Here is a 72,089-nt window from a genome sequence, read left to right as displayed (position 1 = left end):
GATACGTCAGTCCTTATCCGCCCTGCTGATAAGGGTGGGTCGGTTGTACAACCCGATACGTCAGTCCTTATCCGCCCTGCTGATAAGGGTGGGTCTGTTGTACAACCCGATACGTCAGTCCTTACCCGCCCTGCTGATAAGGGTGGGTCGGTTGTACAATCCGATACGTCAGTCCTTACCCGCCCTGCTGATAAGGGTGGGTCGGTTGTACAATCCGATACGTCAGTCCTTATCCTCCCTGCTGATAAGGGTGGGCCGGTTGTACAGTCCGATACGTCAGTCCTTATCCTCCCTGCTGATAAGGGTGGGCCGGTTGTACAATCCGATACGTCAGTCCTAACCCGCCCTGCTGATAAGGGTGGGCCGGTTGTACAATCCGATACGTCAGTCCTTACCCGCCCTGCTGATAAGGGTGGGTCGGCTGTACAACCCGATACGTCAGTCCTTATCCTCCCTGCTGATAAGGGTGGGTCGGCTGTACAACCCGATACGTCAGTCCTTATCCTCCCTGCTGATAAGGGTGGGTCGGTTGTACAATCCGATACGTCAGTCCTTATCCTCCCTGCTGATAAGGATGGGTCGGCTGTACAACCCGATACGTCAGTCCTTATCCTCCCTGCTGATAAGGGTGGGTCGGTTGTACAATCCGATACGTCAGTCCTTACCCGCCCTACTGATAAGGGTGGGTCGGTTGTACAATCCGATACGTCAGTCCTTACCCGCCCTGCTGATAAGGGTGGGTCGGTTGTACAACCCGATACGTCAGTCCTTACCCGCCCTGCTGATAAGGGTGGGTCGGTTGTACAACCCGATACGTCAGTCCTTACCCGCCCTGCTGATAAGGGTGGGTCGGTTGTACAATCCGATACGTCAGTCCTAACCCGCCCTGCTGATAAGGGTGGGTCGGTTGTACAATCCGATACGTCAGTCCTTACCCGCCCTGCTGATAAGGGTGGGTCGGTTGTACTCATGGATAGGACAGTTTATGTAAATGAGTGTCATAGACAACTGTTTGACAACACCTTTTACAAGAAACTCAGAAGTGACTCCACTTCCCAATTTCAGAACACAATCTTTACTGTCCTAGATGGGTATTTAAGTTCTGGTCAGATAACCAAAAAAGAACATTACTTTTTGTAAAGGACACCAGCAGTATGATCTCAGAACAGCTCCCCTCCTAAAGGACACCAGCAGTATGATCTCAGAACAGCTCCTCTCCTAAAGGACACCAGCAGTATGATCTCAGAACAGCTCCCCTCCTAAAGGACACCAGCAGTATGATCTCAGAACAGCTCCCCTCCTAAAGGACACCAGCAGTATGATCTCAGAACAGCTCCCCTCCTAAAGGACACCAGCAGTATGATCTCAGAACAGCTCCCCTCCTAAAGGACACCAGCAGTATGATCTCAGAACAGCTCCCCTCCTAAAGGACACCAGCAGTATGATCTCAGAACAGCTCCCCTCCTAAAGGACACCAGCAGTATGGTCTCAGAACAGCTCCCCTCCTAAAGGACACCAGCAGTATGATCTCAGAACAGCTCCCCTCCTAAAGGACACCAGCAGTATGATCTCAGAACAGCTCCCCTCCTAAAGGACACCAGCAGTATGATCTCAGAACAGCTCCCCTCCTAAAGGACACCAGCAGTATGATCTCAGAACAGCTCCCCTCCTAAAGGACACCAGCAGTATGGTCTCAGAACAGCTCCCCTCCTAAAGGACACCAGCAGTATGATCTCAGAACAGCTCCCCTCCTTTGTAAAGGACACCAGCAGTATGGTCTCAGAACAGCTCCCCTCCTAAAGGACACCAGCAGTATGATCTCAGAACAGCTCCCCTCCTTTGTAAAGGACACCAGCAGTATGATCTCAGAACAGCTCCCCTCCTAAAGGACACCAGCAGTATGATCTCAGAACAGCTCCCCTCCTAAAGGACACCAGCAGTATGATCTCAGAACAGCTCCCCTCCTAAAGGACACCAGCAGTATGATCTCAGAACAGCTCCCCTCCTAAAGGACACCAGCAGTATGATCTCAGAACAGCTCCCCTCCTAAAGGACACCAGCAGTATGATCTCAGAACAGCTCCCCTCCTAAAGGACACCAGCAGTATGATCTCAGAACAGCTCCCCTCCTAAAGGACACCAGCAGTATGGTCTCAGAACAGCTCCCCTCCTAAAGGACACCAGCAGTATGATCTCAGAACAGCTCCCCTCCTAAAGGACACCAGCAGTATGATCTCAGAACAGCTCCCCTCCTAAAGGACACCAGCAGTATGATCTCTATCATTGAATCTCTTGATCCTCTCCCTGAGAACACTTTGTTAGTTACCAAAAAGAAAGCAGGACCAAGGCACTCTTCATATAATTAATTAAAATGCCTTTATTAGTATGGCATGTTCAATAGAAACAAAGTTGTTTAAAAACCGACGCGTTTCGGCTGCATGGCCTTCGTCAGGGAGTATAGAAAAAGAAGTACACAAAAAGGAGTACACAATGTCCTCTTTTGAAAGGCTTTTCCAATTAGCCCTAATTAGAAGAGGGAGTGGTTACCAAATTGGACACACCTAGTAAGCAATAACATACACATGAAAAGGTGAAATACTGTAGCTATGTTATCATGAGCATACAACTCCAAGCTAGAAGCATCAGAACACCCAGAGAGGCAGTTCTAACCTTAAATATGACTGGGAGAAGTGTCCAGAACAAGAAAGCAATATATTCCACAGTATACTAGAACACAGCAAAACATGAACTACAGTCCAAACATGGCTGAGGGCAATAGAGCAAAATGTCCACTAGATGACAGCAAAATGGACCCATCACAACCCTACAGGAAGGGTGAGAAATCCATATCTCCATTTAAACCAGGGTACTTAGTGGCCTGTAGTTTGTAAATCCATATCTCCATTTAAACCAGAGTACTTAGTGGCCTGTAGTTTGTAAATCCATATCTCCATTTAAACCAGGGTTCTTAGTGGCCTGTAGTTTGTAAATCCATATCTCCATTTAAACCAGGGTACTTAGTGGCCTGTAGTTTGTAAATCCATATCTCCATTTAAACCAGAGTACTTAGTGGCCTGTAGTTTGTAAATCCATATCTCCATTTAAACCAGGGTACTTAGTGGCCTGTAGTTTGTAAATCCCATGTCTTCATTTAAACCAGGGTACTTAGTGGCCTGTAGTTTGTAAATCCATATCTCCATTTAAACCAGGGTATTTAGTGGCCTGTAGTTTGTAAATCCCAAAACTTTACCTTTGGTTTAACTGTTTGAGATGGTCCCCTTTTCTAATAGAGGCCGGAACATGATCAATACTCATAGCTTGTAGGGAGGCAGGATTGCCATGGTGTAAGGACTTGTAGTGCCTTGCCATGGGGTAGTCTTCATTGCCTACCCGTATGGCGTACTTGTGTTCCGCCAAGCGATCTTGAAGGCGTCTCTTTGTCCGTCCAACGTAGAACACCTTGCACTGTGGACATTCTAATCTATAGATGACATGAGTGGTTTTGCAGTTAATAAAATGCTTGAGGTAATATTCCATTTTAGAAGCTGTGTCAACAAAATACTTTTTCTGTACAATATTACTGCAATGGTTGCACTGGTTACATTTAAAAGAGCCCTTGGGTTTGTGGTCAAGCCAAGTTTTTTGAGAGTCTCCCGGAAGATAACTGTGGACTAATTTGTCATTTAGGGTAGGACATCTCTTAAAGCTTATGACTGGTGGTTCAGGAAAGATTTGGCGTAGTAGCGTATCACTTTGGATGATTCCCCAATTGTTTTTAATGATTCTTTTAATGTTCTCTGCTTCAGTGCTGTATTTTGTAACAAAATACACTCTCTTTGATGTATCACGAGGCACTCCTCTTCGTAACAAGTTCCCTCTGTCAAGTAATCCAGCCCTTATACCTGCATCTTTCAGAACCTGAACGCTGTAGCCCCGATCCAAAAAGCGATTCTCCAATTCAGCAGATTTGACACTGTAGTCTGTTTCCTGATAGGAAATTCTGCGGACTCTTTGGAATTGGCCATATGGAATATTCTCTTTTAGCCTTTTGGGGTGAAAGCTGTCTGCTCTCAGAATGGTATTTCCATCTGTAGGCTTCCTAAAGATTGATGTGTGCAAACAACCTTTGTCATTTTTACTAATGTCGAGGTCCAAAAAATGAATGTTATCCTTGCTGTATTCCATAGTTAGTTTGATGTTAGGGTTAATGCTGTTAAGGTATTGGTGGAAGGAAATAAGTTCATCTTCTGAGCCGGACCAGAACAGGCAAACATCATCAATATAGCGTCCCCACCATATAATCTGGTCAAAGAAATGGTTATTAGAAGGATCCAAAATGAAATCATTTTCCCATTTACCCAAGTACAAACCAGTGTAGGAAGGGCTGTAGCAAGCTCCCATGGCACATCCTTTGACCTGTTTAAAAATACGGTCCTGGAAGATAAAGATGTTATGATTAAGAGTCCATTCAGTCAGTGATACAATGAATTCTGTAGGAGGCATCTCAGTTTCAGGTCGGGTACTCAAGAAATGGTGCATCGCTGCCAAACCTTGTTGATGCTCAATGGTGGTGTATAGAGACTCCACATCCATGGTGACTAAAAAGGAAGCTGTACCTATATTCTTCAATTCCTTAATTTTGTTCAACACATCTGTGGTATCTTGAAGATAGGCTGGAAGTGACAACAGAAAAGGCTTAATAAAGTAATCAATGTACTTGGAGATGGGCTCTGTCAGACTTTCATTACCACTAATGACTGGTCTGCCTGGAGGGTGTTCAAGATTTTTGTGGATTTTTGGAAGAAAGTAAAAAGAAGCCATACGCGGACTGCCATTGAAAAGAAATTTGAACTCATTGTCTGAAATGTAACCATTTTCCTTAGCTTCTGTGAGGATCCCTTTCAATTCAGTTTTTAGGTCCTCTGTAGGGTTGAAGGTAAGAGATTGGTAGAATTCGTCATTGTCTAGTTGACGGTAGGCTTCTGTCACATATTTGTCTTTACACCACACTACTGTGGCACCACCTTTGTCTGCTTTTTTAATTACAATCCGTTCATTTTTGGACAATGATTCAACTGCATCCCTCTCTGTCTTAGAAAGATTACGTCGTGCAGAGAACATTAAAAGAATAATTAAAAACAATTGGGGAATCATCCAAAGTGATACGCTACTACGCCAAATCTTTCCTGAACCACCAGTCATAAGCTTTAAGAGATGTCCTACCCTAAATGACAAATTAGTCCACAGTTATCTTCCGGGAGACTCTCAAAAAAACTTGGCTTGACCACAAACCCAAGGGCTCTTTTAAATGTAACCAGTGCAACCATTGCAGTAATATTGTACAGAAAAAGTATTTTGTTGACACAGCTTCTAAAATGGAATATTACCTCAAGCATTTTATTAACTGCAAAACCACTCATGTCATCTATAGATTAGAATGTCCACAGTGCAAGGTGTTCTACGTTGGACGGACAAAGAGACGCCTTCAAGATCGCTTGGCGGAACACAAGTACGCCATACGGGTAGGCAATGAAGACTACCCCATGGCAAGGAACTACAAGTCCTTACACCATGGCAACCCTGCCTCCCTACAAGCTATGGGTATTGATCATGTTCCGGCCTCTATTAGAAAAGGGGGCCGTCTCAAACAGTTAAACCAAAGGGAAAGTTTTTGGATTTACCAACTACAGGCCACTAAGTACCCTGGTTTAAATGGAGATATGGATTTACAAACTACAGGCCACTAAGAACCCTGGTTTAAATGGAGATATGGATTTACAAACTACAGGCCACTAAGTACTCTGGTTTAAATGGAGATATGGATTTACAAACTACAGGCCACTAAGTACCCTGGTTTAAATGGAGATATGGATTTCTCACCCTTCCTGTAGGGTTGTGATGGGTCCATTTTGCTGTCATCTAGTGGACATTTTGCTCTATTGCCCTCAGCCATGTTTGGACTGTTGTTCATGTTTTGCTGTGTTCTAGTATACTGTGGAATATATTGCTTTCTTGTTCTGGACACTTCTCCCAGTCATATTTAAGGTTAGAACTGCCTCTCTGGGTGTTCTGATGCTTCTAGCTTGGAGTTGTATGCTCATGATAACATAGCTACAGTATTTCACCTTTTCATGTGTATGTTATTGCTTACTAGGTGTGTCCAATTTGGTAACCACTCCCTCTTCTAATTAGGGCTAATTGGAAAAGCCTTTCAAAAGAGGACATTGTGTACTCCTTTTTGTGTACTTCTTTTTCTATACTCCCTGACGAAGGCCATGCAGCCGAAACGCGTCGGTTTTTAAACAACTTTGTTTCTATTGAACATGCCACACTAATAAAGGCATTTTAATTAATTATATGAAGAGTGCCTTGGTCCTCCTTTCTTTTTGATGACCTATTTACACCTTTTACCAAAGAGCACCTTCTATTTACCAATATACTATAGTGTACCTTAGTAGCGCTTCCCTTCCTCCTCTTTCTACTTTGTTAGTTACGTTTGATGTTGAGTCGTTATACACTAATATTCCACAAGAGGGCGGTATTGAAGCTATGTAACACTTTCTTCTGCAACGGGACCCTAATGAACTTCCTTCCAGTGCCTGCATTATAACATTGGCTGAAATAGTACTCACACACAACTACTTCATGTTTCTAAATGATTTCTTTATTCAGACGAAGGGTACTGATATGGGATCCCCCATGACTCCTAACTATGCTAATTTGTATGTTGGTTACATGGAGAAACAGTCCATTTTCAATCCTCTCAACAACAAAAAATATTGCATAACATCATGATTTGTAAACGGTATAGTGATGATATTTTTGGTCCATGAAGGGGTGATGCAGAACAGCTCCAGGCGTTCCATGCGTTTCATAACTCCTGTTCTGATCACCTGAGATTTACTATGCAATCTGATACACGTCAAATCAGTTTCCTTGATCTTCTGATCTTGTGTGAGGATAATGTTCTATCCACTGATCTTTACAGGAAACCTACTGATCGTAACAGTTTGTCGAGGGCTGACAGTTGTCACCCGCTTCCCTTGAAAAACAGTTTGCCCTACAGCCAATTCTGTCAAATCAAAAGAATTTGCAAAAAAACAAATCAGATTTCGACAGAAATATGGCTGAGAAGCAAAGAAAGTTCAAGGAGAAGGGGTACAAAAATGGTCAGATTAATACCGCCGTTGAGAAAATTCAAAACGAGACATGATCTTTTTCAAGGACAGTCTCGTAAAAAGACGCGTTCTTGCGTTCCCGCTTTCCAAAGCGCTCTGAACAAATTAAGGGAATCAGTTCACAAACATTGGCACATTCTCAAATCTGGTGACAGTATCAGTAATGTGTTTTCAGACCTTCCCTTGGTCGTATTCTCACGGGGCAGAAACCTCAGAGACCAACTGGTAAACTCTGATTTACCACCAAAATATATCCTCGCACAACGTCTATTTGCGCCCCTACTGGATGGAAACTACAAATGTAATGGCTGTGCTCAACGCAATGGCACTTATAAATGTAGATCCTTCAAACACCCCCAAACAGGGAAACAGATCCCAGTCAAAGGTGTTATCACGTGCTCCACTAAGGCAGTTATTTATCTTATAACTTGTCCTAGTATTAAAAATGATGTGGGTAAAATAAAGCGCGAATTAAAAGTACGTATCTCAGAGCATCGTAGCACCATTAGGTGCATAAACTTGACTTACCCAGCTGCGGCCCACTTTTTGGGAAGAAAACCACTCGATTTTGTCCCTACGTTATATCGGCATCAAACGTGTCACCCTCCCTAGGAGAGGGGGCGACCTCGACAATTTATTGTTAAAACGAGCGGCTGCCTGGATCTTTAATTTAAAGACCCTTACTCCCTTCGGTCTCAACGTAGACTTTGATCTGAAGCCATTACTGTGATTCTTGTGATTTTGCTGTTGTAAATGTTTGTAGGACAATGTAGCCAAATTGTATCTATGATCGTATGCTATTCATTCATGTTCTTGGTATGTTCTTTTTTTTTTTATCTATATATATCTGCGAATTAATCAATGATATCAGGCCACACCCGGCCATGATTACAGACACCTGTGTGTGTCTTTTGCCACTATATTAACTAGTCACCTACAGTGTATGTCATTATACCCTGATAAAGACAGCTTGTCTGTCGAAACGTTGGATATTAGGTTATTAAATTATTTCATCTGAGCTCCTAGAGTGTGCGCATCTCCTATCATTTTTCAAGTGTTCTTGCCATAATATGGACTTGGTCTTTTACCAAGTAGGGCTATCTTCTGTACACCACCCCTACCTTGTCACAACACAACTGATTGGCTCAAACGCATTCCACAAATGAACTTTTGACAAGGCACACCTGTTAATTGAAATGCATTCCAGGTGACTACCTCATGAAGCTGGTTGAGAGAACGCCAAGACTGTGCAAAGCTGTCATCAAGGCAAAGGGTGGCTACTTTGAAGAATCTCAAATATAACACTTTTTGTGTTACTACATGATTCCATGTGTTATGTCATAGTTTTGATGTCTTCACGACAATGTAGAAAATAGTAAAAAGAAAAGAAAAACCCTTGAATGAGTAGGTGTGTCCAAACTTTTGACTGTCACTGTAGGTTTAGGTCGGACCTGTTCAAATGTCAACATAGTATATGTTTGTGTGTCAGATATCACCCATCACTTACTGCAATTGGTAATAGAACAGTGACTGTGTTCACAGAAACATGGAGCCACCACATGAAGACTTGCAGGCTTGATACTGATGTCTCTGAATGGACAGAGACCTGGCACTCTGACAGACAGGCTAGATACTGATGTCTCTGAATGGACAGAGACCTGGCACTCTGACAGACAGGCTAGATACTGATGTCTCTGAATGGACAGAGACCTGGCACTCTGACAGACAGGCTAGATACTGATGTCTCTGAATGGAGAGAGACCTGGCACTCTGACAGACAGGCTAGATACTGATGTCTCTGAATGGACAGAGACCTGGCACTCAGACAGACAGGCTCGATACTGATGTCTCTGAATGGACAGAGACCTGGCACTCTGACAGACAGGCTAGATACTGATGTCTCTGAATGGACAGAGACCTGGCACTCTGACAGACAGGCTAGATACTGATGTCTCTGAATGGACAGAGACCTGGCACTCTGACAGACAGGCTTGATACTGATGTCTCTGAATGGAGAGAGACCTGGCACTCTGACAGACAGGCTAGATACTGATGTATCTGAATGGACAGAGACCTGGCACTCTGACAGACAGGCTAGATACTGATGTATCTGAATGGACAGAGACATGGCACTCTGACAGACAGGCTAGATACTGATGTATCTGAATGGACAGAGACCTGGCACTCTGACAGACAGGCTAGATACTGATGTCTCTGAATGGACAGAGACCTGGCACTCAGACAGACAGGCTCGATACTGATGTCTCTGAATGGACAGAGACCTGGCACTCTGACAGACAGGCTAGATACTGATGTCTCTGAATGGACAGAGACCTGGCACTCTGACAGACAGGCTTGATACTGATGTCTCTGAATGGAGAGAGACCTGGCACTCTGACAGACAGGCTAGATACTGATGTCTCTGAATGGAGAGAGACCTGGCTCTCTGACAGACTGGCTAGATACTGATGTCTCTGAATGGACAGAGACCTGGCACTCTGACAGACAGGCTAGATACTGATGTCTCTGAATGGACAGAGACCTGGCACTCTGACAGACAGGCTAGATACTGATGTCTCTGAATGGAGAGAGACCTGGCACTCTGACAGACAGGCTTGATACTGATGTCTCTGAATGGAGAGAGACCTGGCACTCTGACAGACAGGCTAGATACTGATGTCTCTGAATGGAGAGAGACCTGGCTCTCTGAAAGACTGGCTAGATACTGATGTCTCTGAATGGACAGAGACCTGGCACTCTGACAGACAGGCTAGATACTGATGTCTCTGAATGGACAGAGACCTGGCACTCTGACAGACAGGCTAGATACTGATGTCTCTGAATGGACAGAGACCTGGCACTCTGACAGACAGGCTAGATACTGATGTCTCTGAATGGACAGAGACCTGGCACTCTGACAGACAGGCTTGATACTGATGTCTCTGAATGGAGAGAGACCTGGCACTCTGACAGACAGGCTAGATACTGATGTCTCTGAATGGAGAGAGACCTGGCTCTCTGACAGACTGGCTAGATACTGATGTCTCTGAATGGACAGAGACCTGGCACTCTGACAGACAGGCTAGATACTGATGTCTCTGAATGGACAGAGACCTGGCACTCTGACAGACAGGCTAGATACTGATGTCTCTGAATGGAGAGAGACCTGGCACTCTGACAGACAGGCTTGATACTGATGTCTCTGAATGGAGAGAGACCTGGCACTCTGACAGACAGGCTAGATACTGATGTCTCTGAATGGAGAGAGACCTGGCACTCTGACAGACAGGCTAGATACTGATGTCTCTGAATGGAGAGAGACCTGGCTCTCTGAAAGACTGGCTAGATACTGATGTCTCTGAATGGACAGAGACCTGGCACTCTGACAGACAGGCTAGATACTGATGTCTCTGAATGGACAGAGACCTGGCACTCTGACAGACAGGCTAGATACTGATGTATCTGAATGGACAGAGACCTGGCACTCTGACAGACAGGCTAGATACTGATGTCTCTGAATGGACAGAGACCTGGCACTCTGACAGACAGGCTAGATACTGATGTCTCTGAATGGACAGAGACCTGGCACTCTGACAGACAGGCTTGATACTGATGTCTCTGAATGGAGAGAGACCTGGCACTCTGACAGACAGGCTAGATACTGATGTCTCTGAATGGACAGAGACCTGGCACTCTGACAGACAGGCTAGATACTGATGTATCTGAATGGACAGAGACCTGGCACTCTGACAGACAGGCTAGATACTGATGTATCTGAATGGACAGAGACCTGGCACTCTGACAGACAGGCTAGATACTGATGTCTCTGAATGGACAGAGACCTGGCACTCTGACAGACAGGCTTGATACTGATGTCTCTGAATGGAGAGAGACCTGGCTCTCTGAAAGACTGGCTAGATACTGATGTCTCTGAATGGACAGAGACCTGGCACTCTGACAGACAGGCTAGATACTGATGTATCTGAATGGACAGAGACCTGGCACTCTGACAGACAGGCTAGATACTGATGTCTCTGAATGGACAGAGACCTGGCACTCTGACAGACAGGCTAGATACTGATGTATCTGAATGGACAGAGACCTGCCACTCTGACAGACAGGCTAGATACTGATGTCTCTGAATGGACAGAGACCTGGCACTCTGACAGACAGGCTCGATACTGATGTCTCTGAATGGACAGAGACCTGGCACTCTGACAGACAGGCTAGATACTGATGTCTCTGAATGGACAGAGACCTGGCACTCTGACAGACAGGCTTGATACTGATGTCTCTGAATGGAGAGAGACCTGGCACTCTGACAGACAGGCTAGATACTGATGTCTCTGAATGGAGAGAGACCTGGCTCTCTGACAGACTGGCTAGATACTGATGTCTCTGAATGGACAGAGACCTGGCACTCTGACAGACAGGCTAGATACTGATGTCTCTGAATGGACAGAGACCTGGCACTCTGACAGACAGGCTAGATACTGATGTATCTGAATGGACAGAGACCTGGCACTCTGACAGACAGGCTAGATACTGATGTCTCTGAATGGACAGAGACCTGGCACTCTGACAGACAGGCTAGATACTGATGTATCTGAATGGACAGAGACCTGCCACTCTGACAGACAGGCTAGATACTGATGTCTCTGAATGGAGAGAGATTCTGAACCAGGATCAGGTATCAGTCAATATGGGGAGGGAGAAACCCTGTGTATTCTGGACCAGGATCAGGTATCAGTCAATATGAGGAGGGAGAAACCCTGTGTATTCTGGACCAGGATCAGGTATCAGTCAATATGAGGAGGGAGAAACCCTGTGTATTCTGGACCAGGATCAGGTATCAGTCAATATGAGGAGGGAGAAACCCTGTGTATTCTGAACCAGGATCAGGTATCAGTCAATATGGGGAGGGAGAAACCCTGTGTATTCTGGACCAGGATCAGTTAATATGAGGAGGGAGAAACCCTGTGTATTCTGGACCAGGATCAGTCAATATGGGGAGGGAGAAACCCTGTGTATTCTGAACCAGGATCAGTCAATATGGGGAGGGAGAAACCCTGTGTATTCTGGACCAGGATCAGTCAATATGAGGACGGAGAAACCCTGTGTATTCTGGACCAGGATCAGTCAATATGAGGAGGGAGAAACCCTGTGTATTCTGAACCAGGATCAGTTAATATGAGGAGGGAGAAACCCTGTGTATTCTGGACCAGGATCAGTCAATATGGGGAGGGAGAAACCCTGTGTATTCTGAACCAGGATCAGGTATCAGTCAATATGGGGAGGGAGAAACCCTGTGTATTCTGGACCAGGATCAGGTATCAGTCAATATGGGGAGGGAGAAACCCTGTGTATTCTGGACCAGGATCAGGTATCAGTCAATATGAGGAGGGAGAAACCCTGTGTATTCTGGACCAGGATCAGGTATCAGTCAATATGAGGAGGGAGAAACCCTGTGTATTCTGGACCAGGATCAGGTATCAGTCAATATGAGGAGGGAGAAACCCTGTGTATTCTGAACCAGGATCAGGTATCAGTCAATATGGGGAGGGAGAAACCCTGTGTATTCTGGACCAGGATCAGTTAATATGAGGAGGGAGAAACCCTGTGTATTCTGGACCAGGATCAGTCAATATGGGGAGGGAGAAACCCTGTGTATTCTGAACCAGGATCAGTCAATATGGGGAGGGAGAAACCCTGTGTATTCTGGACCAGGATCAGTCAATATGAGGACGGAGAAACCCTGTGTATTCTGGACCAGGATCAGTCAATATGAGGAGGGAGAAACCCTGTGTATTCTGAACCAGGATCAGTTAATATGAGGAGGGAGAAACCCTGTGTATTCTGGACCAGGATCAGTCAATATGGGGAGGGAGAAACCCTGTGTATTCTGGACCAGGATCAGGTATCAGTCAATATGGGGAGGGAGAAACCCTGTGTATTCTGGACCAGGATCAGGTATCAGTCAATATGGGGAGGGAGAAACCCTGTGTATTCTGGACCAGGATCAGTCAATATGAGGAGGGAGAAACCCTGTGTATTCTGGACCAGGATCAGGTATCAGTCAATATGAGGAGGGAGAAACCCTGTGTATTCTGGACCAGGATCAGGTATCAGTCAATATGAGGAGGGAGAAACCCTGTGTATTCTGGACCAGGATCAGTCAATATGAGGAGGGAGAAACCCTGTGTATTCTGGACCAGGATCAGGTATCAGTCAATATGGGGAGGGAGAAACCCTGTGTATTCTGGACCAGGATCAGGTATCAGTCAATATGGGGAGGGAGAAACCCTGTGTATTCTGGACCAGGATCAGTCAATATGGGGAGGGAGAAACCCTGTGTATTCTGGACCAGGATCAGTCAATATGAGGAGGGAGAAACCCTGTGTATTCTGGACCAGGATCAGTCAATATGAGGAGGGAGAAACCCTGTGTATTCTGGACCAGGATCAGTCAATATGGGGAGGGAGAAACCCTGTGTATTCTGGACCAGGATCAGTCAATATGAGGAGGGAGAAACCCTGTGTATTCTGGACCAGGATCAGTCAATATGGGGAGGGAGAAACCCTGTGTATTCTGGACCAGGATCAGGTATCAGTCAATATGGGGAGGGAGAAACCCTGTGTATTCTGGACCAGGATCAGGTATCAGTCAATATGGGGAGGGAGAAACCCTGTGTATTCTGGACCAGGATCAGTCAATATGGGGAGGGAGAAACCCTGTGTATTCTGGACCAGGATCAGTCAATATGGGGAGGGAGAAACCCTGTGTATTCTGGACCAGGATCAGTCAATATGGGGAGGGAGAAACCCTGTGTATTCTGGACCAGGATCAGTCAATATGGGGAGGGAGAAACCCTGTGTATTCTGGACCAGGATCAGGTATCAGTCAATATGAGGAGGGAGAAACCCTGTGTATTCTGGACCAGGATCAGTCAATATGGGGAGGGAGAAACCCTGTGTATTCTGGACCAGGATCAGTCAATATGAGGAGGGAGAAACCCTGTGTATTCTGGACCAGGATCAGTCAATATGGGGAGGGAGAAACCCTGTGTATTCTGGACCAGGATCAGTCAATATGGGGAGGGAGAAACCCTGTGTATTCTGGACCAGGATCAGTCAATATGGGGAGGGAGAAACCCTGTGTATTCTGGACCAGGATCAGGTATCAGTCAATATGGGGAGGGAGAAACCCTGTGTATTCTGGACCAGGATCAGTTAATATGAGGAGGGAGAAACCCTGTGTATTCTGGACCAGGATCAGTCAATATGAGGAGGGAGAAACCCTGTGTATTCTGGACCAGGATCAGGTATCAGTCAATATGAGGAGGGAGAAACCCTGTGTATTCTGGACCAGGATCAGGTATCAGTCAATATGAGGAGGGAGAAACCCTGTGTATTCTGGACCAGGATCAGTCAATATGGGGAGGGAGAAACCCTGTGTATTCTGGACCAGGATCAGTCAATATGAGGAGGGAGAAACCCTGTGTATTCTGGACCAGGATCAGTCAATATGGGGAGGGAGAAACCCTGTGTATTCTGGACCAGGATCAGTCAATATGGGGAGGGAGAAACCCTGTGTATTCTGGACCAGGATCAGGTATCAGTCAATATGAGGAGGGAGAAACCCTGTGTATTCTGGACCAGGATCAGTCAATATGAGGAGGGAGAAACCCTGTGTATTCTGGACCAGGATCAGTCAATATGGGGAGGGAGAAACCCTGTGTATTCTGGACCAGGATCAGTCAATATGAGGAGGGAGAAACCCTGTGTATTCTGGACCAGGATCAGTCAATATGAGGAGGGAGAAACCCTGTGTATTCTGGACCAGGATCAGTCAATATGGGGAGGGAGAAACCCTGTGTATTCTGGACCAGGATCAGTCAATATGAGGAGGGAGAAACCCTGTGTATTCTGGACCAGGATCAGTCAATATGAGGAGGGAGAAACCCTGTGTATTCTGGACCAGGATCAGTCAATATGAGGAGGGAGAAACCCTGTGTATTCTGGACCAGGATCAGGTATCAGTCAATATGAGGAGGGAGAAACCCTGTGTATTCTGGACCAGGATCAGGTATCAGTCAATATGAGGAGGGAGAAACCCTGTGTATTCTGGACCAGGATCAGGTATCAGTCAATATGAGGAGGGAGAAACCCTGTGTATTCTGGACCAGGATCAGTCAATATGAGGAGGGAGAAACCCTGTGTATTCTGGACCAGGATCAGTCAATATGAGGAGGGAGAAACCCTGTGTATTCTGGACCAGGATCAGGTATCAGTCAATATGGGGAGGGAGAAACCCTGTGTATTCTGGACCAGGATCAGTCAATATGGGGAGGGAGAAACCCTGTGTATTCTGGACCAGGATCAGTCAATATGAGGAGGGAGAAACCCTGTGTATTCTGAACCAGGATCAGGTATCAGTCAATATGAGGGGGGAGAAACCCTGTGTATTCTGGACCAGGATCAGTCAATATGGGGAGGGAGAAACCCTGTGTATTCTGGACCAGGATCAGTCAATATGGGGAGGGAGAAACCCTGTGTATTCTGGACCAGGATCAGGTATCAGTCAATATGAGGAGGGAGAAACCCTGTGTATTCTGGACCAGGATCAGGTATCAGTCAATATGGGGAGGGAGAAACCCTGTGTATTCTGGACCAGGATCAGTCAATATGAGGAGGGAGAAACCCTGTGTATTCTGGACCAGGATCAGGTATCAGTCAATATGGGGAGGGAGAAACCCTGTGTATTCTGGACCAGGATCAGTCAATATGAGGAGGGAGAAACCCTGTGTATTCTGGACCAGGATCAGTCAATATGGGGAGGGAGAAACCCTGTGTATTCTGGACCAGGATCAGGTATCAGTCAATATGGGGAGGGAGAAACCCTGTGTATTCTGGACCAGGATCAGGTATCAGTCAATATGAGGAGGGAGAAACCCTGTGTATTCTGGACCAGGATCAGTCAATATGGGGAGGGAGAAACCCTGTGTATTCTGGACCAGGATCAGTCAATATGAGGAGGGAGAAACCCTGTGTATTCTGGACCAGGATCAGGTATCAGTCAATATGAGGAGGGAGAAACCCTGTGTATTCTGGACCAGGATCAGTCAATATGAGGAGGGAGAAACCCTGTGTATTCTGGACCAGGATCAGGTATCAGTCAATATGAGGAGGGAGAAACCCTGTGTATTCTGGACCAGGATCAGTCAATATGGGGAGGGAGAAACCCTGTGTATTCTGGACCAGGATCAGTCAATATGGGGAGGGAGAAACCCTGTGTATTCTGGACCAGGATCAGTCAATATGGGGAGGGAGAAACCCTGTGTATTCTGGACCAGGATCAGTCAATATGGGGAGGGAGAAACCCTGTGTATTCTGGACCAGGATCAGTCAATATGGGGAGGGAGAAACCCTGTGTATTCTGGACCAGGATCAGTCAATATGAGGAGGGAGAAACCCTGTGTATTCTGGACCAGGATCAGTCAATATGGGGAGGGAGAAACCCTGTGTATTCTGGACCAGGATCAGTCAATATGAGGAGGGAGAAACCCTGTGTATTCTGGACCAGGATCAGTCAATATGAGGAGGGAGAAACCCTGTGTATTCTGGACCAGGATCAGGTATCAGTCAATATGGGGAGGGAGAAACCCTGTGTATTCTGGACCAGGATCAGTCAATATGAGGAGGGAGAAACCCTGTGTATTCTGAACCAGGATCAGTCAATATGGGGACTGAGAAACCCTGTGTATTCTGGACCAGGATCAGTCAATATGGGGAGGGAGAAACCCTGTGTATTCTGGACCAGGATCAGGTATCAGTCAATATGAGGAGGGAGAAACCCTGTGTATTCTGGACCAGGATCAGTCAATATGGGGAGGGAGAAACCCTGTGTATTCTGGACCAGGATCAGTCAATATGGGGAGGGAGAAACCCTGTGTATTCTGGACCAGGATCAGTCAATATGAGGAGGGAGAAACCCTGTGTATTCTGGACCAGGATCAGGTATCAGTCAATATGGGGAGGGAGAAACCCTGTGTATTCTGGACCAGGATCAGGTATCAGTCAATATGAGGAGGGAGAAACCCTGTGTATTCTGGACCAGGATCAGTCAATATGGGGAGGGAGAAACCCTGTGTATTCTGGACCAGGATCAGTCAATATGGGGAGGGAGAAACCCTGTGTATTCTGGACCAGGATCAGTCAATATGGGGAGGGAGAAACCCTGTGTATTCTGGACCAGGATCAGGTATCAGTCAATATGGGGAGGGAGAAACCCTGTGTATTCTGGACCAGGATCAGTCAATATGGGGAGGGAGAAACCCTGTGTATTCTGGACCAGGATCAGGTATCAGTCAATATGAGGAGGGAGAAACCCTGTGTATTCTGGACCAGGATCAGGATCAGCATATGGGGAGGGAGAAACCCTGTGTATTCTGGACCAGGATCAGTCAATATGAGGAGGGAGAAACCCTGTGTATTCTGGACCAGGATCAGTCAATATGGGGAGGGAGAAACCCTGTGTATTCTGGACCAGGATCAGGTATCAGTCAATATGAGGAGGGAGAAACCCTGTGTATTCTGGACCAGGATCAGGTATCAGTCAATATGAGGAGGGAGAAACCCTGTGTATTCTGGACCAGGATCAGTCAATATGGGGAGGGAGAAACCCTGTGTATTCTGGACCAGGATCAGGTATCAGTCAATATGAGGAGGGAGAAACCCTGTGTATTCTGGACCAGGATCAGTCAATATGAGGAGGGAGAAACCCTGTGTATTCTGGACCAGGATCAGGTATCAGTCAATATGGGGAGGGAGAAACCCTGTGTATTCTGGACCAGGATCAGTCAATATGGGGAGGGAGAAACCCTGTGTATTCTGGACCAGGATCAGTCAATATGGGGAGGGAGAAACCCTGTGTATTCTGGACCAGGATCAGTCAATATGAGGAGGGAGAAACCCTGTGTATTCTGGACCAGGATCAGTCAATATGGGGAGGGAGAAACCCTGTGTATTCTGGACCAGGATCAGTCAATATGGGGAGGGAGAAACCCTGTGTATTCTGGACCAGGATCAGTCAATATGAGGAGGGAGAAACCCTGTGTATTCTGGACCAGGATCAGGTATCAGTCAATATGGGGAGGGAGAAACCCTGTGTATTCTGGACCAGGATCAGGTATCAGTCAATATGGGGAGGGAGAAACCCTGTGTATTCTGGACCAGGATCAGTCAATATGGGGAGGGAGAAACCCTGTGTATTCTGGACCAGGATCAGTCAATATGAGGAGGGAGAAACCCTGTGTATTCTGGACCAGGATCAGTCAATATGGGGAGGGAGAAACCCTGTGTATTCTGGACCAGGATCGGATCAGTCAATATGAGGAGGGAGAAACCCTGTGTATTCTGGACCAGGACAGGTATCAGTCAATATGAGGAGGGAGAAACCCTGTGTATTCTGGACCAGGATCAGTCAATATGGGGAGGGAGAAACCCTGTGTATTCTGGACCAGGATCAGTCAATATGGGGAGGGAGAAACCCTGTGTATTCTGGACCAGGATCAGGTATCAGTCAATATGAGGAGGGAGAAACCCTGTGTATTCTGGACCAGGATCAGGTATCAGTCAATATGGGGAGGGAGAAACCCTGTGTATTCTGGACCAGGATCAGTCAATATGGGGAGGGAGAAACCCTGTGTATTCTGGACCAGGATCAGTCAATATGAGGAGGGAGAAACCCTGTGTATTCTGGACCAGGATCAGGTATCAGTCAATATGAGGAGGGAGAAACCCTGTGTATTCTGGACCAGGATCAGTCAATATGAGGAGGGAGAAACCCTGTGTATTCTGGACCAGGATCAGTCAATATGGGGAGGGAGAAACCCTGTGTATTCTGGACCAGGATCAGGTATCAGTCAATATGGGGAGGGAGAAACCCTGTGTATTCTGGACCAGGATCAGGATCAGTAATATGAGGAGGGAGAAACCCTGTGTATTCTGGACCAGGATCAGTCAATATGAGGAGGGAGAAACCCTGTGTATTCTGGACCAGGATCAGTCAATATGGGGAGGGAGAAACCCTGTGTATTCTGGACCAGGATCAGGTATCAGTCAATATGAGGAGGGAGAAACCCTGTGTATTCTGGACCAGGATCAGTCAATATGAGGAGGGAGAAACCCTGTGTATTCTGGACCAGGATCAGTCAATATGAGGAGGGAGAAACCCTGTGTATTCTGGACCAGGATCAGGTATCAGTCAATATGGGGAGGGAGAAACCCTGTGTATTCTGGACCAGGATCAGGTATCAGTCAATATGGGGAGGGAGAAACCCTGTGTATTCTGGACCAGGATCAGTCAATATGGGGAGGGAGAAACCCTGTGTATTCTGGACCAGGATCAGTCAATATGGGGAGGGAGAAACCCTGTGTATTCTGGACCAGGATCAGTCAATATGGGGAGGGAGAAACCCTGTGTATTCTGGACCAGGATCAGGTATCAGTCAATATGAGGAGGGAGAAACCCTGTGTATTCTGGACCAGGATCAGTCAATATGGGGAGGGAGAAACCCTGTGTATTCTGGACCAGGATCAGGTATCAGTCAATATGGGGAGGGAGAAACCCTGTGTATTCTGGACCAGGATCAGTCAATATGGGGAGGGAGAAACCCTGTGTATTCTGGACCAGGATCAGTCAATATGGGGAGGGAGAAACCCTGTGTATTCTGGACCAGGATCAGGTATCAGTCAATATGAGGAGGGAGAAACCCTGTGTATTCTGGACCAGGATCAGGTATCAGTCAATATGGGGAGGGAGAAACCCTGTGTATTCTGGACCAGGATCAGTAGTCAATATGAGGAGGGAGAAACCCTGTGTATTCTGGACCAGGATCAGTCAATATGGGGAGGGAGAAACCCTGTGTATTCTGGACCAGGATCAGTCAATATGAGGAGGGAGAAACCCTGTGTATTCTGGACCAGGATCAGTCAATATGGGGAGGGAGAAACCCTGTGTATTCTGGACCAGGATCAGGTATCAGTCAATATGAGGAGGGAGAAACCCTGTGTATTCTGGACCAGGATCAGTCAATATGAGGAGGGAGAAACCCTGTGTATTCTGGACCAGGATCAGGTATCAGTCAATATGAGGAGGGAGAAACCCTGTGTATTCTGGACCAGGATCAGGTATCAGTCAATATGGGGAGGGAGAAACCCTGTGTATTCTGGACCAGGATCAGGTATCAGTCAATATGGGGAGGGAGAAACCCTGTGTATTCTGGACCAGGATCAGTCAATATGGGGAGGGAGAAACCCTGTGTATTCTGGACCAGGATCAGTCAATATGGGGAGGGAGAAACCCTGTGTATTCTGGACCAGGATCAGGTATCAGTCAATATGAGGAGGGAGAAACCCTGTGTATTCTGGACCAGGATCAGTCAATATGGGGAGGGAGAAACCCTGTGTATTCTGGACCAGGATCAGGTATCAGTCAATATGGGGAGGGAGAAACCCTGTGTATTCTGGATCAGGTATCAGTCAATATGGGGAGGGAGAAACCCTGTGTATTCTGGACCAGGATCAGGTATCAGTCAATATGGGGAGGGAGAAACCCTGTGTATTCTGGACCAGGATCAGTCAATATGGGGAGGGAGAAACCCTGTGTATTCTGGACCAGGATCAGGTACAGTCAATATGGGGAGGGAGAAACCCTGTGTATTCTGGACCAGGATCAGTCAATATGAGGAGGGAGAAACCCTGTGTATTCTGGACCAGGATCAGTCAATATGAGGAGGGAGAAACCCTGTGTATTCTGGACCAGGATCAGGTATCAGTCAATATGAGGAGGGAGAAACCCTGTGTATTCTGGACCAGGATCAGGTATCAGTCAATATGGGGAGGGAGAAACCCTGTGTATTCTGGACCAGGATCAGTCAATATGGGGAGGGAGAAACCCTGTGTATTCTGGACCAGGATCAGTCAATATGGGGAGGGAGAAACCCTGTGTATTCTGGACCAGGATCAGGTATCAGTCAATATGGGGAGGGAGAAACCCTGTGTATTCTGGACCAGGATCAGGTATCAGTTAATATGGGGAGGGAGAAACCCTGTGTATTCTGGACCAGGATCAGGTATCAGTCAATATGAGGAGGGAGAAACCCTGTGTATTCTGGACCAGGATCAGTCAATATGGGGAGGGAGAAACCCTGTGTATTCTGGACCAGGATCAGGTATCAGTCAATATGAGGAGGGAGAAACCCTGTGTATTCTGGACCAGGATCAGTCAATATGGGGAGGGAGAAACCCTGTGTATTCTGGACCAGGATCAGTCAATATGGGGAGGGAGAAACCCTGTGTATTCTGGACCAGGATCAGTCAATATGAGGAGGGAGAAACCCTGTGTATTCTGGACCAGGATCAGTCAATATGGGGAGGGAGAAACCCTGTGTATTCTGGACCAGGATCAGGTATCAGTCAATATGAGGAGGGAGAAACCCTGTGTATTCTGGACCAGGATCAGTCAATATGAGGAGGGAGAAACCCTGTGTATTCTGGACCAGGATCAGTCAATATGAGGAGGGAGAAACCCTGTGTATTCTGGACCAGGATCAGTCAATATGGGGAGGGAGAAACCCTGTGTATTCTGGACCAGGATCAGGTATCAGTCAATATGGGGAGGGAGAAACCCTGTGTATTCTGGACCAGGATCAGTCAATATGAGGAGGGAGAAACCCTGTGTATTCTGGACCAGGATCAGGTATCAGTCAATACGGGGAGAAACCCTGTGTATTCTGGACCAGGATCAGTCAATATGGGGAGGGAGAAACCCTGTGTATTCTGGACCAGGATCAGGTATCAGTCAATATGGGGAGGGAGAAACCCTGTGTATTCTGGACCAGGATCAGTCAATATGGGGAGGGAGAAACCCTGTGTATTCTGGACCAGGATCAGTCAATATGGGGAGGGAGAAACCCTGTGTATTCTGGACCAGGATCAGTCAATATGGGGAGGGAGAAACCCTGTGTATTCTGGACCAGGATCAGTCAATATGGGGAGGGAGAAACCCTGTGTATTCTGGACCAGGATCAGTCAATATGAGGAGGGAGAAACCCTGTGTATTCTGGACCAGGATCAGTCAATATGAGGAGGGAGAAACCCTGTGTATTCTGGACCAGGATCAGTCAATATGAGGAGGGAGAAACCCTGTGTATTCTGGACCAGGATCAGGTATCAGTCAATATGAGGAGGGAGAAACCCTGTGTATTCTGGACCAGGATCAGGTATCAGTCAATATGAGGAGGGAGAAACCCTGTGTATTCTGGACCAGGATCAGTCAATATGGGGAGGGAGAAACCCTGTGTATTCTGGACCAGGATCAGTCAATATGGGGAGGGAGAAACCCTGTGTATTCTGGACCAGGATCAGTCAATATGAGGAGGGAGAAACCCTGTGTATTCTGGACCAGGATCAGGTATCAGTCAATATGAGGAGGGAGAAACCCTGTGTATTCTGGACCAGGATCAGTCAATATGAGGAGGGAGAAACCCTGTGTATTCTGGACCAGGATCAGTCAATATGGGGAGGGAGAAACCCTGTGTATTCTGGACCAGGATCAGGTATCAGTCAATATGGGGAGGGAGAAACCCTGTGTATTCTGGACCAGGATCAGTCAATATGAGGAGGGAGAAACCCTGTGTATTCTGGACCAGGATCAGTCAATATGGGGAGGGAGAAACCCTGTGTATTCTGGACCAGGATCAGTCAATATGGGGAGGGAGAAACCCTGTGTATTCTGGACCAGGATCAGTCAATATGAGGAGGGAGAAACCCTGTGTATTCTGGACCAGGATCAGTCAATATGGGGAGGGAGAAACCCTGTGTATTCTGGACCAGGATCAGTCAATATGGGGAGGGAGAAACCCTGTGTATTCTGGACCAGGATCAGGTATCAGTCAATATGGGGAGGGAGAAACCCTGTGTATTCTGGACCAGGATCAGTCAATATGAGGAGGGAGAAACCCTGTGTATTCTGGACCAGGATCAGTCAATATGGGGAGGGAGAAACCCTGTGTATTCTGGACCAGGATCAGTCAATATGAGGAGGGAGAAACCCTGTGTATTCTGGACCAGGATCAGTCAATATGAGGAGGGAGAAACCCTGTGTATTCTGGACCAGGATCAGTCAATATGGGGAGGGAGAAACCCTGTGTATTCTGGACCAGGATCAGTCAATATGGGGAGGGAGAAACCCTGTGTATTCTGGACCAGGATCAGTCAATATGGGGAGGGAGAAACCCTGTGTATTCTGGACCAGGATCAGTCAATATGGGGAGGGAGAAACCCTGTGTATTCTGGACCAGGATCAGGTATCAGTCAATATGAGGAGGGAGAAACCCTGTGTATTCTGGACCAGGATCAGGTATCAGTCAATATGAGGAGGGAGAAACCCTGTGTATTCTGGACCAGGATCAGTCAATATGGGGAGGGAGAAACCCTGTGTATTCTGGACCAGGATCAGTCAATATGGGGAGGGAGAAACCCTGTGTATTCTGGACCAGGATCAGGTATCAGTCAATATGGGGAGGGAGAAACCCTGTGTATTCTGGACCAGGATCAGGTATCAGTCAATATGGGGAGGGAGAAACCCTGTGTATTCTGGACCAGGATCAGTCAATATGGGGAGGGAGAAACCCTGTGTATTCTGGACCAGGATCAGTCAATATGGGGAGGGAGAAACCCTGTGTATTCTGGACCAGGATCAGTCAATATGAGGAGGGAGAAACCCTGTGTATTCTGGACCAGGATCAGGTATCAGTCAATATGGGGAGGGAGAAACCCTGTGTATTCTGGACCAGGATCAGTCAATATGAGGAGGGAGAAACCCTGTGTATTCTGGACCAGGATCAGGTATCAGTCAATATGGGGAGGGAGAAACCCTGTGTATTCTGGACCAGGATCAGGTATCAGTCAATATGAGGAGGGAGAAACCCTGTGTATTCTGGACCAGGATCAGGTATCAGTCAATATGGGGAGGGAGAAACCCTGTGTATTCTGGACCAGGATCAGGTATCAGTCAATATGGGGAGGGAGAAACCCTGTGTATTCTGGATCAGGTATCAGTCAATATGAGGAGGGAGAAACCCTGTGTATTCTGGACCAGGATCAGGTATCAGTCAATATGGGGAGGGAGAAACCCTGTGTATTCTGGACCAGGATCAGGTATCAGTCAATATGAGGAGGGAGAAACCCTGTGTATTCTGGACCAGGATCAGTCAATATGGGGAGGGAGAAACCCTGTGTATTCTGGACCAGGATCAGTCAATATGGGGAGGGAGAAACCCTGTGTATTCTGGACCAGGATCAGGTATCAGTCAATATGGGGAGGGAGAAACCCTGTGTATTCTGGACCAGGATCAGGTATCAGTCAATATGGGGAGGGAGAAACCCTGTGTATTCTGGACCAGGATCAGTCAATATGGGGAGGGAGAAACCCTGTGTATTCTGGACCAGGATCAGGTATCAGTCAATATGGGGAGGGAGAAACCCTGTGTATTCTGGATCAGGATCAGGTATCAGTCAATATGAGGGGGGAGAAACCCTGTGTATTCTGGACCAGGATCAGGTATCAGTCAATATGAGGAGGGAGAAACCCTGTGTATTCTGGACCAGGATCAGTCAATATGGGGAGGGAGAAACCCTGTGTATTCTGGACCAGGATCAGTCAATATGGGGAGGGAGAAACCCTGTGTATTCTGGACCAGGATCAGGTATCAGTCAATATGAGGAGGGAGAAACCCTGTGTATTCTGGACCAGGATCAGTCAATATGGGGAGGGAGAAACCCTGTGTATTCTGGACCAGGATCAGGTATCAGTCAATATGGGGTTGGGAGAAGCCCTGTGTATTCTGGACCAGGATCAGGTATCAGTCAATATGGGGAGGGAGAAACCCTGTGTATTCTGAACCAGGATCAGTCAATATGAGGAGGGAGAAACCCTGTGTATTCTGGACCAGGATCAGGTATCAGTCAATATGGGGAGGGAGAAACCCTGTGTATTCTGAACCAGGATCAGTCAATATGGGGAGGGAGAAACCCTGTGTATTCTGGACCAGGATCAGTCAATATGAGGAGGGAGAAACCCTGTGTATTCTGGACCAGGATCAGGTATCAGTCAATATGGGGAGGGAGAAACCCTGTGTATTCTGGACCAGGATCAGTCAATATGGGGAGGGAGAAACCCTGTGTATTCTGGACCAGGATCAGGTATCAGTCAATATGAGGAGAGAGAAACCCTGTGTATTCTGGACCAGGACCAGTCAATATGGGGAGGGAGAAACCCTGTGTATTCTGGACCAGGATCAGTCAATATGAGGAGGGAGAAACCCTGTGTATTCTGGACCAGGATCAGTCAATATGGGGAGGGAGAAACCCTGTGTATTCTGGACCAGGATCAGTCAATATGGGGAGGGAGAAACCCTGTGTATTCTGGACCAGGATCAGGTATCAGTCAATATGAGGAGGGAGAAACCCTGTGTATTCTGGACCAGGATCAGTCAATATGGGGAGGGAGAAACCCTGTGTATTCTGGACCAGGATCAGGTATCAGTTAATATGGGGAGGGAGAAACCCTGTGTATTCTGGACCAGGATCAGTCAATATGGGGAGGGAGAAACCCTGTGTATTCTGGACCAGGATCAGTCAATATGGGGAGGGAGAAACCCTGTGTATTCTGGACCAGGATCAGTAATATGGGGAGGGAGAAACCCTGTGTATTCTGGACCAGGATCAGTCAATATGGGGAGGGAGAAACCCTGTGTATTCTGAACCAGGATCAGTCAATATGGGGAGGGAGAAACCCTGTGTATTCTGGACCAGGATCAGTCAATATGAGGAGGGAGAAGCCCTGTGTATTCTGGATCAGGATCAGTCAATATGGGGAGGGAGAAACACGGTGTATTCTGGACCAGGATCAGTCAATATGGGGAGGGAGAAACCCTGTGTATTCTGGACCAGGATCAGGTATCAGTCAATATGGGGAGGGAGAAACCCTGTGTATTCTGGACCAGGATCAGGTATCAGTCAATATGGGGAGGGAGAAACCCTGTGTATTCTGGAACAGGATCAGGTATCAGTCAATATGGGGAGGGAGAAACCCTGTGTATTCTGGACCAGGATCAGTCAATATGGGGAGGGAGTAACCCAGTGTATTCTGGACCAGGATCAGGTATCAGTCAATATGGGGAGGGAGAAACCCTGTGTATTCTGGACCAGGATCAGGTATCAGTCAATATGGGGAGGGAGAAACCCTGTGTATTCTGGACCAGGATCAGGTATCAGTCAATATGGGGAGGGAGAAACCCTGTGTATTCTGGACCAGGATCAGTCAATATGGGGAGGGAGAAACCCTGTGTATTCTGAACCAGGATCAGTCAATATGAGGAGGGAGAAACCCTGTGTATTCTGGACCAGGATCAGTCAATATGAGGAGGGAGAAACCCTGTGTATTCTGGACCAGGATCAGGTATCAGTCAATATGGGGAGGGAGAAACCCTGTGTATTCTGAACCAGGATCAGTCAATATGAGGAGGGAGAAACCCTGTGTATTCTGGACCAGGATCAGGTATCAGTCAATATGGGGAGGGAGAAACCCTGTGTATTCTGAACCAGGATCAGTCAGTATGAGGAGGGAGAAACCCTGTGTATTCTGGACCAGGATCAGTCAATATGAGGAGGGAGAAACCCTGTGTATTCTGGACCAGGATCAGTCAATATGGGGAGGGAGAAACCCTGTGTATTCTGGACCAGGATCAGGTATCAGTTAATATGAGGAGAGAGAAACCCTGTGTATTCTGGACCAGGATCAGTCAATATGGGGAGGGAGAAACCCTGTGTATTCTGGACCAGGATCAGTCAATATGGGGAGGGAGAAACCCTGTGTATTCTGGACCAGGATCAGGTATCAGTCAATATGAGGAGGGAGAAACCCTGTGTATTCTGGACCAGGATCAGGTATCAGTCAATATGGGGAGGAGAAACCCTGTGTATTCTGGACCAGGATCAGGTATCAGTCAATATGGGGAGGGAGAAACCCTGTGTATTCTGGACCAGGATCAGTCAATATGGGGAGGGAGAAACCCTGTGTATTCTGGACCAGGATCAGTCAATATGGGGAGGGAGAAACCCTGTGTATTCTGGACCAGGATCAGGTATCAGTCAATATGAGGAGGGAGAAACCCTGTGTATTCTGGACCAGGTATCAGTCAATATGGGGAGGGAGAAACCCTGTGTATTCTGGACCAGGATCAGTCAATATGAGGAGGGAGAAACCCTGTGTATTCTGGACCAGGATCAGTCAATATGAGGAGGGAGAAACCCTGTGTATTCTGGACCAGGATCAGTCAATATGGGGAGGGAGAAACCCTGTGTATTCTGGACCAGGATCAGGTATCAGTCAATATGGGGAGGGAGAAACCCTGTGTATTCTGGACCAGGATCAGGTATCAGTCAATATGAGGAGGGAGAAACCCTGTGTATTCTGGACCAGGATCAGTCAATATGAGGAGGGAGAAACCCTGTGTATTCTGGACCAGGATCAGGTATCAGTCAATATGAGGAGGGAGAAACCCTGTGTATTCTGGACCAGGATCAGGTATCAGTCAATATGGGGAGGGAGAAACCCTGTGTATTCTGGACCAGGATCAGTCAATATGGGGAGGGAGAAACCCTGTGTATTCTGGACCAGGATCAGGTATCAGTCAATATGGGGAGGGAGAAACCCTGTGTATTCTGGATCAGGTATCAGTCAATATGGGGAGGGAGAAACCCTGTGTATTCTGAACCAGGATCAGTAATATGGGGAGGGAGAAACCCTGTGTATTCTGGACCAGGATCAGTCAATATGGGGAGGGAGAAACCCTGTGTATTCTGGACCAGGATCAGTCAATATGAGGAGGTAGAAACCCTGTGTATTCTGGACCAGGATCAGTCAATATGAGGAGGGAGAAACCCTGTGTATTCTGGACCAGGATCAGTCAATATGGGGAGGGAGAAACCCTGTGTATTCTGGACCAGGATCAGGTATCAGTCAATATGGGGAGGGAGAAACCCTGTGTATTCTGGACCAGGATCAGGTATCAGTCAATATGAGGAGGGAGAAACCCTGTGTATTCTGGACCAGGATCAGTCAATATGGGGAGGGAGAAACCCTGTGTATTCTGGACCAGGATCAGGGAACTCCTGTTCTATACGGGACACCACAACGGAAAGTTTCGACCACTCTGACACGTTACCAAGGTAACCCCATTACCACCAGACAGAATGCATATAGGGACAGTATCTGTGACATTGTTATATTAGCAGAACACTACTTCTATGGTATTATGTATATTGGTTATTCTACATGGACCTGTTACCAAAACACCTAGTTTAGAATATCTACATACATTCAGCAATTACAAGGTGTTGAAAGCGTTCCACAGGGAAGCTGGCCCCATGTTGACTCCACAGGGATGCTGGCCCATGTTGACTCCACAGGGATGCTGGCCCATGTTGACTCCACAGGGATGCTGGCCCATGTTGACTCCACAGGGATGCTGGCCCATGTTGACTCCACAGGGATGCTGGCCCATGTTGACTCCACAGGGATGCTGGCCCATGTTGACTCCACAGGGATGCTGGCCCATGTTGACTCCACAGGGAAGCTGGCCCATGTTGACTCCACAGGGATCCTGGCCCCATGTTGACCCCACAGGGATGCTGGCCCATGTTGACTCCACAGGGAAGCTGGCCCATGTTGACTCCACAGGGAAGCTGGCCCCATGTTGACTCCACAGGGAAGCTGGCCCCATGTTGACTCCACAGGGATCCTGGCCCCATGTTGACTCCACAGGGATGCTGGCCCATGTTGACTCCACAGGGAAGCTGGCCCATGTTGACTCCACAGGGAAGCTGGCCCATGTTGACTCCACAGGGATCCTGGCCCCATGTTGACTCCACAGGGAAGCTGGCCCATGTTGACTCCACAGGGATGCTGGCCCATGTTGACTCCACAGGGATCCTGGCCCATGTTGACTCCACAGGGATGCTGGCCCATGTTGACTCCACAGGGATGCTGGCCCATGTTGACTCCACAGGGATGCTGGCCCATGTTGACTCCACAGGGATGCTGGCCCATGTTGACTCCACAGGGATGCTGGCCCATGTTGACTCCACAGGGATGCTGGCCCATGTTGACTCCACAGGGATGCTGGCCCATGTTGACTCCACAGGGATGCTGGTCCATGTTGACTCCACAGGGATGCTGGCCCATGTTGACTCCACAGGGATCCTGGCCGATGTTGACTCCACAGGGATCCTGGCCCATGTTGACTCCACAGGGATCCTGACCCATGTTGACTCCACAGGGATGCTGGTCCATGTTGACTCCACAGGGATCCTGGCCCATGTTGACTCCACAGGGATGCTGGCCCATGTTGACTCCACAGGGATGCTGGCCCATGTTGACTCCACAGGGAAGCTGGCCCATGTTGACTCCACAGGGAAGCTGGCCCATGTTGACTCCACAGGGAAGCTGGCCCATGTTGACTCCACAGGGATCCTGACCCATGTTGACTCCACAGGGATGCTGGTCCATGTTGACTCCACAGGGATCCTGGCCCATGTTGACTCCACAGGGATGCTGGCCCATGTTGACTCCACAGGGATGCTGGCCCATGTTGACTCCACAGGGATCCTGGCCCAATGCTTCCCACAGTTGTGTCAAGTTGGCTGGATGTCCTTTGGGTGGTGGACCATTCTTGATACACACAGGAAACTATTGAGAGTGAAAAACCCAGCAGCATTGCAGTTCTTGACACCATACCCCATTCAAAGGCACTTCAATATTTTGTCTGAAAACAGACTACTTTTACACAATGAGCGGTTACTCACGAGCAGTATCATCCCAGCTGTCTCTCTAGCAGCACCCCAACAGTTAAACCTCTGGACGGGAAGAGATGCGCCTGGTCTTTCAATGACAGTTTGGGGACGGACTCAAATCTCTCACTGTCCTCGCGACTATCGTTGTATTAACTATTTTTGTATAGCTATTTAGTTAATGAAAAGTGAGTTATCAACTTAAATACTCAAAACAACAAATTAGCAACATGGCTAGCTCGGAGTGCGATAGAGTGTTTCTAGACTCCCTTTTGCGTCGGACTGTCGTCTCGTGTTGAACACAAAGCAGTCAGGGCTAGAACACAAAGCAGTCAGGGCTAGAACACAAAGCAGTCAGGGCTAGAACACAAAGCAGTCAGGGCTAGAACACAAAGCAGTCAGGGCTAGAACACAAAGCAGTCAGGGCTAGAACACAAAGCAGTCAGGGCTAGAACACAAAGCAGTCAGGGCTACAACACAAAGCAGTCAGGGCTACAACACAAAGCAGTCAGGGCTAGAACACAAAGCAGTCAGGGCGAGAACACAAAGCAGTCAGGGCGAGAACACAAAGCAGTCAGGGCGAGAACACAAAGCAGTCAGGGTTAGAACACAAAGCAGTCAGGGCCAGAACACAAAGCAGTCAGGGCTAGAACACAAAGCAGTCAGGGTTAGAACACAAAGCAGTCAGGGCTAGAACACAAAGCAGTCAGGGCTAGAACACAAAGCAGTCATGGGGTTACATATATCTTTTATTTAAAATGCATTCAAAATAATTGACATTCATTTCCAAATCATGATATACTCTGCATCCAATTCAATATTTAAAATCTACAGACAGCAACATAAATAAAATGTAAAAAAATAAATAGACAATGAACATCATCATCAATAAATTATAGAAACATTGATTGTAATAAAAACACAGAATGGAGAAGCTTTTGGTGCATTATATAGACGCAGTACACACAAGATAGAGTTCCCTAACGCAAGGTTACCTGTGTAACCCCTGTGTAACCCCGGTACCCCTGTGAACCCCTGCGTAACCCCGGTTCTCTGATATTACGAGTGAGACGTCTCACCGCGGGATTCACCAGAATCTCCTAAATAGCTCGGGGGAACCAGTCCTACACATGTCAGAGACAGTCTTCAATATAATCCCTCAGATGCTCCCTGAAGCTAGGCAGTCTTCAATATAATCCCTCAAATGCCAGACAGTCTCCAATATAATCCCTCAGATGCTCCCTGAAGCCAGACAGTCTCCAATATAATCCCTCAGATGCTCCCTGAAGCTAGGCAGTCTCCAATATAATCCCTCAGATGCTCCCTGAAGCTAGGCAGTCTCCAATATAATCCCTCAGATGCTCCCTGAAGCTAGGCAGTCTTCAATATAATCCCTCAGATGCCAGACAGTCTCCAATATAATCCCTCAGATGCTCCCTGAAGCCAGACAGTCTCCAATATAATCCCTCAGATGCTCCCTGAAGCTAGGCAGTCTCCAATATAATCCCTCAGATGCTCCCTGAAGCTAGGCAGTCTCCAATATAATCCCTCAGATGCTCCCTGAAGCTAGGCAGTCTTCAATATAATCCCTCAGATGCCAGACAGTCTCCAATATAATCCCTCAGATGCTCCCTGAAGCCAGACAGTCTCCAATATAATCCCTCAGATGCTCCCTGAAGCTAGGCAGTCTCCAATATAATCCCTCAGATGCTCCCTGAAGCTAGGCAGTCTCCAATATAATCCCTCAGATGCTCCCTGAAGCTAGGCAGTCTCCAATATAATCCCTCAGATGCTTTCTAAAGCCAGGCAGTCTCCAATATAATCCCTCAGATGCTCCCTGAAGCCAGGCAGTCTCCAATATAATCCCTCAGATGCTCCCTGAAGCCAGACAGTCTCCAATATAACCCCTCAGATGCTTTCTGAAGCCAGGCAGTCTCCAATATAATCCCTCAGATGCTCCCTGAAGCCAGGCAGTCTCCAATATAATCCCTCAGATGCTCCCTGAAGCCAGGCAGTCTCCAATATAATCCCTCAGATGCTCCCTGAAGCTAGGCAGCCTCCAATATAACCCCTCAGATGCCCCACCACAGAGGACAGTACGTGCCAATGAAAGCACAGTGACATCTGGTTGGTAGAACCTCATTAATATATGAGGGGATGCCCAACAAGCCACATGGCAGATCTCCTGTAAGGAGACGCCCTTCAACAGTGCCCAAGAGGTAGTGAGCTCTCTGGCCCTCCGGAGGCTGTAACCCCTTGCTATTGAAGGCCAATAATATAAAGAGCTTCCCCATCCAATGAGACAACCGTTGAGCCCTTGCAGGGAGGCACCCAGGACAAAGAGTTGGTTGCGCTTGCGCAAAGCTGTCGTCCAATCCATTTATATGCGCAACGCGAGTACTGGACAGAAATGGGGTAGCCCATCCTCTTCCATAGAAGGGAAAATCGGCAGGTGGAAAGCCTCCAAGGACAGACAATTGTAATTGTAATTGCAGTCAACCTTGGGCATAAAGGTGGGGTTGGGCAACAAGGTGACCTTGGAAAAGCCCAAGGCACTCTACAGACAGGAACGGTGAACTAACAGGGGATGTATCTCCCTGACTCTACAGACTTAAGGGGACTAGTAAAGAGGTCTGAAAGGAGAGATATTAGATGTCCATGCTTTGCAACGGCTCAAAAGGCTGCTGTGAAATAACCTCGAGCACAATAGACAAATCCCACGACGAGACTAAAGGCTTGGGAACTGGACGTAAGTGACACGCCCCCTTCATGAAACGACATAAAATAGGTGTTTTCCCACCGTGTTATCGTCAAAGGTTATATGACAGACAGAGACAGCAACTAAATAGACCTTAACAGTAGAGAAAGCCTTCCGTCTATCCAAAAGGTCCTGCAGGAAGCGTAAAACCTCAGATACAGAACATTGGTAAGGAATGATCTGTTTTTTCGGTCACCATTTTTAGAAAACACCACTTGTTTCCGTACAGTGAGCGTGTAGAAGGAACCCTAGCACTCTGGATAGACTCAATAGTCCATATTTAACCCGTCACGGGCCAGAGAGCCATGGCTTCCGGGTGAGGGTGGACAGTCTCTCAGTTCATGTTGGTCAGCAGATCTCTGCGTAACAGGAGTTGCCAAGGCTTGTTGTACAGCAGGAGAATGAGCTCCACTATCCACAGCTTGTCTTGCCACCAAGGGGCTACCACGTTACTTGTATGCGGAGTAAAAGGTAGCCCAGCACGGGCACAGGTGCGCCGGTAGAGGCCTTGATCGGTAAACCTTGGGCCGAGCTAGCGGGCTCCATGGATCCAAGAAACAGGTAATCCTTTAACAAAGTGAAACGTAACTACCATTCGCCAGCTGGGGTGGTAGGCTAGCGAGTTAGCGCAGTGCTGGCCGGAGAAGCTAATCCTTTAACAATGTGAAACGTAACTACCATTCGCCAGCTGGGGTGGTAGGCTAGCGAGTTAGCGCAGTGCTGGCCGGAGAAGCTAATCCTTTAACAATGTGAAACGTAACTACCATTCGCCAGCTGGGGTGGTAGGCTAGCGAGTTAGCGCAGTGCTGGCCGGAGAAGCTAATCCTTTAACAATGTGAAACGTAACTACCATTCGCCAGCTGGGGTGGTAGGCTAGCGAGTTAGCGCAGTGCTGGCCGGAGAAGCTAATCCTTTAACAATGTGAAACGTAACTACCATTCGCCAGCTGGGGTGGTAGGCTAGCGAGTTAGCGCAGTGCTGGCCGGAGAAGCTAATCCTTTAACAATGTGAAACGTAACTACCATTCGCCAGCTGGGGTGGTAGGCTAGCGAGTTAGCGCAGTGCTGGCCGGAGAAGCTAATCCTTTAACAAAGTGAAACGTAACTACCATTCGCCAGCTGGGGTGGTAGGCTAGCGAGTTAGCGCAGTGCTGGCCGGAGAAGCTAATCCTTTAACAATGTGAGCGCAGCTAGTGTACGCCACAAGGGCTAGTAGCATGGCTAGCCAATTGGAAGCTAGCGCTATGTTGGTCTTGCGATGAACAAAAGTGTGCTTCTCGACCGATAAGCAGTGACGCTAGGATGGTCGGTCTGGTCAACATCGGTAGTGGGTTGAACTAAACTAGAGAGCGAACTAGTAATTCTACCCTTCCAGGTAGAAGAGCCTCGCAGCTAAGCTAGCCATGTTTCCTTAGCTAGCTGTGTGACGCTAGCTACAACAGGAGACAAATGAAGAAAAAGTGAAAACTTTAATTTAGCATTTTAGTAATTTAGCAAAAGCTCTTATCCAGAGCGACTTACAGGAGCAATTAGGGTTAGGTGTCTTGCTCAAGGTCACCCAACACAGGTCACCCAACACAGGTCACCGAGGTCACCCAACACAGGTCACCGAGGTCACCCAACACAGGTCACCGAGGTCACCCAACACAGGTCACCGAGGTCACCCAACACAGGTCACCGAGGTCACCCAACACAGGTCACCGAGGTCACCCAACACAAAATACCTATAACCTGCGTAACCTCACCGTCAAACCTGTGAATAGGAAAACAGATCAAGTGGTGCAGAGGAGAGCTAAGTAGAACTCCTCTGTGTGGAAGAGAGGTGAGAATGATCCGAGAGGGCGGGGTGAGGGGCTCCCTCATTCGCCACTCGACCTGTCAGTCTCCGACAGACGTTTACGATTGGTCCTTCGAGCTACTTAGGAAAATTCTGGTGAATCCCACAGATGTCGAAATGAATAATTGAAAGAGACTATCTTGAGATACATGCACACATAACTAAAACTATTTTGGTAAGAGTTTTCATGTCAGCGGAAAAAAAGGTTTTGCATCTCTGGTTAGGATGAATCCCTTAACAACAAGACGGTCCTCTAGGCGAATGACCAAAGTGCTCTCTAGTGGCCTCATGGGTGGAATGGGATTTTCCCAATTAAGAAACATTCTGGGGTTTTTTATGCAGAAAATCCGGTGTTTCTATGTCAAGCGGTTTTGTTATATTTCAGTCTTCTGTGACGTATATAAAGTGTAATATTGGGATGCAAACTCAACATTTGATACATTTCAACTCCATATCTGACGTGGGTACAGGTGTCTTCTTTCTTTAGGCCCATAACCACGTGTGTGAGGTGGATACTTTTGTTTCAAAGTAGATTTGTTTAAGACTACCCAGAATCCCTCTGTGTGACCCTGATTTAGCCCACTGCAGTAAAAAGGTTAAAGCCACTTGGCCGGTAGTCGTTCTGATCTGGGATCAGTTTTGTATTTTAAAATCAAGTTCCTGTATTCTGAGGGAGCCGTCAGTCATGTCAGTTTAGTTCCTGTATTCTGAGGGAGCCGTCAGTCATGTCAGTTTAGTTCCTGTATTCTGAGGGAGCCGTCAGTTTAGTTCCTGTATTCTGAGGGAGCCATCAGTCATGTCAGTTTAGTTCCTGTATTCTGAGGGAGCCGTCAGTTTAGTTCCTGTATTCTGAGGGAGCCATCAGTCATGTCAGTTTAGTTCCTGTATTCTGAGGGAGCCGTCCGTCATGTCAGTTTAGTTCCTGTATTCTGAGGGAGCCGTCAGTCATGTCAGTTTAGTTCCTGTATTCTGAGGGAGCCGTCCGTCATGTCAGTTTAGTTCCTGTATTCTGAGGGAGCCGTCCGTCATGTCAGTTTAGTTCCTGTATTCTGAGGGAGCCGTCCGTCATGTCAGTTTAGTTCCTGTATTCTGAGGGGGCCGTCCGTCATGTCAGTTTAGTTCCTGTATTCTGAGGGGGCCGTCCGTCATGTCAGTTTAGTTCCTGTATTCTGAGGGAGCCGTCAGTTTAGTTCCTGTATTCAGAGGGAGCCATCAGTCATGTCAGTTTAGTTCCTGTATTCTGAGGGAGCTGTCAGTTTAGTTCCTGTATTCTGAGGGTGCTGTCAGTCATGTCAGTTTAGTTCCTGTATTCTGAGGGAGCCGTCCGTCATGTCAGTTTAGTTCCTGTATTCTGAGGGAGCCGTCCGTCATGTCAGTTTAGTTCCTGTATTCTGAGGGGGCCGTCCGTCATGTCAGTTTAGTTCCTGTATTCTGAGGGAGCCGTCAGTTTAGTTCCTGTATTCAGAGGGAGCCATCAGTCATGTCAGTTTAGTTCCTGTATTCTGAGGGAGCTGTCAGTTTAGTTCCTGTATTCTGAGGGTGCTGTCAGTCATGTCAGTTTAGTTCCTGTATTCTGAGGGAGCTGTCAGTCATGTCAGTTTAGTTCCTGTATTCTGAGGGAGCTGTCAGTTTAGTTCCTGTATTCTGAGGGTGCTGTCAGTTTAGTTCCTGTATTCAGAGGGAGCCATCAGTCATGTCAGTTTAGTTCCTGTATTCTGAGGGGGCCGTCAGTCATGTCAGTTTAGTTCCTGTATTCAGAGGGTCATGTCAGTTTAGTTCCTGTATTCAGAGGGGGCCGTCAGTCATGTCAGTTTAGTTCCTGTATTCAGAGGGTCATGTCAGTTTAGTTCCTGTATTCAGAGGGGGCCGTCAGTCATGTCAGTTTAGTTCCTGTATTCAGAGGGGGCCGTCAGTCATGTCAGTTTAGTTCCTGTATTCTGAGGGAGCCATCAGTCATGTCAGTTTAGTTCCTGTATTCAGAGGGAGCTGTCAGTCATGTCAGTTTAGTTCCTGTATTCTGAGGGAGCCGTCCGTCATGTCAGTTTAGTTCCTGTATTCTGAGGGAGCTGTCAGTCATGTCAGTTTAGTTCCTGTATTCTGAGGGAGCCGTCCGTCATGTCAGTTTAGTTCCTGTATTCTGAGGGAGCCGTCAGTTTAGTTCCTGTATTCTGAGGGAGCCGTCAGTCATGTCAGTTTAGTTCCTGTATTCTGAGGGAGCCATCAGTCATGTCAGTTTAGTTCCTGTATTCTGAGGGAGCCGTCAGTCATGTCAGTTTAGTTCCTGTATTCTGAGGGAGCCGTCAGTCATGTCAGTTTAGTTCCTGTATTCTGAGGGAGCCGTCAGTTTAGTTCCTGTATTCTGAGGGAGCCATCAGTCATGTCAGTTTAGTTCCTGTATTCTGAGGGAGCCGTCAGTCATGTCAGTTTAGTTCCTGTATTCTGAGGGAGCCGTCAGTTTAGTTCCTGTATTCTGAGGGAGCCGTCAGTCATGTCAGTTTAGTTCCTGTATTCTGAGGGAGCCGTCAGTCATGTCAGTTTAGTTCCTGTATTCTGAGGGAGCCGTCAGTTTAGTTCCTGTATTCTGAGGGAGCCGTCAGTCATGTCAGTTTAGTTCCTGTATTCTGAGGGAGCCGTCAGTTTAGTTCCTGTATTCTGAGGGAGCCGTCAGTCATGTCAGTTTAGTTCCTGTATTCTGAGGGAGCCGTCCGTCATGTCAGTTTAGTTCCTGTATTCTGAGGGAGCCGTCAGTCATGTCAGTTTAGTTCCTGTATTCTGAGGGAGCCGTCCGTCATGTCAGTTTAGTTCCTGTATTCTGAGGGAGCCGTCAGTCATGTCAGTTTAGTTCCTGTATTCTGAGGGAGCCGTCAGTCATGTCAGTTTAGTTCCTGTATTCTGAGGGAGCCGTCAGTTTAGTTCCTGTATTCTGAGGGAGCCGTCAGTCATGTCAGTTTAGTTCCTGTATTCTGAGGGAGCCGTCAGTTTAGTTCCTGTATTCTGAGGGAGCCGTCAGTCATGTCAGTTTAGTTCCTGTATTCTGAGGGTGCCGTCAGTCATGTCAGTTTAGTTCCTGTATTCAGAGGGAGCCATCAGTCATGTCAGTTTAGTTCCTGTATTCTGAGGGAGCTGTCAGTTTAGTTCCTGTATTCTGAGGGTGCTGTCAGTCATGTCAGTTTAGTTCCTGTATTCTGAGGGAGCCGTCCGTCATGTCAGTTTAGTTCCTGTATTCTGAGGGAGCCGTCCGTCATGTCAGTTTAGTTCCTGTATTCTGAGGGGGCCGTCCGTCATGTCAGTTTAGTTCCTGTATTCTGAGGGAGCCGTCAGTTTAGTTCCTGTATTCAGAGGGAGCCATCAGTCATGTCAGTTTAGTTCCTGTATTCTGAGGGAGCTGTCAGTTTAGTTCCTGTATTCTGAGGGTGCTGTCAGTCATGTCAGTTTAGTTCCTGTATTCTGAGGGAGCTGTCAGTCATGTCAGTTTAGTTCCTGTATTCTGAGGGAGCTGTCAGTTTAGTTCCTGTATTCTGAGGGTGCTGTCAGTTTAGTTCCTGTATTCAGAGGGAGCCATCAGTCATGTCAGTTTAGTTCCTGTATTCTGAGGGGGCCGTCAGTCATGTCAGTTTAGTTCCTGTATTCAGAGGGTCATGTCAGTTTAGTTCCTGTATTCAGAGGGGGCCGTCAGTCATGTCAGTTTAGTTCCTGTATTCAGAGGGTCATGTCAGTTTAGTTCCTGTATTCAGAGGGGGCCGTCAGTCATGTCAGTTTAGTTCCTGTATTCAGAGGGGGCCGTCAGTCATGTCAGTTTAGTTCCTGTATTCTGAGGGAGCCATCAGTCATGTCAGTTTAGTTCCTGTATTCAGAGGGAGCTGTCAGTCATGTCAGTTTAGTTCCTGTATTCTGAGGGAGCCGTCCGTCATGTCAGTTTAGTTCCTGTATTCTGAGGGAGCTGTCAGTCATGTCAGTTTAGTTCCTGTATTCTGAGGGAGCTGTCAGTCATGTCAGTTTAGTTCCTGTATTCTGAGGGAGCCGTCCGTCATGTCAGTTTAGTTCCTGTATTCTGAGGGAGCCGTCAGTTTAGTTCCTGTATTCTGAGGGAGCCGTCAGTCATGTCAGTTTAGTTCCTGTATTCTGAGGGAGCCATCAGTCATGTCAGTTTAGTTCCTGTATTCTGAGGGAGCCGTCAGTCATGTCAGTTTAGTTCCTGTATTCTGAGGGAGCCGTCAGTCATGTCAGTTTAGTTCCTGTATTCTGAGGGAGCCGTCAGTTTAGTTCCTGTATTCTGAGGGAGCCATCAGTCATGTCAGTTTAGTTCCTGTATTCTGAGGGAGCCGTCAGTCATGTCAGTTTAGTTCCTGTATTCTGAGGGAGCCGTCAGTTTAGTTCCTGTATTCTGAGGGAGCCGTCAGTCATGTCAGTTTAGTTCCTGTATTCTGAGGGAGCCGTCAGTCATGTCAGTTTAGTTCCTGTATTCTGAGGGAGCCGTCAGTTTAGTTCCTGTATTCTGAGGGAGCCGTCAGTCATGTCAGTTTAGTTCCTGTATTCTGAGGGAGCCGTCAGTTTAGTTCCTGTATTCTGAGGGAGCCGTCAGTCATGTCAGTTTAGTTCCTGTATTCTGAGGGAGCCGTCCGTCATGTCAGTTTAGTTCCTGTATTCTGAGGGAGCCGTCAGTCATGTCAGTTTAGTTCCTGTATTCTGAGGGAGCCGTCCGTCATGTCAGTTTAGTTCCTGTATTCTGAGGGAGCCGTCAGTCATGTCAGTTTAGTTCCTGTATTCTGAGGGAGCCGTCAGTCATGTCAGTTTAGTTCCTGTATTCTGAGGGAGCCGTCAGTTTAGTTCCTGTATTCTGAGGGAGCCGTCAGTCATGTCAGTTTAGTTCCTGTATTCTGAGGGAGCCGTCAGTTTAGTTCCTGTATTCTGAGGGAGCCGTCAGTCATGTCAGTTTAGTTCCTGTATTCTGAGGGTGCCGTCAGTCATGTCAGTTTAGTTCCTGTATTCAGAGGGTGCCGTCAGTCATGTCAGTTTAGTTCCTGTATTCTGAGGGAGCCGTCAGTCATGTCAGTTTAGTTCCTGTATTCTGAGGGTGCCGTCAGTCATGTCAGTTTAGTTCCTGTATTCTGAGGGTGCTGTCAGTCATGTCAGTTCTAGGCCCTCACCTGATTCAACTAATCAACAGCTGAATGATAAGCAGATGAGTTGAATCAGGTGTGCTTGGGGCCGGGCTACGACGATGTGTAACGTTAGAGCTACTCAAGGAATGTGTGAATCACTTGTCTTTGTCTTCCTGTGCTCCAGTCTTGTCCTCTAGTCCACTCTGGGCTCTCAGGGCCTGGCTGCTGGCTGAGATGAAGCTGATCCAATGCTGCAGATCCTCAGGGTAGTCGGGACACTCCACCTGAACACACAGAGAGAAGAGGACTGAGTCGGGACACTCCACCTGAACACATAGAGAGAAGAGGACCGAGTGATATCCCATGCATCAAAGGACCCTTCTCATCCCTCCTCACCTCTATTAATCTCATCTCTTCCACTTCCTCTCATGCCCCCCCACCTCTCCACACCCTCTCTTCCCTCCCCCCACCTCTCCACACCCTCTCTTCCCTCCTCTCATCCATTCCTCTCCTACCTTCCTCTTGCAGAGCAGCTGTAGGATGCTCTCAGGGTTGCTACGGAGAACGTTCTGTCTGCATAGCATCACCGCGGAGATGAACCCGTCGCCCTGGGAGACAAACCGCTGCTCCACGAAGAACGACTTGTCGTCCCATGCCACGATGCGAGTGCGCAAGTCAAATGCTTCCCCGAAGGCCAGCGAGCGTCGGTAGCGAATAGTGGAGGCCCCCACCACCATGGTGGCCTTCAGGGTCCGTAGGGCCTTAAAGATCCCGTTCCGCATGTAATAGTGGAACCTGGAGAAGGATGGGGAACCAGTACAGACATTACCTAATGCCTTACGCCCATCTGAGTGATTCTCACCAAACCCCGTTTTTAAAATGTCTGTAGCAAATTGAGTTACAAAACCATGATACATCTGCAAAAATCAACTGTCATTCTGAGAACTAAGATGTCTAGGTTTAGGGGAAGTGTCATTTAAATACATTTGCCAGATAATATTTTTGTTTTTACATTTTTCACCACAAATTCTCCTTTCCCGAAATGTATCCGGATTCAAAAAGGAGCTATTTTATACCATTTTGACTTTACAAAAAACCTAACTTACTTGAATACAACACAAAATATGTTGCTTTAGTTTGTCCATAAATCATAAAAGTGGTATACCTGGTTAAGTTGACATTAAAATAGGTTTATTACATAAAAACCCACCCAGGATGCATCATCTAGAGCAGGGGATCTTAGACTATTTCAGCTCCAGACCCGAAACATTGACTGTCCTCCCGTGACCCAAACGAGACATTGACCGTCCTCCCGTGACCCAAACGAGACATTGACCGTCCTCCCGTGAAATGAGACATTGACTGTCCTCCCGTGACCCAAATGAGACATTGACCGTCCTCCCGTGAAATGAGATATTGACTGTCCTCCCGTGAAATGAGACATTGACCATCCTCCCGTGACCCAAACGAGACATTGAACGTCCTCCATGAACCCAAAGAAGAAAGTGTGTGGTTCTAGCTGTATTCTCAGGACTCACCTGCCCAGGGGCACTCTGGGAAACAGGGTCTTAGAGTAGCCTCTCAGGTCAAGTTAACCTTTCCGAATGAGGAGCTTATTCTCAAAACACCCCCTTTAACCCCCTTGGCCATCTCATTACCAAAATGGTAAAAAAGCTAAATTGGGAAAAAGCCAGAGAACTATTACCTTACCAACATGGAGGCATGAATGGGCTTCAGTGATGTGGTAAACACATAGAGAACCATTACCTTACCAACATGGAGGCATGAATGGGCTTCAGTGATGTGGTAAACACATAGAGAACCATTACCTTACCAACATGGAGGCATGAATGGGCTTCAGTGATGTGGTAAACACATAGAGAACCATTACCTTACCAACATGGAGGCATGAATGGGCTTCAGTGATGTGGTAAACACATAGAGAACCATTACCTTACCAACATGGAGGCATGCATGGGCTTTAGTGATGTGGCCAACTGTTTTATTTTACCGTTATTTTACCAGGTAAGTTGACTGAGAACACGTTCTCATTTGCAGCAACGACCTGGGGAATAGTTACAGGGGAGAGGAGGGGGATGAATAAGCCAACTGTTAACTGATTTCATATTGGCAGGTCTCCTTTTATTTGACTGAATGAGCCTCATTAAAAGAAACACATTTCGCATCACCACGTCCTTTTTAGGTCCGTTTCGGTAATGAGACCATTGATTTCAGTAATGAAAATAAGCTAATTCTAATGTATAGTCAATCGGTATGCAGTGCTAGTAACTTTATGTATTTACTAAGACCACGTCTTAAAACATACTGGATAGATTTTTTTAAATTATAAAACAAGTTATTTGATTAAGTAGGGTTTGTCAACAAATATGGCATGTAATAAACAGTTATTTTACTTTAAGTCACCGCAGTTTGTGTTTCAGCAAAGAGCAGCGTTACCACTGAAAGGAGGATATCACTCATTTTCAATCTTACCGATACTGTTGTTGATAATATCCTAAGGCAGTTTTTGGTCCGTATCTCACCTATTTTGAAACGTATAGATACAGTGTGTCATGGCGTTTGCCCATAGGATCCCATTCAATCCAGAAATATCTAAAATACCTTAAAATACCAAATATCCGCATCCTAACTCACCAATATTAACTGTAAACACCAAGGAAAGATATATATTTTATTAAAAATAAAAACAGAAATATATTATTTACATAAGTATTCAGACACTTTGCTTTGAGACTCTAAATTGAGCTCAGGTGCTTCCTGTTTCCATTGATCATCCTTGATGTTTCTACAACTTGATTGTAGTCCACCTGTGGTAAATTCAATTGATTGGACATGATTTGGAAAGGCACACACCTGTCTATATAAGGTCCCACAGTTGACAGTGCATGTCAGAGCAAAAACCAAGACATGAGGTCAAAGGAATTGTCCGTAGAGGTCCGAGACAGGATTGTGTCGAGGCACAGATCTGGGGAAGGGTACCAAAACATTTCTGCAGCATTGAAGGTCCTCAAGAACAGTGTCCTCCATCATTCTCAAATGGAAGAAGTTTGGAACCACCAAGACTCTTTCTAGAGCTGGCCGCCCGGCCAAACTGAGCTCCAGAGTTCCTCTGTGGAGATGGGAGAATCTTCCAGAAGAACAACCATCTCTGCAGCACTTCACCAATCAGTCCTTTATTGTAGAGTGGCCAGACGGAAGCCACTCCTCAGTAAAAAGGACATGACAGCCCGCTTGGAGTTTTACCAAGAGTCACATAAAGGACTCTCAGACCATGAGAAACAAGATTCTCTGGTCTGATGAAACCAAGATTGAACTCTTTGGCCTGAATGCCAAGCGTCACATCTGGAGGAAACCTGGCACCATCCCTACAGTGAAGCATGGTGGTGGCAGCATCATGCTGTGGGGATGTTTTTCAGCGGCAGGGACTGGGAAACTAGTCAGGATCGAGGGAAAGATGAACGGAGCAAAGTACAGAGATCTCCTTGATAAAAACCTGCTCCAGAGCGCTCAGTTCCTCAGACTGGGGTGAAGGTTCACCTTCCAACAGGACAACGACCCTAAGCACACAGCCAAGACAACGCAGGAACGGCTTCAGGACAAGTCTCTGAATGTCCTTGAGTGGCCCAGCCAGAGCCCGGACTTGAACCCGATCGAACATCTCTGGAGAGACATTAAAATAGCTGTGCAGCGACGCTCCCCATCCAACCTGACAGAGCTTGAGAGGATCTGCAGAGAAGAATGGGAGAAACTCCCCAAATACAGGTGTGCCAAGCTTGTAGCGTCATACCCAGTAAGACTTGAGGCTGTAAACTCTGCCAAAGGTGCTTCAACAAAGTACTGAGTATTTATGTAAATGTGATATTTCCGTTTATTTATTTATTATTATACATGTGCAAAAATGTCTAAAAACCTGTTTTTGCTTTGTCATTATGGGGTATTGTGTGTAGATTGATGAGGGAAAATAACAATTTCATCAATTTTAGAATAAGGCTGTAACGTACTTTGTTAGTGAAAAAGGCAAGGGGTCAAAACACTTTCCGAATGCATAGTCAATGTATAGTCAATCCTGCAAAAATGTCTATAAACCTGTTTCAACTTTGTCATTATGGGGTATTGTGTGTAAATTGATGAGGAAAACAATTAATTGAATCCATTATAGAATAATAAGGCTGTAACGTAACAAAATGTGAAAAAGTCAAGGGGTCTGAATATGTTCTGTATATATACAGTACCAGTCAAGCGTTTGGACACATCTACTCATTGCAGGGTTTTTCTTTATTTCTACATTGTAGAATAATAGTGAAGACATCAAAACTATGAAATAACACATATGGAATCATGTAGTAACCAAAAAAGTGTAAAACAAATTAAATTATTTCATAGTTTTGATGTCGTTAATATTATTCTACAATGTAGAAAATAGTAAAAATATAGAAAAACCCTTGAATGAGTAGGTGTGTCCAAACTGTCGACTGGTAATGTGCCTTTCACCGCTCTCTCTCTATAAAACATACAAAACACTTAAATATATGTTTTTAAAGTAAAGTATCACAGTAAAACAGGCCTATGTGAGTGTGTTCGTCTAACCTGGCGAAGTCACACTCCCGCAGGTATCTGCCGTTATTCATGTGACCCATATAGTCCAGGTCATGAGGTAGGACCCTCCCAGCAACACTCTGCTCTGCCAGGACGTCCCAGACCGGGGGTTGGAACCAGGCCTGTACCACCACCACCACACCCCGCAGGAAGTACCACACATCCAGGCAGGAGAAGAGCAGCAGCAGGCCCCCCAGAGCACACAGCAACATCTCTCTGGAGGAGAGAGAGAGAGAGGGATCGAGGAGAGCGACAAAGAGTTTGAATTTCCAGGGTGAACAGAAGTCACAGATAAAGTCAACAAAAAAAGTCTAACTGGTTTATGAGAAGTTGCAACAGGGAGACATCGCCAGCACGGAAACAGAGAAAATACACTAACTGTCTTTTTTGAGACAGGTCCTCTATATCCTAATCAGACAGTACTAAATGTTCTGTAAACACCAGCCAGGTCCTCTATATCCTAATCAGACAGTACCAAATGTTCTGTAAACACCAGCCAGGTCCTCTATATCCTAATCAGACAGTACCAAATGTTCTGTAAACACCAGCCAGGCCCTCTATATCCTAATCAGACAGTACCAAATGTTCTGTAAACACCAGCCAGGCCCTCTATATCCTAATCAGACAGTACCAAATGTTCTGTAAACTTCAGCCAGGTCCTCTATATCCTAATCAGACAGTAAACACCAGCCAGGCCCTCTATATCCTAATCAGACAGTAAACACCAGCCAGGCCCTCTATATCCTAATCAGACAGTACCAAATGTTCTGTAAACACCAGCCAGGCCCTCTATATCCTAATCAGACAGTACCAAATGTTCTGTAAACACCAGCCAGGCCCTCTATATCCCAATCAGACAGTAAACACCAGCCAGACCCTCTATATCCTAATCAGACAGTACCAAATGTTCTGTAAACACCAGCCAGGTCCTCTATATCCTAATCAGACAGTACCAAATGTTCTGTAAACACCAGCCAGGTCCTCTATATCCTAGTCAGACAGTACCAAATGTTCTGTAAACACCAGCCAGGTCCTCTATATCCGAATCAGACAGTAAACACCAGCCAGGTCCTCTATATCCTAATCAGACAGTACCAAATGTTCTGTAAACACCAGCCAGGTCCTTATATCCTAGTCAGACAGTACCAAATGTTCTGTAAACACCAGCCAGGTCCTCTATATCCTAATCAGACAGTACCAAATGTTCTGTAAACACCAGCCAGGTCCTCTATATCCTAATCAGACAGTACCAAATGTTCTGTAAACACCAGCCAGGCCCTCTATATCCTAATCAGACAGTACCAAATGTTCTGTAAACTTCAGCCAGGTCCTCTATATCCTAATCAGACAGTAAACACCAGCCAGGCCCTCTATATCCTAATCAGACAGTAAACACCAGCCAGGCCCTCTATATCCTAATCAGACAGTACCAAATGTTCTGTAAACACCAGCCAGGCCCTCTATATCCTAATCAGACAGTACCAAATGTTCTGTAAACACCAGCCAGGTCCTCTATATCCTAATCAGACAGTAAACACCAGCCAGGTCCTCTATATCCTAATCAGACAGTAAACACCAGCCAGGTCCTCTATATCCTAATCAGACAGTACCAAATGTTCTGTAAACACCAGCCAGGTCCTTATATCCTAATCAGACAGTACCAAATGTTCAGTAAACACCAGCCAGGCCCTCTATATCCTAATCAGACAGTACCAAATGTTCTGTAAACACCAGCCAGGCCCTCTATATCCTAATCAGACAGTACCAAATGTTCTGTAAACACCAGCCAGGCCCTCTATATCCTAATCAGACAGTAAACACCAGCCAGGCCCTATATATCCTAATCAGACAGTACCAAATGTTCTGTAAACACCAGCCAGGCCCTCTATATCCTAATCAGACAGTAAACACCAGCCAGGCCCTCTATATCCTAATCAGACAGTAAACACCAGCCAGGCCCTCTATATCCTAATCAGACAGTACCAAATGTTCTGTAAACACCAGCCAGGCCCTCTATATCCTAATCAGACAGTACCAAATGTTCTGTAAACACCAGCCAGGCCCTCTATATCCTAATCAGACAGTACCAAATGTTCTGTAAACATTGAGCATTGGGGGTGAAGCAACGATAAAATTCTAGTGACCAATCAGCACCTTAAATGTCAGAAACAGAAATTGTACGGAAACTCCAAACATGCGAAACATTGTGTTGATCTCTCTCTAAACTAAATATGAACTTTAGTGATCTTAGATTTTAAATAGAAGGAGAGACAGACAGGTGTTACACTAGACCAGTTCTGGAGTATCTCTCTAAACTAAATATGAACTTTAGTGATGTTAGATTTTAAATAGAAGGAGAGACAGACAGGTGTTACACTAGACCAGTTCTGGAGTATCTCTCTAAACTAAATATGAACTTTAGTGATGTTAGATTTTAAATAGAAGGAGAGACAGACAGGTGTTACACTAGACCAGTTCTGGAGTATCTCCATCTCACGTGTCAGGTTTCACTTTAGGGCAGGAAAGACAAGGCGTCTGGTTTCACTGGTCTTGTTATAAATGGCACTTCATGAAATTAACAATATATTTCTTAGTACGATTGTTTCTGCATTTCCTTTTGCATGCAGCTAGCTGGTTGAAGAGCTTCCAGACACACTACCCTGTAAAAGTAGATAGCTAGCCAGAATCTGACGAGACGTTCATATGTCACGATCAGAAACAGCGCGAGATATAGCTGGGAAAACGTACCTCAATCCAGGGATGGGAGTGTACTCCTAATTATCTTAAAAAGAAAAAACTCCATTTGTTTAGTTAGGATAATTAGGAGTACACTACCATCTCCCATCCCTGGATTGTGGCACGTTTTCTGCGCGGTCACTCACGACTCTAACGCCATCAACGATGGTAGGCCTGATCACCAATGAAGACGAGACAGCCTATAGGGAGATGGTCAGAGACCTGACAGTGTGGTGCCAGGAAAACACCATTTCCCTCAACGTCAGCAAGTCAAAAGGAGCTTGTCGTAGACTACAGGAAACGGAAGGCCGAACACGCCCCCATTCACATCGACGGGGATGTAGTGGAGCGAGAGCTTCAAGTTCCTTGGTGTCCACATCGCTAAGGAGCTAGCCTCAGGAGTCTGTAAAGATTTGGCATGGGCCGTAAGATCCCCAAGAAGTTCCGTTCTGTGAGCTTTGTGTGGCCTACCACTTTGCAGCTGAGCCATTGTTACTCCAAGACATTTCCACTTCACAATCTCAGTTGACTGGGGCAGCTCTAGCAGGGCATAAATTTGACAAACTGACTTGTTGCAAAGGTGGTATCCTATGACGGTGCCACGTTGAAAGTCACTGAGCTCTTCAGTACGGGCCATTCTACTGCCAATGTTTGTCCCAGGAGATTGCATGGTGGTGTGCCTGATTTTAGCTGATTGTAGCTGAAATAGCCGAGCCCAATTAGTTGAAGGGGTGTCCACATACTGCTGTATATATAGTGGATCATACCAGATCGATACTGAGGGTGACAGCTTCTCATACCAGATCAATACTGAGGGTGACAGCTTCTCATACCAGATCAATACTGAGGGTGACAGCTTCTCATACCAGATCAATACTGAGGGTGACAGCTTCTCATACCAGATCAATACTGAGGGTGACAGCTTCTCATACCAGAGCAATACTGAGGGTGACAGCTTCTCATACCAGAGCAATACTGAGGGTGACAGCTCATACCAGATCAATACTGAGGGTGACAGCTTCTCATACCAGATCAATACTGAGGGTGACAGCTTCTCATACCAGATCAATACTGAGGGTGACAGCTCATACCAGATCAATACTGAGGGTGACAGCTCATACCAGATCAATACTGAGGGTGACAGCTTCTCATACCAGATCAATACTGAGGGTGACAGCTCATACCAGATCAATACTGAGGGTGACAGCTTCTCATACCAGATCAATACTGAGGGTGACAGCTTCTCATACCAGATCAATACTGAGGGTGACAGCTTCTCATACCAGATCAATACTGAGGGTGACAGCTTCTCATACCAGATCAATACTGAGGGTGACAGCTTCTCATACCAGATCAATACTGAGGGTGACAGCTTCTCATACCAGATCAATACTGAGGGTGACAGCTTCTCATACCAGATCAATACTGAGGGTGACAGCTTCTCATACCAGATCAATACTGAGGGTGACAGCTTCTCATACCAGATCAATACTGAGGGTGACAGCTTCTCATACCAGATCAATACTGAGGGTGACAGCTTCTCATACCAGATCAATACTGAGGGTGACAGCTTCTCATACCAGATCAATACTGAGGGTGACAGCTTCTCATACCAGATCAATACTGAGGGTGACAGCTTCTCATACCAGATCAATACTGAGGGTGACAGCTTCTCATACCAGATCAATACTGAGGGTGACAGCTTCTCATACCAGATCAATACTGAGGGTGACAGCTTCTCATACCAGATCAATACTGAGGGTGACAGCTTCTCATACCAGATCAATACTGAGGGTGACAGCTTCTCATACCAGATCAATACTGAGGGTGACAGCTCATACCAGATCAATACTGAGGGTGACAGCTCATACCAGATCAATACTGAGGGTGACAGCTTCTCATACCAGATCAATACTGAGGGTGACAGCTTCTCATACCAGATCAATACTGAGGGTGACAGCTTCTCATACCAGATCAATACTGAGGGTGACAGCTTCTCATACCAGATCAATACTGAGGGTGACAGCTCATACCAGATCAATACTGAGGGTGACAGCTCATACCAGATCAATACTGAGGGTGACAGCTCATACCAGATCAATACTGAGGGTGACAGCTCATACCAGATCAATACTGAGGGTGACAGCTCATACCAGATCAATACTGCTATGTACTGGTCATTAAAGGTAAAATGTGTCTACTGTACCATGAGTGGCATTTAAACGAGAGGGACTCACCACCCGGCACAGCCAAAAGAGGACTGGCCACCCCTCATAGCCTGGTTCCTCTTTAGGTTTCTTCCTAGGTTTTGGCCTTTCTAGGGACTTTTTCCTAGCCACCGTGCTTCTACACCTGCATTGCTAGCTGTTTGGGGTTTTAGGCTGGGTTTCTGTACAGCACTTCGAGATATTAGCTGATGTACGAAGGGCTATATAAAATAAACTTGATTGATTGAATCAAATCAAATGGAAATAATTTGTACTGCATCAAAGCTAAGCATTTCATTTCTATTGGTTTAATGTGTCAGCATGTATTTATCTTGAATCGCATCACAATATCTGCGTATGATTCCAAATCCGCCATCTGAGAAATGCATTTTCTCATTCCGCTAAGGATCTCTGTCTACCAGCAGGAAAACTAATTTCTTAATTTGATCCTCGTTGGCTTCCGTAGGTATGGGTGTCATGGCAACTAATTCAACAAATGCATGCCTCCATGACCTAAATGGAAAGAGATTTGAGATGACTGGTGAGGAGCTGGCAGGAGCCGGTTGTGGCAAATTAATAATTTAAGAGCCTAAACTGTACATTTGGTCACATGTAGAAGTGAGGCCGTCTTTATATCACCAAATTTGCAGGTAGTCGTGAAATGTTGCATTTGTACTGTTGAATACAGTGAAGTGTTGTATTTGTACTGTTGAATACAGTGAAGTGTTGTATTTGTACTGTTGAATACAGTGAAGTGTTGTATTTGCACTGTTGAATACAGTGAAGTGTTGTATTTGTACTGTTGAATACAGTGAAGTGTTGTATTTGCACTGTTGAACAAATACAGTGAAATGTTGCATTTGTACTGTTGAATACAGTGAAGTGTTGTATTTGTACTGTTGAATACAGTGAACTGTTGCATTTGTACTGTTGAATACAGTGAAGTGTTGTATTTGCACTGTTGAACAAATACAGTGAAATGTTGCATTTGTACTGTTGAATACAGTGAAGTGTTGTATTTGTACTGTTGAATACAGTGAAATGTTGCATTTGTACTGTTGAATACAGTGCAATTGGAAAGTATCCCGATTTTTCCCACATTGTTACGTCATTGTTACCTCACAGCCTTATTCTAAAATCGATTAGTTCTCTCTCCCTCAATCTACAAACAATATCCCATAATGTTAAAGCTAAAACAGGTTTAGACATATTGGCTAATTTATTAAAAATAAAACACTGAAATATCACATCTACATAAGTATTCAGACCCTTTACTCAGTACTTTGTTGAAGCACCTTTGGCAGCGATTACAGCCTCGAGTCTTCTTGGGTATGATGCTACAAGCTTGGCACACCTGTATTTGGGGAGTTTCTCCCATTCTTCTCTGCAGATCCTCTCAAGTTCTGTCAGGTTGGATGGGGAGTGTCGCTGCACAGCTATATTCAGGTCTCTCCAAAGATGTTTGATCGGGTTCACGTCCGGGCTCTGGCTGGACCACTGAAGGACATTCAGAGACTTGTACTGAAGCCACTCCTGCGTTGTCTTGTCTGTGTGCTTAGGGTCGTTGTCCTGTTGGAAGGTGAACCTTCGCCCTAGTCTGAGGAACTGAGCGCTCTGGAGCAGCTTTTCATCAAGGATCTCTCTGTACTTTGCTCAGTTCATCTCTGTCTCGGTCCTGACTAGTCTCCCAGTCCCTGCCGCTGAAAGACATCCCCACAGCATGATGCTGCCACCACCATGCTTCCCCGTAGGGATGGTGCCAGGTTTCCTCCAGACGTGACGCTTGGCATTCAGGCCAAAGAGTTGAATCTTGGTTTCATCAGACCAGAGAATCTTGTTTCTCATGGTCTGAGTCTTTAGGTGCCTTTTGGCAAACTCCAAGCGGGCTGTCATGTGCCTTTTACTGAGGAGTGGTTTCTGTCTGGCCACTCTACAATAAAGGCCTGATTGGTGGAGTGCTGCAGAGATGGTTGTCCTTCTGGAAGGTTCTCCCATCTCCACAAAGGAACTATAGAGCTCTGTCAGAGTAACCATCGGGTTCTTGGTTAACTTGGTCAAGGCCCTTCTACCCCGATTGCTCAGTTTGGTCGGTTCAGCCAGCTCTCGGAAGAGTCTTAGTGGTTCCAAACGTATTCCATTTGAGAATGATGGAGGACACTGTGTTCTTGGGGACCTTCATTGCTGCAGAAATTTTTTGGTACCCTTCCCCAGATCTGTGCCTTGACATAATCCTGTCTCGGAGCTCAGCAGACAATTCATTTGACCTCATGGCTTGATTTTGGCTCTGACATGCACTGTCAATTGTGGGACCTTATATAGACAGATGTGTGCCTTTCCAAATCATGTCCAATCAATTGAATTTACCACGGGTGGACTGCAATCAAGTTGTCGAAACATCTCAAGGATGATCCATGGAAACAGGAAGCACCTGAGCTCAATTTCGAGTTTCATAGCAAAGGGTCTGAATACTTACGTAAACAAGCTATCTGTTATTTGTTTTTAATACATTTGCAAACACTTCTGAAAACCTGTTTTCACTTTGTCATTACGGGGTATTGTGTGTAGATTGCTGAGGATTTGTTTGTTTTTAATCCATTTTAAAATAAGGCTGGAACGTAACAAAATGAGAAAAAAGTCAAGGGGTCTGAATACTTTCTGAAGGCGCTGTACGTTACAATGTATGAAACCTACGTTTTTGCAGGAGGGGGTTTAAATTAAATTGGGAAAAGAGGGGAACATGTTTTCACGGGTAGATATGTATAGAGTGGATTATTTACATATACAGTGCAGCCCGTGTATATAGCCAAGCTATCATTGACTAGGTACTGGTAACCCGTGTATATAGCCAAGCTATCATTGACTAGGTACTGGTAACCCGTGTATAGAGCCAAGCTATCATTGACTAGGTACTGGTACTACGTGTATATAGCCAAACTATCATTGACTAGGTACTGGTACTCCATGTATAGAGCCAATTTATCATTGACTAGGTACTGGTAACCCGTGTATAGAGCCAAGCTATCATTGACTAGGTACTGGTACCACGTGTATATAGCCAATTTATCATTGACTAGGTACTGGTAACTCGTGTATAGAGCCAAGCTATCATTGACTAGGTACTGGTACCACGTGTATATAGCCAATTTATCATTGACTAGGTACTGGTAACCCGTGTATATAGCCAAGCTATCATTGACTAGGTACTGGTACTCCATGTATATAGCCAAGCTATCATTGACTAGGTACTGGTACTCCATGTATATAGCCAAGCTATCATTGACTAGGTACTGGTACTCCATGTATATAGCCAAGCTATCATTGACTAGGTACTGGTACTCCATGTATATAGCCAAGCTATCATTGACTAGGTACTGGTAACCCGTGTATATAGCCAAGCTATCATTGACTAGGTACTGGTACTCCATGTATATAGCCAAGCTATCATTGACTAGGTACTGGTAACCCGTGTATATAGCCAAGCTATCATTGACTAGGTACTGGTACTCCATGTATATAGCCAAGCTATCATTGACTAGGTACTGGTACTCCATGTATATAGCCAAGCTATCATTGACTAGGTACTGGTACTCCATGTATATAGCCAAGCTATCATTGACTAGGTACTGGTACTCCGTGTATATAGCCAAGCTATCATTGACTAGGTACTGGTAACCCGTGTATATAGCCAAGCTATCATTGACTAGGTACTGGTAACCCGTGTATATAGCCAAGCTATCATTGACTAGGTACTGGTACTCCATGTATATAGCCAAGCTATCATTGACTAGGTACTGGTAACCCGTGTATATAGCCAAGCTATCATTGACTAGGTACTGGTAACCCGTGTATATAGCCAAGCTATCATTGACTAGGTACTGGTAACCCGTGTATATAGCCAAGCTATCATTGACTAGGTACTGGTAACCCGTGTATATAGCCAAGCTATCATTGACTAGGTACTGGTAACCCGTGTATATAGCCAAGCTATCATTGACTAGGTACTGGTACTCCGTGTATATAGCCAAGCTATCATTGACTAGGTACTGGTACTCCATGTCATTTGATAAATCAACAGTAGAGAGGTAATGAACGTCTATTGGGATTATGGCTACTCGCTAGCTAGCTAGGTCATTTGCTAAATCAACAGTAGAGAGGTAATGACGTCTATTGGGATTATGGCTACTCGCTAGCTAGCTAGGTCATTTGCTAAATCAACAGTAGAGAGGTAATGAACGTCTATTGGGATTATGGCTACTCGCTAGCTAGATAGGTCATTTGCTAAATCAACAGTAGAAAGAAGGTAATGACGTCTATTGGGATTATGGCTACTCGCTAGCTAGCTAGGTCATTTGCTAAATCAACATTAGCCTGTGTTAAATGACCGGGGAAGCCAATCCAGAAGATAATGCCATATTACAACGTGTTGCGATGAATGTTCCCTCTAACACGGAACCCAAACCGGCTGCGCGCGTGCGCCATCGTACATACATGTATTTTGTCCCCCGACACCAAACATGATCACGACACACAGGTTAAAATATCAAAACAAACTCTGAAACAATTACATTAATTTTGGGACAGGTCAAAAATCATTAAACATGTATTGCAATTTAGCTAGTTAGCTTGCACCTGCTAGCTAATTTGTCATATTTAGCTAGCTTGCTGTTGCATCCTAATTTGTTCTGGGATATAAACATTGAGTTGTTATTTTACCTGAAATGCACAAGGTCCTCTACTCCGACAATTAATCCACACATAAAACGGCCAACCGAATCGTTTCTAGTCATCTCTCCTCCTTTCAGGCTTTTTCATCTTTGGATTTATATGGTGATCGGCATCTAAACTTCCATAGTATTACCACGACGACCGGCAACCGTTCGTCTTTCAATCACCCACGTGGGTATAACCAATGAGATGGCATGTGGGTACCTGCTTCTATAAACCAATGAGGAGATGGGAGAGGCAGGACTTTCAGCGCGATCTGCGTCACAAATAGAAAGGAGTTCTATTTTAGCCCTTGGCATCGCAGACGCTCGTTGGAGCTCGCGAGCAGTGTGGGTGCAATAATTGAATAACATGGATTTCTAAATTTATTTTGCGGTGCTCGCGCACGCGACGTGTCCAGTCTGGTCAGCATGTAAGTGGCGAGTGCGCAGGTACGCAGCTCACTGGTACTGCTGCAGATAGAAGCATCAGCCCACGCAGAGAAGCACGAGATTGAACTTCACTCAACTTTCTCGTTTTCCCCCTTAGTTAACACTATCAACATTCCCCTCTACTGTGGGAATTGTGATCGAATCAAAGCAATATTAGCTACTTTCAATGCAACACACCAAAACAAACTACGCAACAGATTTTGTTGTAGGCAGAACGCATCAGTTGGATTCTATTGCATGACAAACCCACACCATTTCAACATCTAATCACCTCCGCTTAGTCTAATACAGTGACAACTAAAAGATACCAAAAATGGATTTAGTCCAATCAAAGTAAGCTAAATATGATGTGGCTGTCCATGGTATTGATTTTTGCGCGTCTGTGTGTGCGCGTAGAAAAAAATACAAAAAACACATTGACCCTACTTGCAGAAAAACACCAATGCCATCCTCCTCCTCTTTTCATGTTGCCTAAATGGTCTATGACTCTGTCATACAGTACAACCTTTCAGTTTTGTTGTGCTATGCTACCTGTCTAAAATGTGTGCTATGCTACCTGTCTAAAATGTGTGCTATGCTACCTGTCTAAAATGTGTGCTATGCTACCTGTCTAAAATGTGTGCTATGCTACCTGTCTAAAATGTGTGCTATGCTACCTGTCTAAAATGTGTGCTATGCTACCTGTCTAAAATGTGTGCTATGCTACCTGTCTAAAATGTGTGCTATGCTACCTGTCTAAAATGTGTGCTATGCTACCTGTCTAAAATGTGTGCTATGCTACCTGTCTAAAATGTGTGCTATGCTACCTGTCTAAAATGTGTGCTATGCTACCTGTCTAAAATGCTTGCTCACTAACCTAACTTTCTTTCATGGGAAACAATGAGCCAGCTAGTTAACATTAGCCTACTACATCTAGCTACATATTGACCTTCCTTCCTCTCAGGCCAGGGACATAATGTATGAATTAATGGTTAGATCGGAATCACTGTTATCATCATTGGCCAGTACAGAGAATTAAGTAAAACGGCAAGTACAAATCCCTGGCTGTAGCTCAAACACTTAAAAGACACACCCTATCTCCTCAGCCCTCAAATGAAGTGGACACTTCTAATGACGTATCGTGACGTCTGACGAGTATACACTTGCAGGGCAAGGGTCGAGAGAGGAAAGAATGATTTATAAAAATGGACCACCGCCTTGCAAGGAACTTCATCACTCGTTCATCCCGCGATGATTGTTTTCAGCCACCGGATGGTAGCTTATGGGTGCTTTATATGTGCTACAGTCAATTATGAGTGCATGTCTACTTTAAATATATCATTATTAATATACGCCTACTGTATGATAGCTAGCAAATTAATTAGCTAAATAACATTAGCCTGAATAGCTGGAACATCTGAAGGAAAATGTTTTATTTCTACAATTTCCAAAAGCTAACCAAACAAAATCATAACTTTTACGAAACGTGTTTGTGCCGTCATGTGCATTAGTAGCACAATTTCTAACTTATTTCCATTCGTTTTTACTTATACTTGTACGTTGACTCCATATTAACGCTGAAATGTTTGGCGGACTTTTCTTAGCGGATGTACAGTCGTCACAAATTGAATTATGGTGAGTTTCAGGCCGCAAAGTGAACATAATTGTACACTCGCAAACTCGACGAAAAACCATGGCTGAGAGACTTAACGTTGCAAACTTCCCTTGCTTGGCTAATCATTTGGACAGCCCTCCAAGATGGTGACAAGCCCTCCCGGGTGGCGCAGTGGTCTAGGGCACTGCATCGCAGTGCAAGCTGCGCCACCAGAGTCTCTGGGTTCGCGCCCAGGCTCTGTCGCAACCGGCTGCAACCGGGAGGTCCGTGGGGCGACGCACAATTGGCATAGCGTCGTCCGGGTTAGGGAGGGTTTGGCCGGTAGGGATATCCTTGTCTCAGTATGTAAAAAAAAAATGTAATAAAAATGTATGCACTCTACTGTAAGTCGCTCTGGATAAGAGCGTCTGCTAAATGACTAAAATGTAAAAAAAAAAATGTGACAGGGATTCCCCCAAGCGCATAAGGCAAGGGTGTGTCTTATGAGTTTGCACCACAGCCCCCATCTCCATCCATGGCTAATTTAGGAAGGGGCTTTTAGCTAGCCAGACACATGAGGACAAAACAAGATGCAACAATTCAAGTTTTAGCTTGTGATTGGTCCAAATCCAAACTGGTTTCCCTTGACACTTTTTTTGGTGTGCCAGGACCACTCAGTTTAGCTCAACGCTGATTGGCTATTATTTTATATGTTTTTTTTTTTTTATCATCAAGGGAGGCAAAATGCTCACTGGCTTCCCTTGCATTTAATGCTACGGGTGTCTTCAATGTCATACTCTTTCTGACCAGACAGCATCAGATAGATACACTACACATACTGAGACAGAGGGGCGCTGTTTCGTTCGCTTTCTCCGGTCAGATACATTCAGCCTCTTGCGAATGGATGGACATTTATGAAACAGAGATTCCCGAAATTATTATATATGTTTTTTTTTTTTTTATAACATTATTTGGCGAAGCATGTCTTTCCCTTGGCAATCACTGTAAATCATCAGCAGCGTGAACTACAAATTCAACTTGAAATCAAACACTGAGCAAATGTAATTGAATTACTAGCTTACTAGCGTTAGCTTGTTCAATAACGTTCAAGTACAGACCCAACAACGTTAGCGTGCTACCTCAGGTAATCTGCTGGCTAACTGTGGTAGCTAACGCGTACAGTAGCTAGCTAAATTGAGCTAGCTAAATTAGCTAGCTCAAATGTGGTGTCGGGATTGTGTTCGCCTATTTTATCATGAAGTTGTATTATATATTTCTAGACAGATGTTAACATGTACCAGAATGTTTTTAATTTTCATAATGAAAAGCCGGTAAACTTACAGCGTTTATCTGGATGTGCTGCGAAGTGGAAGAAGCCGTAAATGACGAGCTAGTAATCTACCAGCAGCACACACGATGTCGTCAGGTTGTCTGGTAATGCGGAAATGTTACAAAATAAAAGCCCGCATTTCAAAACATTGCAACGTGTATATCTAATTCAATTTTTTTTATTTATTTTTTTTTTTTTTTATCTATGGCCACTTGTGTTGTGACAATGAAATATAATTACTATATATATATATATATGTATATTTGTAACTTTTTTTATACCAATATGGAAATGTTGACACCGTTATGTTGAGAATAGTGGGCTGTCGAGAAATGTTCTACCTGTCTCAGCTAAAATGGGGTGGGGAATAATCAGTAAGGTTTCTCTTATGTGTAGTTTTGGAGGGGGGCTGTGTCGTACATTACCAGCAGCACTTTGTTCTCCGCCCCTTCTATAGCTGCACTCAATGCATTATGGCGCCATAGGCTATCCAAATCACTGTACAGGAGGACTTGGTGGCCTGTATATTCTTTAGGTCAGGTTTTACTTAAAGTGCTGGTAAAGGGCACAGATGACAGACAGGTAGGATTCCAGTTGAGATGGTTTAATAAACAATGAAGATGCACAGGCACGGAACAGAAAAGTGTATGTAGTGGGGATGGTCTGGTACAGTGTATGTAGTGGGGATGGTCTGGTACAGTGTATGTAGTGGGGATGGTCTGGTACAGTGTATGTAGTGGGGATGGTCTGGTACAGTGTATGTAGTGGGGATGGTCTGGTACAGTGTATGTAGTGGGGGATGGTCTGGTACAGTGTATGTAGTGGGGATGGTCTGGTACAGTGTATGTAGTGGGGATGGTCTGGTACAGTGCATGTAGTGGGGATGGTCTGGTACAGTGCATGTAGTGGGGATGGTCTGGTACAGTGTTTGTAGTGTAGATGGTCTGGTACAGTGTATGTAGTGGGGATGGTCTGGTACAGTGTATGTAGTGTGGATGGTCTGGTACAGTGTATGTAGTGTGGATGGTCTGGTACAGTGTATGTAGTGTGGATAGTCTGGTACAGTGTATGTAGTGTGGATAGTCTGGTACAGTGTATGTAGTGTGGATGGTCTGGTACAGTGTATGTAGTGTGGATAGTCTGGTACAGTGTATGTAGTGTGGATGGGCTGAGACAGTGTATGTAGTGTGGATGGGCTGAGACACTTAGTGGTCTGACAACTTGCCTCAACCAAAGTGTGTGTGGTCTGGTACAGTGTATGTAGTGTGGATAGTCTGGTACAGTGTATGTAGTGTGGATGGGCTGAGACAGTGTATGTAGTGTGGATGGGCTGAGACACTTAGTGGTCTGACAACTTGCCTCAACCAAAGTGTGTGTGGTCTGTAAGTAGAGAGAAATGAAGATACACTAGTGACTGACAGAATACCATCTCCAATTCACATCTTATAAACAACATGCATGACTATAACGTGACTGATGACTTAATGCTATACAGGACCATTCAGCTCAATACAACGTGACTGTACTAAATTGGCCTTGGCTAACACAATGAAAGCTAACTGGTGAAAACACAAGGATGGCTGGAGCTTTCTCTCACTGATCTCTGAGCTGGACATCGCCCAGCATGCTCTGCTCCACTTCACCGGTGATCTGATATATTGAACCTACAGATACTTCACAGCTTTTTTGTTTTTACACGTTAATTTACAGTTCAAGTACATAGTGATCAATAGTTAGAATGACTAACAAAAGAAACTAAGTGTACAGAACTACATTTCATAAATGTATTTTCATAACAATAAATACAAATCACGGTCCTGTTCTGTTTTAGTTTCATGAGGAATCACCTTCAGTCGTCACTTGGCAAATTGTGTTCTAGTGATATGTAGGTGAAAAATCATATGAATTACATTGCATCTTTCAGTCTCACCAGACTTTCTGTATGCTTCTGGTACCCACCATAGTGCAGCACGGCCCCCCTTCAAAACTATACATATTTGTTTAGTAGAGATCCTACTGAGTATTTCCCAGACCACTTTAGCTGAGGTAGAAAGGTTCTCTCTTACAAGCCAAAAAGTATCCCTTATACCCCGTCCTGCATTGCAGTGAAAGGAGTGGGTGGACCAGTACTCTGTCAGCACAAGAGACCCATTTAAGTTTTGCAGACTCTATTGAGTAATTCTAATGACAGTGTATTTCTTTAAATATAGCCTACCCAATAGCTCTCAACATATGAGTATTTGTGTAAACTTATTAAAAAATAAATAAATCTGGGTTAAATACAATAATAAAATATTTCAAATTTCCCACTGTCTTTTTCCAGAGGTGGTTGCAATGTTGTGATAAACCGTTGTACTGCACTGGACTGAAAAAAATAAATCGATATTCTCAAATGTAGCTTATTTTCCACAGGGACTTTTATTTAGAAGAGGAATTTTAAAAATCCGCTATCGTGCCGTCAGCATAATATCCTGCTGCTAGGAGAACGGTAAAATACGGTGTGCTTACTTTCGAACCGGTCACCCTGCCCCAAACAATGTCTTCTTCGGGTTTGCCGGCGAACTACAAGGAAAATGTTTATTATCGCCACCAACTGGTCGGGGGTGAAAAAAAATAAACACTAAAGAAAAGTAAATTCTACTACAGGTACGAGAAAATTAACATTAATCTACACAAAACAATTTACTAAAATATATATAATCCCACTCCTTTAGTCATTCTAAACTTCAAATCCCCTGTCAGGCTCTGGGGCCTGTGAGGGTGGGACTGCACAAATTAGTAATGCATGTCGTCTTTTAATCCCAGAAACAACTCTGCTGACTTTTCCCCTCCAACTTGATCATTGCTATAAAAGCAGCAAAGGCCACGTTTTTCACTTGAAGCCTGTCTGGATCCTGCTGGTGACACGCAGGCCTCGGGTCTGGATCCTGCTGGTGACACGCAGGCCTCGGGTCTGGATCCTGCTGGTGACACGCAGGCCTCGGGTCTGGATCCTGCTGGTGACACGCAGGCCTCGGGTCTGGATCCTGCTGGTGACACGCAGGCCTCGGGTCTGGATCCTGCTGGTGACACGCAGGCCTCGGGTCTGGATCCTGCTGGTGACACGCAGGCCTCGGGTCTGGATCCTGCTGGTGACACGCAGGCCTCGGGTCTGGATCCTGCTGGTGACACGCAGGCCTCGGGTCTGGATCCTGCTGGTGACACGCAGGCCTCGGGTCTGGATCCTGCTGGTGACACGCAGGCCTCGGGTCTGGATCCTGCTGGTGACACGCAGGCCTCGGGTCTGGATCCTGCTGGTGACACGCAGGCCTCGGGTCTGGATCCTGCTGGTGACACGCAGGCCTCGGGTCTAGATCCTGCTGGTGACACGCAGGCCTCGGGTCTGGATCCTGCTGGTGACACGCAGGCCTCGGGTCTGGATCCTGCTGGTGACACGCAGGCCTCGGTCTGGATCCTGCTGGTGACACGCAGGCCTCGGGTCTGGATCCTGCTGGTGACACGCAGGCCTCGGGTCTGGATCCTGCTGGTGACACGCAGGCCTCGGTCTGGATCCTGCTGGTGACACGCAGGCCTCGGTGCATGTTGCTGTTTAAGCTCCTCCAGGTGCTCGACTTGGACTGAAAGAGTTCCAGTAATCATTTTCAGTGCCGGTAGAGTTGATATTTAGGTGCAGGAGCTACATCTATTCTATAAAGAGGAACATGATCTACATCTATTCTATAAGAGGAACAGGTGCTACATCTATTCTATAAGAGGAACAGGAGCTACATCTATTCTATAAGAGGAACAGGAGCTACATCTATTCTATAAGAGGAACAGGAGCTACATCTATTCTATAAGAGGAACAGGAGCTACATCTATTCTATAAGAGGAACAGGAGCTACATCTATTCTATAAGAGGAACAGGAGCTACATCTATTCTATAAGAGGAACAGGAGCTACATCTATTCTATAAGAGGAACAGGTGCTACATCTATTCTATAAGAGGAACAGGTGCTGCATCTATTCTATAAGAGGAACAGGTGCTACATCTATTCTATAAGAGGAACAGGATCTACATCTATTCTATAAGAGGAACAGGATCTACATCTATTCTATAAGAGGAACAGGATCTACATCTATAAGAGGAACAGGATCTACATCTATAAGAGGAACAGGATCTACATCTATAAGAGGAACAGGATCTACATCTATAAGAGGAACAGGATCTATTCTATAAGAGGAACAGGATCTATTCTATAAGAGGAACAGGATCTATTCTATAAGAGGAACAGGATCTATTCTATAAGAGGAACAGGATCTATTCTATAAGAGGAACAGGATCTATTCTATAAGAGGAACAGGATCTATTCTATAAGAGGAACAGGATCTATTCTATAAGAGGAACAGGATCTATTCTATAAGAGGAACAGGATCTACATCTATTCTAAGAGGAACAGGATCTACATCTATAAGAGGAACAGGATCTACATCTATAAGAGGAACAGGATCTACATCTATAAGAGGAACAGGATCTATTCTATAAGAGGAACAGGATCTATTCTATAAGAGGAACAGGATCTATTCTATAAGAGGAACAGGATCTATTCTATAAGAGGAACAGGATCTATTCTATAAGAGGAACAGGATCTATTCTATAAGAGGAACAGGAGCTACATCTATTCTATAAGAGGAACAGCCGCTACATCTATAAGAGGAACAGGATCTACATCTATTCTATAAGAGGAACAGGAGCTACATCTATTCTATAAGAGGAACAGGATCTACATCTATTCTATAAGAGGAACAGGATCTACATCTATTCTATAAGAGGAACAGGAGCTACATCTATTCTATAAGAGCAACAGGTGCTACATCTATAAGAGGAACAGGTGCTACATCTATTCTATAAGAGGAACAGGAGCTACATCTATTCTATAAGAGGAACAGGAGCTACATCTATTCTATAAGAGGAACAGGAGCTACATCTATTCTATAAGAGGAACAGGAGCTACATCTATTCTATAAGAGGAACAGGAGCTACATCTATTCTATAAGAGGAACAGGAGCTACATCTATTCTATAAGAGGAACAGGTGCTACATCTATTCTATAAGAGGAACAGGTGCTGCATCTATTCTATAAGAGGAACAGGTGCTACATCTATTCTATAAGAGGAACAGGATCTACATCTATTCTATAAGAGGAACAGGATCTACATCTATTTTATAAGAGGAACAGGATCTACATCTATAAGAGGAACAGGATCTACATCTATAAGAGGAACAGGATCTACATCTATAAGAGGAACAGGATCTATTCTATAAGAGGAACAGGATCTATTCTATAAGAGGAACAGGATCTATTCTATAAGAGGAACAGGATCTATTCTATAAGAGGAACAGGATCTATTCTATAAGAGGAACAGGATCTATTCTATAAGAGGAACAGGATCTATTCTATAAGAGGAACAGGATCTATTCTATAAGAGGAACAGGATCTATTCTATAAGAGGAACAGGATCTATTCTATAAGAGGAACAGGATCTATTCTATAAGAGGAACAGGATCTACATCTATTCTAAGAGGAACAGGATCTACATCTATAAGAGGAACAGGATCTACATCTATAAGAGGAACAGGATCTACATCTATAAGAGGAACAGGATCTATTCTATAAGAGGAACAGGATCTATTCTATAAGAGGAACAGGATCTATTCTATAAGAGGAACAGGATCTATTCTATAAGAGGAACAGGATCTATTCTATAAGAGGAACAGGATCTATTCTATAAGAGGAACAGGAGCTACATCTATTCTATAAGAGGAACAGGATCTACATCTATTCTATAAGAGGAACAGGATCTACATCTATTCTATAAGAGGAACAGGAGCTACATCTATTCTATAAGAGGAACAGGATCTACATCTATTCTATAAGAGGAACAGGATCTACATCTATTCTATAAGAGCAACAGGTGCTACATCTATTCTATAAGAGCAACAGGTGCTACATCTATTCTATAAGAGCAACAGGTGCTACATCTATAAGAGGAACAGGTGCTACATCTATTCTATAAGAGGAACAGGAGCTACATCTATTCTATAAGAGGAACAGGAGCTACATCTATTCTATAAGAGGAACAGGAGCTACATCTATTCTATAAGAGGAACAGGAGCTACATCTATTCTATAAGAGGAACAGGAGCTACATCTATTCGATAAGAGGAACAGGAGCTACATCTATTCTATAAGAGGAACAGGAGCTACATCTATTCTATAAGAGGAACAGGAGCTACATCTATTCTATAAGAGGAACAGCAGCTACATCTATTCTATAAGAGGAACAGGATCTATTCTATAAGAGGAACAGCAGCTACATCTATTCTATAAGAGGAACAGGATCTATTCTATAAGAGGAACAGGAGCTACATCTATTCTATAAGAGGAACAGGTGTTACATCTATTCTATAAGAGGAACAGGTGTTACATCTATTCTATAAGAGGAACAGGAGCTACATCTATTCTATAAGAGGAACAGGATCTATTCTATAAGAGGAACAGGATCTATTCTATAAGAGGAACAGCAGCTACATCTATTCTATAAGAGGAACAGGATCTATTCTATAAGAGGAACAGGAGCTACATCTATTCTATAAGAGGAACAGGTGTTACATCTATTCTATAAGAGGAACAGGTGTTACATCTATTCTATAAGAGGAACAGGAGCTACATCTATTCTATAAGAGGAACAGGAGCTACATCTATTCTATAAGAGGAACAGGAGCTACATCTATTCTATAAGAGGAACAGGAGCTACATCTATTCTATAAGAGGAACAGCAGCTACATCTATTCTATAAGAGGAACAGGATCTATTCTATAAGAGGAACAGGAGCTACATCTATTCTATAAGAGGAACAGGAGCTACATCTATTCTATAAGAGGAACAGGTGTTACATCTATTCTATAAGAGGAACAGGTGTTACATCTATTCTATAAGAGGAACAGGAGCTACATCTATTCTATAAGAGGAACAGGAGCTACATCTATTCTATAAGAGGAACAGGAGCTACATCTATTCTATAAGAGGAACAGGAGCTACATCTATTCTATAAGAGGAACAGGAGCTACATCTATTCTATAAGAGGAACAGGAGCTACATCTATTCGATAAGAGGAACAGGAGCTACATCTATTCTATAAGAGGAACAGGAGCTACATCTATTCTATAAGAGGAACAGGAGCTACATCTATTCTATAAGAGGAACAGGAGCTACATCTATTCTATAAGAGGAACAGGAGCTACATCTATTCTATAAGAGGAACAGGAGCTACATCTATTCTATAAGAGGAACAGGAGCTACATCTATTCTATAAGAGGAACAGGAGCTACATCTATTCTATAAGAGGAACAGGAGCTACATCTATTCTATAAGAGGAACAGGAGCTACATCTATTCTATAAGAGGAACAGGAGCTACATCTATTCTATAAGAGGAACAGGAGCTACATCTATTCTATAAGAGGAACAGGAGCTACATCTATTCTATAAGAGGAACAGGAGCTACATCTATTCTATAAGAGGAACAGGAGCTACATCTATTCTATAAGAGGAACAGGAGCTACATCTATTCTATAAGAGGAACAGGAGCTACATCTATTCTATAAGAGGAACAGGAGCTACATCTATTCTATAAGAGGAACAGGAGCTACATCTATTCTATAAGAGGAACAGGAGCTACATCTATTCTATAAGAGGAACAGGAGCTACATCTATTCTATAAGAGGAACAGGTGCTACATCTATTCTATAAGAGGAACAGGAGCTACATCTATTCTATAAGAGGAACAGGTGCTACATCTATAAGAGGAACAGGAGCTACATCTATTCTATAAGAGGAACAGGTGCTACATCTACTCTATTCTATAAGAGGAACAGGTGCTACATCTATTCTATAAGAGGAACAGGAGCTACATCTATTCTATAAGAGGAACAGGAGCTACATCTATTCTATAAGAGGAACAGGAGCTACATCTATTCTATAAGAGGAACAGGAGCTACATCTATTCTATAAGAGGAACAGGAGCTACATCTATTCTATAAGAGGAACAGGAGCTACATCTATTCTATAAGAGGAACAGGAGCTACATCTATTCTATAAGAGGAACAGGAGCTACATCTATTCTATAAGAGGAACAGCAGCTACATCTATTCTATAAGAGGAACAGGAGCTACATCTATTCTATAAGAGGAACAGGTGCTACATTATTCTATAAGAGGAACAGGATCTATTCTATAAGAGGAACAGGATCTATTCTATAAGAGGAACAGCAGCTACATCTATTCTATAAGAGGAACAGGATCTATTCTATAAGAGGAACAGGAGCTACATCTATTCTATAAGAGGAACAGGTGTTACATCTATTCTATAAGAGGAACAGGTGTTACATCTATTCTATAAGAGGAACAGGAGCTACATCTATTCTATAAGAGGAACAGGAGCTACATCTATTCTATAAGAGGAACAGGAGCTACATCTATTCTATAAGAGGAACAGGATCTACATCTATTCTATAAGAGGAACAGGTGCTACATCTATTCTATAAGAGGAACAGGAGCTCAAGCAATCGGACATTTGAGGTGTCGGTACTCAGCTCCGATGAACTCCTGCCCAAGTCAAGCACTGGCTCCCGTTATACCACTGCCCTGATTTTGGCATTCCAAGGATGTCCCGTCATGTTCTCCTCCACAGTTACTACACTTTATTCCTTTGTAATTATCTTCTGCTATACAATCAGTGATCTTCCCCAGACATCCTACAGCTCAGCTCCCGTCTGCAGACACTGTCTACATGAGAAAACAATGACTGCAATGGCCTGGATACAAAAGCTCTGACAAGGTAGTACACATCCCAGCTGAACTAGGTTGGGAGGAACTCCACAAACCAAATAATGTCACATGCTTGGCTGATTTTTAAACACAACAAAAACTCTGACCTTTTATCATTTGGGGGAAAAGTCCCATCCGCCTCCTCCTCTCCTCCGTGACCCAGAAACCGATGAGTGGTCGAGGAGAGTCTGGCCTTCTCTCTCCCACAGAAGGAGATGAGAGGACACGAGGAGAGTCTGGCCTTCTCTCTCCCACAGAAGGAGATGAGAGGACACGAGGAGAGTCTGGCCTTCTCTCTCCCACAGAAGGAGGTGAGAGGACACGAGGAGAGTCTGGCCTTCTCTCTCCCACAGAAGGAGATGAGAGGACACGAGGAGAGTCTGGCCTTCTCTCTCCCACAGAAGGAGATGAGAGGACACGAGGAGAGTCTGGCCTTCTCTCTCCCACAGAAGGAGGTGAGTGGTCGAGGAGAGTCTGGCCTTCTCTCTCCCACAGAAGGAGGTGAGAGGACACGAGGAGAGTCTGGCCTTCTCTCTCCCACAGAAGGAGGTGAGTGGTCGAGGAGAGTCTGGCCTTCTCTCTCCCACAGAAGGAGGTGAGTGGTCGAGGAGAGTCTGGCCTTCTCTCTCCCACAGAAGGAGGTGAGTGGTCGAGGAGAGTCTGGCCTTCTCTCTCCCACAGAAGGAGGTGAGTGGTCGAGGAGAGTCTGGCCTTCTCTCTCCCACAGAAGGAGGTGAGTGGTCGAGGAGAGTCTGGCCTTCTCTCTCCCACAGAAGGAGATGAGAGGACACGAGGAGAGTCTGGCCTTCTCTCTCCCACAGAAGGAGGTGAGTGGTCGAGGAGAGTCTGGCCTTCTCTCTCCCACAGAAGGAGGTGAGTGGTCGAGGAGAGTCTGGCCTTCTCTCTCCCACAGAAGGAGGTGAGTGGTCGAGGAGAGTCTGGCCTTCTCTCTCCCACAGAAGGAGATGAGAGGACACGAGGAGTTGAGAAAAGACCCCACTGTCTGCATTAAGAGAATCTTTAAATTCTCCCGATTAGATCTTAAACTATAATACATTGTAACCAGGTTTCTATTCCCTATATTTCACAATCAACCTTAGTTACCATTTAAAATCAGGAGATCTTTATTAAGTAGGCCTATAACAAACAAACAAAAAACTCAAATTGATTTTTATTTTACAACATAGAAAATATAGATGAACCTCTTTCCTATACATAAACAATTCCTATATTGAATGGTCAGTAGTAACAGACCGTTGTGCATGCCACCCTCCACAGGAGACAGCAGAGGGTCGATGGACAGGTCTGTCCTATTTGACTCTAGGCCCAGTCCCACAAGGGACCCTACGTCCTAGTACAGACGTGAGATGATTGGTCAGATGCAATCAATATGGAAATGGATCCAACTTGCCCTTTTGATAGGCTCGGTAGAAGTTTCACCGTGTTGCTTATACCAATCAAATTCTCTCAGATCTCCACAAGTGCATATGGTGTAGTGGTTGTTCCACTGGATATCATAAGGTGAATGCACCAATTTGTAAGTCGCTCTGGAGAAGAGCATCTGCTAAATGACTTAAATGTAAATGTGTAGAATCCATTTGGGACTGGGCCTAGAAGAGAGAAGGCACCAGTGAAGTTTCATAGGCTGTGTTTACACAGGCAGCCCAAATCTGATCTTTTTGACAAATCAGATCAGCTGGTCAAAAGACCAATTAGTGTCAAAAAAATAAATAAATCAGAATTGAGCTGCCTGTGTAAACGCAGCCGTAGTCAGCAGGAGGTCAGAGTGGAAGAGATGGAGCGTCCAGCAGTATGAAGCTGGGGTGTATTCACTAGGAACCAAACAGAACAAACCTACCTACATTTGTCTAATAGTAACTCAGATTTTCAAATGGGAAACGTTTTCCTACAGTTGACACTAATGAATACACCCCGGATCTGTCAGAGAGAGCCTTCATGCTCCCATATCGTCGACCACAGCATACCACTCAATCACTTGTCTTCCTGTGCTCCAGTCTTGTCCTCTAGTCCACTCTGGGCTCTCAGGGCCTGGCTGCTGGCTGAGATGAAGCTGATCCAATGCTGCAGATCCTCAGGGTAGTCGGGACACTCCACCTGAACACACAGAGAGAAGAGGACTGAGTCGGGACACTCCACCTGAACACACAGAGAGAAGAGGACCGAGTCGGGACACTCCACCTGAACACACAGAGAGAAGAGGACCGAGTCGGGACACTCCACCTGAACACACAGAGAGAAGAGGACTAAGTCGGGACACTCCACCTGAACACACAGAGAGAAGAGGACTAAGTCGGGACACTCCACCTGAACACACAGAGAGAAGAGGATCGAGTCGGGACACTCCACCTGAACACACAGAGAGAAGAGGACTAAGTCGGGACACTCCACCTGAACACACAGAGAGAAGAGGACTAAGTCGGGACACTCCACCTGAACACACAGAGAGAAGAGGATCGAGTCGGGACACTCCACCTGAACACACAGAGAGAAGAGGACCGAGTCGGGACACTCCACCTGAACACACAGAGAGAAGAGGACCGAGTCGGGACACTCCACCTGAACACAGAGAGAAGAGGACCGAGTCGGGACACTCCACCTGAACACAGAGAGAAGAGGACCGAGTCGGGACACTCCACCTGAACACACAGAGAGAAGAGGACTGAGTCGGGACACTCCACCTGAACACACAGAGAGAAGAGGACTGAGTGATATCCCATGCATTAAAGGCCCCCTAGCTGCAGGAAACCCGATCATAATGCCCAACACCTGGCTATGGAACGCACACTGACCGTGGTATGTTGCTTTGACTTTGGATATAGCCATCAGTAAATTACACAATGTACATGTTAAAATTAAATTACTTAAAAATGTGATACCAACTTTGAATTGTAGAAATTCATATACAAATATTGAAAGCATTTATTGAGAAAACTAAACGGTGTGCAACATGAAAATATTGTCCCATTTACATAGTGTACTTTATTGACGCTCCCTAACTAGCCCAAGAGAGGCTATCCCAAGTCAAACCGGCTGAAGAAAAAAGTTGGCTAGCTTGTCTAGGCTACTTCCTGGTTAGATGGTTTAAAAAGTTACAGGCTACTTCCTGGTTAGACGGTTTAAAGTTACAGGCTACTTCCTGGTTAGACCTGGTTAAACAGTTTAACTTCTTTGGGGTAGGGGGCAGTATTTTCACATCCGGATGAAAAGCGTTCCCAGAGAAAACTGCCTGCTACTCAGGCCCAGATCCTAGGATATGCATATTATTAGTAGATTTGGATGGGAAACACTCTGAAGTTTCTAAAACTGTTTGAATGATGTCTGTGAGTATAACAGACCTCATATGGCAGGCAAAAACCAGAGAAAAAATCCAACCAGGAAGTGGGAAATCTGAGGTTTGTAGGTTTTCAACTCTTTGCCTATCCAAGATACAGTGGAAATGGGGTCATGTTGCACTTCCTAAGGCTTCCACTAGATGTCAACAGTCTTTAGAACCTTGTTTGATGCTTCTACTGTGAAGTGGGGGTGAATGAGAGGAGATTGAGTAAGGTCTCTACCAGAGTGCCACGAGCTGAACATGCACGCTCATGTGAGAGTTAGCTTGCGCTCCATTGCATTTCTGAAGACAAAGGAATTCTCCGGTTGGAACATTATTGAAGATTTATGTTAAAAACATCCTAAAGATTGATTCTATACATTGTTTGACTTGTTTCTACGGACTGTAACGGAACTTTTTGGACTTTTCGTCCGTACTTTCCGCTGGACTTGCACGCGCGTCGTGAGTTTAGATTGTGTACTGAACGCGCGAACGACAAGGAGGAATTTGGTTAGCTAGTTTAAAGTTACAGGCTACTTCCTGACTAGACGGTTTAAAGTTACAGGCTACTTCCTGACTAGACGGTTTAAAGTTACAGGCTACTTCCTGACTAGACGGTTTAAAGTTACAGGCTACTTCCTGACTAGACGGTTTAAAGTTACAGGCTACTTCCTGACTAGACGGTTTAAAGTTACAGGCTACTTCCTGACTAGACGGTTTAAAGTTACAGGCTACTTCCTGACTAGACGGTTTAAAGTTACAGGCTACTTCCTGACTAGACGGTTTAAAGTTACAGGCTACTTCCTGACTAGACGGTTTAAAGTTACAGGCTACTTCCTGACTAGACGGTTTAAAGTTACAGGCTACTTCCTGACTAGACGGTTTAAAGTTACAGGCTACTTCCTGACTAGACGGTTTAAAGTTACAGGCTACTTCCTGACTAGACGGTTTAAAGTTACAGGCTACTTCCTGACTAGACGGTTTAAAGTTACAGGCTACTTCCTGACTAGACGGTTTAAAGTTACAGGCTACTTCCTGACTAGACGGTTTAAAATTATCTAGAAGGCTGAGTGCCTGTAACTGTAGTGTTTTGGCAGATGTCCAAACTCTTCCCACGTTCAAACACACACATGAAAGCCACATGAAAGCCATGCCTCCAAGTCCTCATTTCCTTATGAGGACTAAAATCAGCCCTCCATGAAAATTCTGAATTTCTACATCAGTCGCTCGTCCTTCCACCTCCTCATTCATCTCCCCCACACCCCTCCTTCCACCTCCTCATTCATCTCCCCCACACCCCTCCCTCCACCTCCTCATTCATCTCCCCCACACCCCTCCTTCCACCTCCTCATTCATCTCCCCCACACCCCTCCTTCCACCTCCTCATTCATCTCCCCCACACCCCTCCTTCCACCTCCTCATTCATCTCCCCCACACCCCTCCTTCCACCTCCTCATTCATCTCCCCCACACCCCTCCTTCCACCTCCTCATTCACCTCCCCCACACCCCTCCTTCCACCTCCTCATTCATCTCCCCCACACCCCTGCTTCCATCTCCTCATTCATCTCCCCCACACCCCTCCTTCCACCTCCTCATTCATCTCCCCCACACCCCTCCTTCCACCTCCTCATTCATCTCCCCCACACCCCTCCTTCCACCTCCTCATTCATCTCTCCCACACCCCTCCTTCCACCTCCTCATTCACCTCCCCCACACCCCTCCTTCCACCTCCTCATTCATCTCCCCCACACCCCTCCTTCCACCTCCTCATTCACCTCCCCCACACCCCTCCTCATTCACCTCCCCCACACCCCTCCTCATTCACCTCCCCCACACCCCTCCTCATTCACCTCCCCCACACCCCTCCTCATTCACCTCCCCCACACCCCTCCTCATTCACCTCCCCCACACCCCTCCTCATTCATCTCCCCCACACCCCTCCTTCCACCTCCTCATTCACCTCCCCCACACCCCTCCTCATTCATCTCCCCCACACCCCTCCTTCCACCTCCTCATTCACCTCCCCCACACCCCTCCTTCATCTCCCCCACACCCCTCCTTCCACCTCCTCATTCATCTCCCCCACACCCCTCCTTCCACCTCCTCATTCACCTCCCCCACACCCCTCCTTCCACCTCATTCACCTCCCCCACACCCCTCCTTCCACCTCCTCATTCATCTCCCCCACACCCCTCCTTCCACCTCCTCATTCACCTCCCCCACACCCCTCCTTCCACCTCCTCATTCACCTCCCCCACACCCCTCCTTCCACCTCCTCATTCATCTCCCCCACACCCCTCCTTCCACCTCCTCATTCACCTCCCCCACACCCCTCCTTCCACCTCCTCATTCACCTCCCCCACACCCCTCCCCCACACCCCTCCTTCCACCTCCCCCACCTCCTCCTTCCACCTCCCCCACACCCCTCCTCCTTCACCTCCCCCACACCCCTCCTTCCACCTCATTCACCTCCCCCACAC

General features: G+C 45.8%; 2 protein-coding genes across 4 annotated transcripts in view; both read right to left on the bottom strand.

Moving 5' to 3' along the window:
• Nucleotides 1-30,821: 30,821 nt before the first annotated feature.
• Nucleotides 30,822-57,500, bottom strand: LOC129823581 (protein THEM6-like). 2 transcript variants are annotated; one of them, XM_055882423.1, is made up of 4 exons: nt 57,420-57,500; nt 44,398-44,622; nt 40,305-40,584; nt 30,822-40,115 (listed from the first exon to the last, which is right to left on the bottom strand). In XM_055882423.1, the coding sequence occupies exons 2-4, from the start codon at nt 44,616-44,618 to the stop codon at nt 39,945-39,947; spliced, it is 672 nt and encodes a 223-aa protein (XP_055738398.1). In that variant the 5' UTR covers nt 44,619-44,622; nt 57,420-57,500; the 3' UTR covers nt 30,822-39,944. The 2 variants fall into 2 exon arrangements, with proteins under 2 accessions (XP_055738398.1, XP_055738399.1); XM_055882424.1 differs by having other exon boundaries at nt 30,822-40,073.
• A 9,937-nt stretch (nt 57,501-67,437) lies between these two features.
• Nucleotides 67,438-72,089, bottom strand: part of them6 (thioesterase superfamily member 6) — a 27,467-nt gene continuing 22,815 nt past the window's right edge. Inside the window, exon 5 of one of the 2 annotated variants that reach the window (XM_055882422.1) lies at nt 67,438-68,389. In XM_055882422.1, the coding sequence (XP_055738397.1) occupies nt 68,267-68,389 (123 nt within the window). In that variant the 3' untranslated portion in view covers nt 67,438-68,266. The other variant, XM_055882421.1, reaches the window with a different exon arrangement.

Source organism: Salvelinus fontinalis, chromosome 26 (assembly GCF_029448725.1).
Source record: "Salvelinus fontinalis isolate EN_2023a chromosome 26, ASM2944872v1, whole genome shotgun sequence".
NCBI classification, from domain to species: Eukaryota; Metazoa; Chordata; class Actinopteri; order Salmoniformes; family Salmonidae; genus Salvelinus; species Salvelinus fontinalis.
The sequence above is the reverse complement of the archived record's forward strand: the minus strand, read 5'-3'. Positions and strand labels throughout refer to the sequence as shown.

Bases quoted from the DNA above. Each gene is read 5' to 3' on its own strand.
- LOC129823581 (XM_055882423.1), bottom strand. From the start codon at position 44,618: ATGTTGCTGTGTGCTCTGGGGGGCCTGCTGCTGCTCTTCTCCTGCCTG. The intron at 40,585-44,397 runs GTTAGACGAACA...ATCCTTCTCCAG, and splicing joins CGGGAGTGTGACTTCGCCAG to GTTCCACTATTACATGCGGA. The intron at 40,116-40,304 runs GTAGGAGAGGAA...CTATGTGTTCAG, and splicing joins AGCTGCTCTGCAAGAGGAAG to GTGGAGTGTCCCGACTCAGT.